This window comes from Thunnus thynnus, chromosome 21 (genome assembly GCF_963924715.1).
Source record: "Thunnus thynnus chromosome 21, fThuThy2.1, whole genome shotgun sequence".
NCBI lineage: Eukaryota > Metazoa > Chordata > Actinopteri > Scombriformes > Scombridae > Thunnus > Thunnus thynnus.
In genome coordinates, this window is record NC_089537.1 from 1725987 (window position 1) to 1798075 (window position 72089).

The window sequence follows — 72089 nt, forward strand, 5'->3', positions numbered from 1 at the left end:
TGTACTCAGAGCAGAAGCTCTGAACGTGGCTCTGGAAGCTCTGCACTGCAGACAGCAGGTCTGCCTTCATGCTGGGCTGGATCTTCACCAGAGTGTTCTGGTTCTGCACCACCTGAAACCACAAAACACACACACACTTTTATTTCTGTACTTGTGCGGACGCTCATTGACATCAAGCCTTCCCTAACCTGTAAATTTAATCCTGACCGTAGCCCTGAAAATAAGTGTTAACTCTCAAACAGCACTTTGAAGAGTAAGAACCTGATTAAATGACTTCACTTTTCAAAAACATCTTCACTGTAAAGGTTTGAAAGGTTTTTTTTTTAAACAGACAGAAGACCACATGTACACATACATAGTGACACCAAACTCCACCACTGGAGGGCGCCTCATACACTAAATTCAAGTCAAAAAGTTTTACAGATTAGATCATTAGTGACAACATCAGCATCCCTCCATCTCACCAGGACGTTTAGGTTCTTCCAGGCGTACGTCAGACCGTCTACGCGCTCGGCGTTGCCGTCATTGAAGAGCAGCTCGTGTTTGTTGAGCAGAGTGAAGGATTCCTCCACCGGGCCGATGGTGGCATCGATACGAACTTCCGCCTCCCGGACCTCAAAACAGTAAAACAGTGAGGAGATGAACGAGTGAACAGAGGGAGGGATGAACGGATTATAATCCGCAGGATGATGAATAAATAAGTGAGAGAATAAAGAGGAGTAAACACATGAAAGGATGACTGAATGAGCACCAAGAGAGAAAGTATGACTGGCAGCACTAACAGTGTATCAACAGTACTGGAGCTGCAAGAATTAATTGATTAACCGATTAGTAGATCGACAGAAAATTAATTGGCCACTATTTTGATAATTAATTAATTGTTCATGTAATTTTTCAAGCAAAAAACCCCAAACAAATATTTGATTGTTCAGGTTCTCAAATGTGGGAATTTGATGCTTTTTGCATGAATGAATGAATGTGACGGAATGAGTATAAGGAGCAATTTATTAATTAACTGATAAGTGATCGAAAGATTAACTGGATTTTTGAATGAAACAGTGAGCGAGTGAATGAATGAAACTAATTAAAAGAAGAAGAACTCAACAGACAGCCAATCAGGCGCCGGCTGACCTCTCTGAGCGCAGCCATGGCTCCTCGGACGTCCTCCAGGTCTGTGATTGGACGCTGCAGGCGCTTCGTCAGCCCGTCCACGAATAAGAAGATGTCGTCCATATCGGCGGACGCCCGGCGGTTGAGCGCAGCGCCGAAGGCTCGTTTCCACAGACGACACTCCTGAGTGAGCGCCAGCTTCAGCTCGTCGGTGTCGAAGAGAATCGAACCCACCGTGCAGGACGCAGGGAGCTCTGAAATCTGCATCTCCAGCTTCTGCAGGGACAGCAAGGCATCATGGGTAAAGACAATGAACTACTGGCATTCTGGCTGTCCGCTAGAAACTGTCATAAATTGACTTTTTATCCAGTTTTAAGCCACATTTTTACGATAAACTTTTTAGATCTTGGTTTTTAACCTTATCTTTTAGTCATCGGATGTCTGGATCTTAAGTTATCAGAGAAACAAGCTGAGCAAACATCAGCAGCAGCTCGGCTCATACAGAGCCCCTTCCGAACGTCCTCTGTCTGCCGAACACAGTCAGAGAAACATTGATTTTTAACATGAAACTGTTATGTTCAATGTTTTTACCGGTTTTAATCACTGTGTCTGTTTGTTTTGGTGAGGAGGAGACCTCTGCAGATTATTCAGCTCTGATAAAAACATCCTGAACGATGAACACTGAAGGAATCCAAACAGGGAGAAACTGACTGCAATGACGGCAACAACTCCCATGATCCCACACTGCTTCACAACGTCATCAAAATCTGTCTTTTGTTATTGTTTTGATTGAGACCCCTAGCGGCAGAAATTACATAGTCTGCGTTTAATACAAGTGGGAAGCTCCCAGCCTGAAAAATGAAGCCAGTGTGGAAGTGCCTTAAACCTGCATTCTTTCTCATGGCCAGCAGGGGGCTATCTAGCAGCTAGCACTATGGTCAGCTCCACCCTCTCGCTCATCCTCTCAACCAATGTGTGATGTCACGGTGATTACGTCCATATTTCTTACAGTCTATGGTTTAATAACAGAACAGTTCAGCTGCTTATTGGAGCAACTGAAGCTGTTGTTGTGTCTGCTGGTTGGAGATTTTTATGGATCTAAAAACAAATGTTTATTAGGCTCAAGAGTCATGACTCAGAATCCATAGTTGCATCAAACTGTGACCCTCTGTCATGTATTATAGTAAACCGTGATCCTGATAATAATGTTCAGTAACAGAGCAGAACTGCAGTCATCTTGAGAGCTGATGTGATGTTTGACAGAAACTGGACTCACAGAGTAGAAGGAGATCTGAGAGCTGAACTCCGTCAGCGAGGGGTCGGACTGCAAGAAGGCCTGCACCTGCTCCTCTGGGTCCTAAACACACCCGACTGTTAGTCCAACTCACCAAGAACAACAACAACAACAGCAGCCCAACACACACACACACACACACACACACACACACACACACACAGACCTGGTTCCACAGAGTGGAGAAGTGAGCGAGTTCATTCAGAGTGTTGGCAGCCTGAGCTCTCAGAGACGACACGATGGAGCCGAGCTGCATCACCAACCTGCTCCAAACACAAACAACAACATAATGGAGCCTGAACACTGGTGCGGCTGTTTGTCTCTCATTAGCTTAGCTTAGCACTGCACAGGTTTAGCATCACACTCCTAAAACATTGTCAGACTCATGATGGACAGTAAAAAAAAAGATCAAAATTGATGCAACAGAATTAGAAGTATTTTATTCCTCACAATCCTCTTTCTTGTTAAAACCTGTCTCCTACTCGCAATGTAACCTCACTTCTTTCATTTTCAAACTTGTACTCAAGTGACATCACATGAGGCAACTTATCAGATTTCACACAGCTCGCTCTGGAGTCATTAGAGGCTTTATATGACTTTTGACACATAGAAACACACACTGAGGTGGAAAATTACTGCAGTTCCACTTTAAGTTTGTTATGCTCTCATAAACTGCAGTTTAATCTGCTCCTGTCGTTTAGTGTCACTGCACCTTGAGTTTAATTTAGCTTAACTGAGATTTTAAGTCAGTTTACTTCATGGTAGGTGTTTTTTCTCCAATTTTTTCTTGTTTATGTCAGTATTCAGTAGTGGGAGAAGTACTCAGATCCTTTAAGTACCAATACAGCAAAGTAAAAATACTCCATTACAACTAGAAGTCCTGCATGAAAAATACGACTGCAGTAAAAGTACATAAGTATTATGAGCTTGATGTAGTTAAAGTATTGCAGTAAAAGTAGTGGTTTGGTCCCTCTGACTGATATATTATTATATATGACATCATTAGATTATTAATAGTGAAGCATCAGTGTTAGAGCAGCATGTTACTGTTGTAGCTGCTGGAGGTGGAGCTAGTTTACACTACTTTATATACAGTTAGCTAGTTTAGTCCAGTGGTTCCCAACCTAGGGGTCGGGCCCCTCCAAAGGGTCAGCAGATAAATCTGAGGGGTGGTGAGATGATTAATGGGAGAGGAAAGAAGAAAAAACAAAGTTCTGATACACAAATCTGTTTTCAGTTTTTGGACTTTTTCTCTAATCTTTGATTTTTGCTGAAATATTGGATCATTTGAACATTAATTGAAATGAAAGCATGTGAGAGGTTTAGAGGGAAAAAATCACTATTTGGTGGAGCTGTTAACAACTCATAGACATGTGAAATGTGACCCAGACTACACACTGCTTTTTGTAAGACGTCAATAGCCAAAAAGGTTGGAAACCACTGGTTTCATCTTTAACAATGTGTTGTATTTTAAAAGCTTGTTATATTATCCATTGTGTCAAATCTTCATCTGAAAAGTAACTAAAGCTGTCAAATAAATGTAGTGGAGTAGAAAGTACTATTTCTAATAATATTAAATATTAATAGTAATATTAAATGTATAAAGTAGCATCACATGGAAATACTCAAGTACAAGTACCTCAAAATTGTACTGAAGTACAGTACTTGAGTAAATGTATTTAGTTACTTTTCACCACTGAATTTCTTTTATTTTTCTCATTATCTGTACTAAATATCATAGAAAACAATAAAAACAAGAAAAAATGTCTGTCCCAAAGACTTGCAGCAGGTTTGTCAATCATGATAGGAGATGAGTAAAACTTCTCCTGCTTTGTTTTAGTCGGTGAGATATGTAGCCAGCTCTCAGCTAATGATAGCATATGAATAAAAAGCAGATAAACTTGTATATTATGGTTCGTATTGATGTTGGTGCATCATCATCACTGTATTATTGGACTGACTTGGTGATGTCTTTGTGTTCGGCCAGTTGTCTGTCCAGAGGTTTCAGCACCGGCGGCTTCACCAGGATGTCGTCTCCTGCATCCCGAACCGCCGCCTGCTCCACCTGGAAAACACCCAAAGGGAGAGAGAGAGAGAAATGCTGGAATGTGATTGGTTGTCTGATAACAGGAATTTCCAAAATGAGATGACATGACATGACTGATGAGTGTACCTGCTGCTGTTTGTACTGCAGATGAGAGTAAGTCCACAGAGGAATGTCTTTAGTCAGGGACAACATGACGCTCACCAGCTTATTCACGGTGCTCTGAAACATACACACACACACACTTTAATGTGAAAATCGTTGGAAAAAAAAAAAAAAAAAAAAAATTCGATTCACATGAGAATCACGATTCTTATCTTCTACGATTCTGAATTTGATTCACAAATGTCAAAAATCAATTTTCTAAATGCCTCTCCCTCCCCTTACTCCAGGGTACAAACACCGACTTCTGTTTTGACAAAAGACATTTAACCAGTACTGTTGGTCAGTAAACTACACTTTAATTTCATACATACAGTCATATAGTCAGAAGACTGTAAGATGTTTCCAAATGAATGTAGTTAACCTTTCAAAATCAAAGATTTGTGAACTCTCACACACATTTCTCTACTGATAGTGGCCTTCATCAAGACCATTTATCTTAATATGTTGTCATAATGCATTTCAGTGGACTGGAGTAGGAAATTACCACCTTTTCTATTCATTCAATTGAGAATCGATTCTGAATCAAATTGGACACCAAGAATCTGAATTGAATGAAATCCTGAGATTCCCAAAGATTCTCACCCCTAGAATTTGTCCCCCATCATTTACATTGTAAGTGCATTATGAAGGGATCTTCTACTGGTCAGCATGAACAGGAGGAATGATTACAGCAAGAAAAACAGCTTTAATGTTCATTTGGGCTCCTGACTGTTGGTTTAAGACACACTTGAAAAATTGTGAACCCGTCCTTTAAAAAGGTAAATAACTGTTGGCTTTACTTGTGGTCGCAAGCATCCCAGCTGTCTTTTTTGTCTTTGGTTGATTGTGATGCTATTTTCTTCTACTTTCAAAGTTGGAAGAACAGTAAAGTCCAAAATATCATTGTATGCTGTAGCATTATGATTTCCCTTCATTAGAGCAAAGGGGCTCAAAAAGGAAAAAAAACCCAGGCAGACCAGTATTCCTCCTCCACTCTTCATTCAGGCAGGCACCAAACTTTTATTTGTCCATCAGTCTGCCAGATAGTGAGATGTGATTCATCACTCCACACAACATGTGGTGTATCTTTAGTTTCACCGTAACTTAATTCAAAGTCTGATACAGGCTGGGCTATAACTGTTCAACAAGTCCTGGTGTGCAGCATGTTCTTAATCTTTATTCAGTTGGTATGAAGTATGATGCGTTACTGTAGATAGTTAATTGTACCTGAATATCATCCAGGCTGGGTCGCAGGACGATGTTGGGGATGGCGAGCTGAATGGAGGTTCTGAAGAGAGGAGGAGGAGCTGATTGGCTGCTACTGGAGGTGGAGGACGACGGCTGGTATTTGGGGATATGAAGGCTCCTCCTCAGTGTGTCCAGAGAAGATTTGGTGGCTGAGGGGAAAAGGATGAATCAGAGCAGAGATATCAGTATGGGAAGTTGAAAGTTGAACAAGATACCGTCCCAGTTCTCTGGAAGTAAAGATTAAAAAGGAAGGAGTGATAGAAGACAAGAAGGATGGAGAGGGAAGACAGAAAAAAGAAGGGTAGAAAGGAAGGAAGGAAGAAGGCAGGGAAGGGATGAAGACGTGTCAGGAAAGAAGGTTGACCTTTGACCAGGGCTTCAGTGTTGCGATGGCAGAGCTGACCAATCAGGTTGTAGAAACGACAAGGAAGACAAGTGAGACAGCGAGTCTTCTGTTTGGAGTCTGGATGGAGACACTGGAAAGATCCCTGAGGAGGAGAAGACAGGACACAAACTTTATCAATGAATCATTTAAATTTTGTTTTTAGATCAATACTGTGTGTGAGTGTGTGTGTGTGTGCGTGCGTGCGTGTGTGTGTGTTACCTCCAGATTAACAGTCTCTATTGGCCTCATCTTCCTCTTCAGCTCCTCAATCAGCTCAAACACATACTTCTCAACCTGCTGGCTCTGCCTGTATAAACACACACAAACACACTTATACATTGTAAGACGTGTTCTGACAAACAACAGCGTTGCCTAATAAAACACAGTCATTTGTTTGAATGAGAAGGCTGTGGTAAAAAAGTTGAACCTGGCTCAACTTTTAGAGACAAAGTAAACAAACTGCTGCAGCTACAAGTCATGGACAGACAGCGTGTCGCTAACAGGGATTTTGAAGAGCAACGACCAAACCAGCATCTAACAGGTCCGAAGTGACATTTGCAGGTATGTTTACATGCTGTTTAATGTTCTGCAGCTGAGCAGCTAATTAGCTATCTAGCCTGCTAACTGACATTAGCGGTGCACTTCTCCCCAGTTAATGTTTGTTTGGTGGCTCGTTCAACAAGCTAAGGTGCAGGACAAGATGTGTATTCATGTTTGTACGTTAGATAAGAAGGAGACTTCAGCAGGAAAGCTAACGTGGGTTGTTGTTCAGGGTCTGTGTGGCTCTTGTGCTGTATAGCAGGATGCTATCAGGCTCAATGTGACCGTTGTTCTGCCTGTGATAGAACAACACATTATCGCTTGATGCAAAGATTTGATTTGCAGTATGGAAACAAGGTCTCCATTTAAGTAAGCAGATAGCTAAATATATTCTGTCATGTCAATATAAAACAAGGGGGTGCCTTCATGAAACCAAAAAAATGTAATTTCTCCTTTTTGGTTTCAGATCTTTTCCTCAAAGGAGAACATGGGACAAGCTATTCCCAGAGCAGATATGTTGCCGTATGAGATTAAAAAAAAACATGCAATTTAATTTCAGTTGGACTTTAATGCATGTGGACAATAGGAAATAGTATAGCAGAACATCCTGACCATTTGACGTGCATCAAGACATCACGAGTGTGCCAGCGGTAGCAGTAATATCAGTATTAATGGTGACAGTAATTGTGTGAACATTGTTTTCTTACCAGTTCAGAGTGACAGCAGCAGCTTGGACTGAGCTGTCTGTCTGCAGCAGGAGGTCCTGAGGTGAGACAGGTGAGTCTTCAGGCAGGACCAGCAGACAGCAGGACGATATGGCCTCAAGGAGCCGACCAATACGACACTCCAGCAGGTCTGTGGCAACTTTGGTGACCTGATCCAGTTCTGTTAGAGCCAGATACACACTCCCTATGACTGAGCAAGACAGAGAGTACTGGGTGGTTCGTCACTTGAGTATTGTTGAAGACGCTGATGTTCACATATTCATATTTTATATAGGTTAAGGTTGGTATACATCAGTTTTTATATATTTTATATACTGCGTCTGTCCGTCACTTCTTCCTTACATCCGTCAGTGTTGAGGGTGGTCCAGGACAGTGTGGTGAGTCCAGGGGAGAGAGCTGCCTCCACCCGGCCAATGAATGGCTGTATGAGAGGTAAGAGGAGAGGTGGGATCCTGGCAACCACCGAGCTGTAGTCCTGAAGCAAGTCCAGCAGCCTGGACCAGCAGGGCAGAGAGTCCAGTCAATCAAAGACAACATGAGTTTAGCACCAGTGAAAAGGCTTAAAGCCTGAGCAAAGTAGTCTGTACGATGTGTTGTCTAAAGTCAAAAGTGTTTATGGCTGTTCCAGTTGAAGGTGAGGTGAAAAGCCTGCCTACAGTCTTCAGCAACGTTTAAGTCACGTGCTTCACTCCCCACACAACCACTTTTACACCTCAGACAACAGGAAACACTTTCTTTTATGATATTTCCACTCAGGTTTTTTAAGAACAAATTGAAAATGGAAATAAAAACAGCTGCACACACCTGGCTAATCTATGAGTAACACAGGTGTGACTGTCAGATTCATGATTTTGGGAAAACTCATAGTGAACAGTTGTTCTTACCGGTTATACAGAGCTTTGAGCTGTGCCTCTCTGGAGGTCATCTTCATGATGACCTTTGGTATTGTCACCCCGAGTTTGGTCATCCAGCGGACTTCCTGCAGCACCTCCAGAACCACAGGGTCCAGGTTCACAAAAAACTCCTGTGAAACAGACAGTTCCAGGTTTTGTCTCATAAAGACATAATAATATCAAACAGTGAAAGTCCGAAGCAAAAGAACATGTGGCTGCTGACTGCCGATAACATTCCAGTAGTTTAGTTTAATCAGCTGGTAATGAATGCTGGCAAGTCATAAACATGGGACTCTTTAATCCATTCCTACATGACATACGACATGTTTTTCTGTGTTGATGGAGCTAGGCTAGCTGTTTCCCCCTGCTTCCAGTCTTTGTGCTAAGCTAAGCTGAACAGGTCATGGACTTACCTCTGTACTGGACACACACAGAGGAAACATGTCTCTGGGTTTGGAAACTGTAGGTCACAATGTTCCTTTAATGGACCATAATAATGGCATCTACTTTTTTAAAAACTGTTCTTATAAACACCACAGCTCTCTTAAAGTCCACATTGAGACATTTGATAGCTGGTTTATTCATCCATTTATTTATCATCCCCCTCGTTCAGCACCTTATTGTGTTCATGTCGGACCAGCAGGGTGGCGTTCAGGCAGTGTGGTGTTCTCTCTGCAGCCTGACTCCACCCTTGCAGGTGCAACAGCTCGTACTGCAGCAGCACCACGGCCAGCTTGTTGTAGCTCCGGATCACCTTCGTCATCTCTGGTCCCTGGCAGCAGAGAGACAGACAGGCAGAGTCACTGAGGTCATATTGATCAGTAATATTGATATGATTGATGTGGTAAAATGTGAGGTCGTACCTTAAGGACGTCAAGCTTCTTCTTCAGGATCAACATGGGAGCTTCAATCTTCCTGAAAAGCTGACGACACCACAAGATCCGACCTGCCACCTGAGAGAGAGAGACAGGTTCAGTCAGACCAACAGGTGATATTGCCAGTGGGCAGCCTCTCTTCTACTGGTTATATATATAACTGCTGGTTATATATATATGTGTTCACATTGTCACCTTTACTTGTGGAAAAACTGTTGTCTATCTTAACCACATGAAATAAAAGAAAAATTGGAAACAAGAAACCAGTGAGAGGGCATTTTTGCAAATTTTATCGCATTGTCTAATTGACCAGACAGACAGACAGGTGTTTATACTGGCGGCAGGTTGCGTCCGATGGGCGGCCTGTCTCTCTGTCTCTGGTAGGTCTTCCTCAGCAGCTCCAGCTCTCGGCTGTAACGCTGCAGCAGAAGCAGGTAGTACTGCTTCAGGTCCAGATGAGCAGTCGGACCGGACTCAAACACCACCAGCAGCTCCAGCATCCGCTCCGTCTGAAACACACACACTGGATGTCGCTCTGTTTCGCCCCTATACACATTAGATCATCTTTTCAATGCTCAATCAATTATATTAACAGTGGTGGAAAGTAACTAAGTAAATTTACTCAAATACTGTACTTCAGTACAATTTTGAGGTACTTGTACTTTACTTGAGTATTTCCATGTGATGCTACTTTCTACATTTCAGAGGGAAATATTGTACTTTCTACTCCACTACATTTATTTGACAGCTTTAGTTACTTTTCAGATGAAGATTTGACACAATGGATAATATAACAAGCTTTTAAAATACAACACATTGTTAAAGATGAAACCAGTGGTTTCCAACCTTTTTGGCTTTTGACGTCTTACAAAAAGCAGTGTGTAGTCGGGGTCACATTTCACATGTCTATGAGTTGTTAACAGCTCCACCCAATAGTGATTTTTCCCTCTAAACTTCTCACATGCTTTCATTTCAATAAATGTTCAAAGGATCCAATATTTCAGCAAAAATCAAAGATTAGAGAAAAAGTCCAAAAACTGAAAACAGATTTGTGTATCAGAACTTTGTTTTTTCTTCTTTCCTCTCCCATTAATCATCTCACCACCCCTCAGATTTATCTGCTGACCCTTTGGAGGGACCCGACCCCTAGGTTGGGAACCACAGGACTAAACTAGCTAACTGTATATAATGTAATAATATAATGGAGTATTTTTACTTTGCTGTATTGGTACTTTTACTGCAGTAAAGGATCTGAGTACTACTTCCACCACAGTCTACACGTTTCATTTTAACGTTTACACAACATGACTCTGCATCAGTAGAGTTTAAGTTTTAGTTCTGATCGTGTTGAACTCACAGTGAGAGACTGACTGAACCATAAGTCCAACAGAGACTGAAGAGACTGGAACAAACCCTGAACCTGGAGCTGGAAGTCTGCATAGTCACTGTCAAACTGACACACACACACACACACACACACACACACACACACACACACACACAATCAGGGTGTTTAGAGCCCTCAGACTTTTTGAAGATTTTGTCTATTGAACTAGAACATCGAAACACTTCAGTTTCTAGAAAATCCCTTCTTGCAACATTTTTAAAAGAACACTTTTTCAGTGTGATGTGTTTTCTGGTAATAAATGATATAAGAAAGGAGCAACAGAGCAAATGTTACTTATTGTTTTTCTGAACGCCTTTTTACTTGTTTCTACTGCTTTGTTGCTTGTACAGAATTTATATAATTTTCTCCTCTATGAACCACATTGTAACTTATATATATCATTTTTACATAATATATAGTAGTACTTTACCTCCGGCTTGCGGTGGTCCAGGATGTCGTAGGTCTTGGACTTGGTGGTGGAGACGATGGTCTGATAGCGAACATAAATCTTCTCAATGCCCTCCACCTAAAACACAGCTGAGCTCAGTTTGACTCAGTCTTCTTTCGAAATGACAGTGTGTGTGTGTTATATACTATACAGTATATCTATGTTTCAACAAACCAACAGGTCACATCAAAATACATATTGGCTGATTCGAGCAGAAGAATAAGTTGTTAACCTGCTAAACTTTGAGGCTACAACCACAGTTTGAGCATGTAAACTTTCTGAACACATTTTTATATATGGAATAAATATTGAATAGTTTTGTGTTCCTATGACTAAATTTATGCGCAGCAATTTATCAAACACATATTTGCAGGATTGTGTAAACTAACCCCGAACATTTGTTCCACATAAAAAATCTAAATCATGACATAATCCAAAAATAATTCACCCACACTTAATAATAATAACAATAATAATAATAATAATGATAATAATAAGTAGAAGAAGTAGAAGAAGAAGAAAATAATATGAAAATAAAACTTTGTGGTAATTTGTAGCATAGAATAAAACATTTTAAAAAGACCTTCATGTTTTGCAGAGCGGCCAGGCTCTGCAGGGTGGACGTCATGTCGGCGATTTTCTCCAGACGCCTGCAGAACGCATCAAACTTCCCAAAGATGTAATTCTCACTGACAAGAAGAGAAGAAAGCAGGAAAAGGTTTATTTAAACTTTCTTCTCAGACCTCTTCTCTTTGGAAGTTACAAGTTCTGTTGTAAAATGAGGTGAAAAAGTTTACCTGAAGTCAAACTGTCTGTTTTCAGGGTTTTCTCTCAGTTTGTCTCTGATGGTGTGGAAGCTCCTCTGATACTCCACGTTCAGATTACAACAGTCAGAGATCCGCTGCAGCAGCACCGGCCTGCCGTCCGTGCACACACACACACACACAAACACACACACACACGCACGCACACACACACACACACACACACACTGTTATGTTACATGTTAGTCCGGGTAATTGTGTCTTTGTATGTGTGTATTTTTTCTCTCCACTCCTGTTTCTCTCTCCAGGTGCCATCAGCTAATTGGTTTCCACCTGTGCGTGTCAGTCATACAGTACATCTCATTGGTTCCTTCAGATTTCAGATCAGCCAATCATCATCCAGAGCCTATGAGAGGCTCTCTCATTCCTCTGCCCTTGACTTGTCTGTATGAGCTGTTGGTTCACTGTCAGATAAACTTGTTGAAGTTAATAAAACAGGTGTGTGGTGGGAGGTTGAGGACGGTTTACATTTTCACTCACATTAAACGTTATTAGACACACTGAGTTTACTGGTTTTGTAGATGGTAAGTTATTCCTTTTGTTTGTTTTATTTTCAGATATAGTTATTAGTTTTATATTTTTACTTATTTGCTTTGGCACAACCACTTTGTCCTGTCCTCCCCAACATTTTGAGAACCTTCTGTGTATTTGTAAATATTGTAAAAAGGTAAAAATAAATTGTAAGTTCATCCATTCCTATGATGAATTTATGAAAACACTTAGTGAGGAGGACATTTTTGCTCTGAGTGAGTATTGGTCATTAAGAAAAAAATGTTTTATATTGGTAGTTTATGTTGTTTTTTTGTGTAAAGCATTATTTTTCTTAGACTACATACAGTCAGTGGTTTGCAGCAATGACTTGTTTCTATTTGATCTCATTACATCTCTCCTCTAGTCTTGTATTGACTAATTTCATATCATCTAATCTAATCTTGTCTCATCATCAGGATTTGTCTGATTTAGTTCTGTCTGGTCTTGAGTACCTGCTGTGGTCCCAGATGCGGGCCACGTCCTGCGACAGGTAGCTCCTGCAGGTGCTGATCATCTGGTTGGTGACCTTGAGCAACAGAGAGGTCATTCTCTCTGAGGTGTTGTAGTACTGAGAGACCGTGTGGATCATCCTGATACTGGTCATCAGGCCGGGAATGTGCTCCAGCATTCTGGTCTGTCAGAGCAAGAGAGACACCAGGTCTTAACCTGCGGCTTTGGATCCCCAGTGAGGTGTGAGAGCATTTACTGGAGCCATAACATTTTGTATTATTTTTGTATAATATATGTACAGCATATACAGAACCCCTAAAGTCCTCAAAGGATTTTTTATCTTGTACATGATTAAGTGGTGTGAACAAGATCGTTTACTATAAATTCATGTGCATCCCCAACATGCCACTCGCCAGCCGCCATATAACGGACAGAACTCAGCTAATCAAGTTTTAGTTTCACTTCTGAATGTAACACAATGAAATTCTTGCTGCTCTTGCGCATAAAGGAAAAAAGAAAATCAATTTATTAACTTATAATTTATATTGAATGAACGTCCTGACGGTCTACTTGGTGGTTTGTTCAGTGACAAACACAGTCCAGTGTGAATGCAGTCTCAGCATTTTGCAGCCTGTTTAAAAAACTCTTTTTGCTTTATAAATTAAATCTTTTCTGTCCCTCAGTGATTTGGAGAAGGTCATACATGCTTTTATCTTCTCCAGACTTGACTTTATTGCAACTCTCTGTATTCCTGCCTCAGTCAGAAGAAACTTTAATGCCTACAACTGGTTCAGAATCCAGCTGCCAGGCTTTTAATGGGTATTAACAAAAAAGACCCCGTTACACCTGTCTTAGCATCATCATGTTGATTTCAAGTTGATTTATTTATTTTTTTACTTACTTTTAAAGCACAACTTGCTCTGGCCCCAAAATATATAATAGACCTCTTAACATCTTCTGAGACTGAACATGATCATCTAACCAGTTACTCCTCGTTGTTCTCAAGTCCAATTTAGTAACCAGAGGAGGGATCAGACTTTTCTTGTCAGGGCCCCCAAACTCTGGGCCGCCCTTCCTATAGACACCAGACTGTCAACATCTGTGTCAACATTCAAAAAACATTTTAAAACCTGCTTCTTTAGGATGCCATTCTTCCGTAATGCACCAATGTTTTGTGTGTGTGTGTGTTTCTATGTACATGTATATTTAGGTTTTTGTGTAGATATGTGTCTAGAGACATAGATATAGAGATTGTGGAGATTGTTATTATATAAATGTTGTTGTGGTAATAATAGATCCAATACTATTACAGATGTTTTACTGTATCCAGCTGAAACATTCAATGTGCTATTTTGCCTTTTTGTCTTCAGGCTTCACCCAAAAGAAGATTTAGTCATATGTTCTTGGGTGTAAATAGTAAATAATTGCTAAATAGTCACAGTCACTGATAATTCATCAGTCCTGCAGTTATAAATGAAGAAAAGTGGATTTGTCCAATGTATTGTCTAAATGATATAGAAAATGAGTTCCATCTTGTTTTCTACTGTCCTTTTTATTGTAAACTGTGCAATGTTATGTTTAGTAAAAAAAAAGAAAATAGATGTTTATTTTGCAAACATGGTTGATGCACAAAGACTGAGTTGACTGTTCACATATGAAACATATAAATTAGCAAGTTAGCAAGAAAAAAAAGCTCTTTATCGAGTCCATGCATATGTAACAGTTCTTTATGTGAACAGCTCATTTTGATTTTTTAAATTTTTTTTAAATTTTGTTTGTGTTTATTTTTCGTTCTCTCCTTTTTCCACATGCTTTGTATATGCAATACCAGAAGATGTATGATTTTATAAAATAGTGGTGTCTTGTAATCCCAAACTGGATGGGCCAAATGTTTGTCATGACACAGAAATAAAGAAATTAAACTATAAATTATTATAAGTCATTTGATGTTAAATGTTTCACACATATGACTTAATAGTAAAAAAGTATCACCTTTCATGACTGTGGGAGCTCTGTATATATATGATTTCTTTCAGTTTTTTTTGCCTTTTCTTGCCACATATGATGAAGAAACAGTATATTGTTTTTTCTATCCTGATAACAAACCTCAGACAGGAACTTTAAAGTTTAGAGAAGGTTGTTAGTTTGAACACAAAGACTTTATAAAAGATAAAAAGATAAGATAAGATAAAAAGTCTGTTTTTACCGGAGTGCATTTCCCCAGCGGTCCGAAGAACTTGTCCAACGTGTAGAGGAACTTCACGTTGTCCTTGGCCTCGTTGGCAACGACGGTGATGTCCCCGTCCTGAGAGAATGAATCAATCAATTGATCAATCATGATGTTAGCCATCTAAACCTAACAGCTGTCAGATCAGTTTGAACTCAGTTACACTAAATGTGAATTTAAACTGGTGTCTTTTAGAAGCTGACCAGCTCTCTCCAGGTTCGAAGCGTTCGGGACTTGGCGACCTGCAGAACTCCCAGAGTCCTTTTCACCAGAGGACGCTTCACCTCCTCCGTTAGGCTGACACACACACACACACACACACACACACACACACACACACACATCATGACAAGTAGTTTATTGAAATTTTTAAAAAATGATGATGTAAGATGATGTAAAATCTGATTAAATTACATCAGACTATTTAAGATTAAAGGACGGGTTCACAATTTTTCAAGTGAGTCTTAAACCAGCAGTCGGGTGTCTATATGAACAGTGAAAGAGGTTTTCCTCGCTGTAATCATTCCTCCTGTTCATACTGGATATTAAAAGATCCCCTTCAAATCTGCTTTCAATGTAAGTGATGGAGACCAAAATGTTGAGCTGCAGTGGAAGTATAGTAACAAAAAGAGGGACTTTGGCACTAAAAAGACTGTAACGTTGAAAGATATCTACTTGATTTGACTCATTTGGACGCTGAAGCTTCATATTAGCTTCAGATAAACTTTTAAATACATTTTGACACAGAAGGAGGACTGTGGATTTTGTCCCCCATCACTTATTGTATTATTATGTATTGTATTACTTATTATATTGTAATTGCATTATGAAGGGATCCTCTAATGGTCAGTATGAACAGGAGGAATGATTACAGCAAGAAAAACAGGTTTAATGTCCATTTGGGCTCCTGACTGTTGTTTTAGGAGAGACTTAAAAAATTATGAACTCATGAAAAACTAAACAAGAATAAAAATGAATGGAATCAAAAGGACGAGCAATATTTTACAAAAAGAGACAAAACAAAATCAAATTAGAGGAAACGAAAACCAGACAAACTGATATTAAACTAGACGATACAAAATTGAAGAAAATGAGATTAGAGGAGACGGTGTTAGATAAGATTAGACTAACTGTGGTCATATTTCCAAGATGAGATAAAATGAGATCAGACAAAACAAGAAGAGATTGATTAGATTAGAATAAACTTAAATGATCTCTGAAGGTTAATCTGATAATGAAGAGAAGATGTATAATTAGTTGATTTAATTACAGCATTTATATTGTACATCTACCTGTTAAAGGTGACCATGCGTCTCTTCCAGTGCTCCAGCTCAGCTGATGGTCCGACGTCATCCGCCTCCTTCCTCATCTGCTCGCTCTCCGTCAGCACCTGCTTGATCTGATTGGTCCACACTGAGACCACGCCCTCCAAACGCTCCACCAGCTCGCTGTTATTGGCTGAGAGCAGAAGCACGAACTGTTATTAAAACTATGGATGAGACTGTATTTATATGAATGAGGGCTATAAAAAGGATAGAAACAAAGGCTGGAGGAGTATCTTGTAAAAGACAAGAAGAAATTGATTTCATTATCATCACTGTGGTATCATCCTGTTCTATGTACAAAGCTAGATAATGGCATTATTAAGTTATTGAGTGATATTATTAAAAAAGTCCATAAAAAATTGGCATCACAAGAACGTCTTTAGCATCCTGTCCAATATGGCACAACACAGCCTTCAAAGCTGCAGGAAATCAGCTGTCAAACTATGTTTGGTAGCAATACAGTATAGATGGGAATCCTTTTTGAGGAGCAGATATAAATTGAACATAAACACTTTTCCATAGTTCGCCCAATCAAAATGAATTTTCTCAAAACTTCCCTAAAGAATACTTTGACTATAATTATGAGACAGATAAACAATTCATGTCTTTAACATCAGATGGAGGTACTGTCTCAGGACTGTATAGAAAGTTGATTCACTGCTCTAATCTCAACATTCAGATTCAGTCCCAACAGGAACAAGACGCAGGCTGTTCCATAATTTTGGGCCTTTGTCATAAATCTGGAGTTTGGAACAATATGTAAAGACCTGCCAGAGGATCTGAGGCTGCACACTGGCTCATAAGGAGTCAGTAGTTCTGTATGAATGATAATGATAACTACAATTTTAAAATCAATTCTAAGATAGACTGGCAGGAACTGTGGTTTTGTGATGACTGTTAAAAAATGCTAAAGCCGAGCTGCTGCATTTATGACCAAGTGAAGGTGTGAAAGTAATTTTGGTCTGATTCCTGCGAGTAGTTTGTTACAATAATGAAGTCTGGAGAAGAGGAGTGTGTGGATTTTTCCAGGTCATGGTGAGAGAACATGGGTTTATATTGGTGGATGTTTTGATGTGGAAAAATTGGATTGGACTATTTTCTTGATGTGATTTCGAATGAGTCAAAAAAAGACAGCTGCAGATTACTGAAGGTGCAGCTGTGGTTGACCTTCTTACCTGCGGAGGTGTAGTCTGCAGGGCTGCTCAGCTGGCTGATGACATCAGGAAGGTTAACCTGCTGCAACTGGAACTTTCTCTCCATGTTGATTCTGGCTGAGCTCAGATTACTGACAAACTGATCCACTGAAGACAGAAAGGACTGGACGTCTGGACAGGACACGCCGTCCTCCACCGTGCCCCAAATCTGCACAGAGGAAGAAAGGGTCAGCAGTAAAAATATCACTGAGTGAAGGACGGAGCTAAATCCATACCACTGTCACCATTATTGCCCTCTTTCAGGCTTGTTTTCATGAATAGGAGTGTTTTGAATGCTTTTGTTCTCACAGCACAAACAGAACATATCATGAGACAAACCTGTCTGTTTTTATAAACATTTAAGTGACACCACCATCTTTCACTAACCTGAACCAAAGTGCTTTTGTTGTCTAAACAACACACACAGGATGTGAACTGACTTCAGAGCGATATATAAATGTAGCTTTATTCATTCAACAAAATGTTATCTGTGAACATAATCCAGGCAGAGATTATATTTGTTAACACAACATAATTGGGAAAACAATTTAATCATATATGAACGTAATTTCTAGGAAATAGGGTTGATTGCAAAGTGCACTGCAGCTGAGCAGCACTCCATCTTCTCCTTCTTTGAATTTTTTTTATGGTTTGACTTTTCTCAGTTGGAGTAAATCATATTTTTTGTGACTCTACACCTGCCTGACATTGTTTTTCCACTTGCAAAGCACCTAAGAAGAATCTTTCACATCTGGTGAGTTTGTAAAACATTTTATGAACTACGACTCACACGACAAGTCTGTAATTGTACATTTTATTTGTAACAAAGAAAATAGGACAGGTCTCCTAAACCACTGTGCCACTTCTTCACAACACATCTGTTTGTGTTTTGATGAGAAACACTCAACTGAACATAACTTCACAGGATACCTTTAATAATTTGCTACTTATAATGAACAAAACAGATGGATCTCTAAATGATAAAAATCTTTTTTGGTTTCATTCAGGTTATGTAAAAACACTTCATCAGGAGAGCATAAAGAATGGATGCTGGTGTGTACCTGCTGTGATCTGAGCGCCGGTAACATGATGTAAGACAACAGAGTTTCCAGACTGTTCAGGATGCTGCCGTCACTGCAGTCCAACATGCTGAAGTTCACCTCCTGTAAACACAGCAGGTACAACAGCATGACGGCATACAGGTGAAGAAGACAGAATTTAGATTATAGCTGCATAAGCATTTACTGACCTGCTGTACGTTAGCAGTGGTTATCGCCTTGTCAGTGGTTCTCAGGAAGAACAGACACTTCCCCAGTAAAGGCTGGAAAAAACAGAAAGATGGAGTTTTGTTTAATCCAGTGCACTTGGATCAGATACTGTGATCTAAAGGTGACGATAAAGAGCATTTCCACTCAGCTCCGTCATCATATTTTGGGAAAACCTTTCAAGTTGGTCTCACATTAAAATACAGTCTGTGCTGCAGATAGAGGACAGTCTGCAGTGAATTTCTTTACAGCCTCTGAAAAGTAGAATTCCCTGAAAAGCAGGTATATTTTTACCTAAACCCAAGAAAAACATGGACCCGAACCAAAGCCACTGCTTTAAAAATGGAAGAAGAAAAAGTGAGATTGAGCATTTCTGTCTGTGAACCACAGCAGTGAATGTTTTTTGGTGATAAATGGCACATATAAAGCTCAGTAGCCTGTAGGAGCGAGGCTTATAGTGAGTGAAGCTGCCAACTCAGGCAATACAGATCACATTGAATGTGTTCATTTTCTGCACTTTGACTGTCCTAAACATGCAACATTTGTTGCAAATGTTATCAGACTGTTCAATTAATCAGTCAATTATTTTTTCGATCTATAAATTTTCAAAAAATTGTGAAAAATGTTGATCAGTGTCCAAGGTAACATCCTCAAATGTCTTGTTTTGTCCACAACCCAAATATATTCAGTTTACTGTCATAGAGAACTAAATAAACCAGAAAATATTCACATTTAGGAATCAGAGAATTTGGAAATGTTTTCTTAAAAAATTACTTAAAGCAATTAATCAATTTCCAAAATTGTTACTGATTAATTCTCAGTTGATTGACTATGTGATTAATCGACTTATTGTTGCAGGTCTAATAGTCTGTTTGTTTTCTTAATGTATTCTGTTTAATGTTTATTCTGTGCAACTGAGTGAAAACATCTTTCAGATGGCAATCAACTTGTTGACAGCTGGATTTATAAATGTATTGAGATAATACCTTTAAAACCATGATCAGACCACGATTCACTCGCACCATTATTAGTATTTAGTGTTATAGCTCAAGCTCTGCTGTGTTTCTCACAGAGACAGAAACTTGGCATGAAATGGACTGTAGAGTAACCCGACTACTTGCCCTGAGTCAGACTGGTCCGCCCGCAGTTTCCAGGTAGACTTATTCAGGCTGTGCCATGTTTGCTGGAAGAGTTTGTATCACCTTGCTAACCACCAAACAAAGCAGCTCATAGGATTTTCTTCCATAGAAACACTACACAGACTCAGTTATTATCTCTAAGGCAGGACAATGGTGAACATTAAGCTGGCAGCGTCACTTTCATTGAAGAGAAGAAAAGACAGTGGTGGAGGGTAATTAGGTATACTTACTCAAGTACTGTACTTCAGTACAATTTTGAGGTACCTGTACTTTATGAGTATTTCCATGTGATGCTACTTTATACTTCCACTCCACTACATTTCAGAGAGAAATAATGTACTTTCTACTCCACTACATTTATTTAACAGCTTTAGTTACCTTTCAGATGAAGATTTTACATAAAATAACATGATACATTTATAAATTACACTGCATTGTAAAGATTAAACAACAAACTAGTTCTACTACCAGTTCTACCACTAACAAACTTTTTGTCTATTAGCAGTTCCACCAAAGAGACATTACCCCTCTAAATATCTCACATGGTTTAATTTAATTAACTGTTTAAGGCCCAAAGAGTAAAATTCTCCAATATTTCTCAAACAAGTAAAGATTAGATTAGAAAAAGTCCAAAAACTGAAAACAGATTTGTGTATCAGAACTTTGTTTTTTCTTCTTTCCTCTCCCATTAATCATCTCACGACCCCTCAGATTTATCTTCTGACCCTTTGGAGGGGCCCGACCCCTAGGTTGGGAACCACTGGACCAGTAAAATGCTTCATACACATTGACTCATCAGTGTTAATGATGTACTTTTTAAAACATACGTACTTTATCAGTCACTGCGGCATATTTCTTACAAAACAACAAAGTAAATTTAGCTGTTAATTCTTATGTAGTTTCACTTAAGTAGGACGTTAAATGCAGGACTTTTACTTGTAAAGGAGTATTTTTACATTGTCACATTGGTACTTTTACTTAAGTAAAGGACCTGAGTACTTCTTCCAACACTGAGAAAAGCTGAAAAGTTTTGTGGGTCTCTGAATGCATGGTTGTAATGTTACAAACCTTTGCTCTTTGATTTTTCTCAGACTTGAAAATTAAATCTCAAGAATGGCAGAAAACAGCAGTTCTGTTTGGTCAGGTTAATGAATTAAATTGCTTGCAAATTTAATGTGAAAGAATCAGCACAATTGCTTTGTGCTTCCTCGAGGAGCCACCCTTTTTTTTTTGCCAATTATACTGCAGTGATACCTGCACCGTGCTGCACATGCTCAAAGTTTGTGGAGATGTAATATATGTAATAGTCCTATTAAATGTATACAGTATTTCCTGTTCATATATATAGAAAATATATGAGGAAGTATCACATTGAGCTGAGCTTTCTTCACCAACTATTTGCCAAATCCAGTGTCTCAGACCTTTGATCATGTCTACAAATCATTCTCAATGGCAGGAATATTTCCAATAATTCATGAAACCTTTAAGGAACTCAGAAAATGTATTTGCCTGTTGACATAGGTCCAAATTTAGTCCATCCTCCAAAAAAACTTCACCGACCCATAAACACTGACCTCAAGGCTGCTACAACTCATGTACAGAGTTCACACAGTAAGTTGCATCACGATTCTATAAAGCAAAGCTGTTGCTTTTGGATGCATAGTTGATCAAATATCTAGTATCTATATTTTTACAGAGAGTCAAGCAGGAATGCACAAAAGCAAGCAAGTACCTCAGAGCTCCCTGTAGTCAGGAAGAGTTTCTTCTGAGCCACAGCTGAGGTGGACACATCCACAAAGGAGGAATGACTGGAGGACAGATTCTAGGGAGAAAGACATACAGAAGAGAGAAAAGGTGAATAAAAAAGTAGAGACAGAGAGGAATATTGAGAAAAGGAAGAGAGAGAGATAGATCAGGAAAAGAGAGGAAATAACAGAGGAAAGAGAGAGACACAGAGATTGACATCAAAAAAAGATTTAGGGTTTATTGATAACACTTATAAAGCAGCAGAATATATCAGACTTTGTCAGGGACACAATGATAAAGTCCTGAACTTATTTCCATTGTTGCCCCTGATGTTCTCACAGTCCATCATATTTTTAACAAGCTGGAGGCTGGCATCCATTGTCTGACATAAAAATAATGTTACAAAATAAGCATAAAGAGAAAAAGAACAGAGTGACAGAAAAAGGAAAGAAAAGGTAAAATTGTACATAGAAGTTAATAAATCAATAAAGAGAGAAAAGTTACCTGCTTCATGTTCTGATAGAAGAAAATCAGCTTCTTGGAACCGTTTGCAGCAAAGAAATCATCAATCAGACTGAACTGGAAGGATCAGACACGATTAACAAAGATTATCTGACAGCGAGAAAAGCTCATTTCTGTGAGTTTGTAGTTTTAGATCCAGAGTGTGATGCTGCCACCTTATCATCAGAGATGAGAGCGTCCTCCACCTCCGGCTCCCCCAGGGTCACGGCGTCCACCAACCTACTGATCAGGTATTTGTGTCGGGCATCCAGCGTCGCTCGCCTCTCCTCCTTCAAGGCTCTCGCCTGCTTCGCTATCTCTCTCCTCGCCTCATTGGACAGCAGCACTGTCCTTTTACCAGACACCTGGAGAAAGATTAGATACTGAAAATACTATCACCACTTTGTCAATCGCTGGAACAAGAAGTCATGTTGATTTAATTAAATAACTGAAGCAGAAATAAATACGTAAACAACTGTAACAGGCAGGATTAAAGCAGTTTCATAGTGATATTGATACTGAAAAGGACTCAGGCGTAGTCCACAGATTTATCAAGACAGTAAAAAACATTACTTCTTCCTTGGCAAGACCGGCTGCCTACATAACCCACAATGCAACTTAACCGCAGACAGTACAGTCAGAGATTGTGGTGTGTTATGCTAGTAGCAGCTAATGTAGCCTGGAGCTGCTAGCCTCCAGCAGAGATGAGGAACTAATCTCACTTCTTTCTAACGCCACACCCCCAGATTATTTTACTTTTCAAACTTACTCCTTAGCCCCAACTAACGCTGACTCAAGTGACATCATCAGTGACATCACTTGAGGCAATTTATCAGACAGCACTCACATAGCTCTCTCTGGAGACACAAAAGGCTTTATACTATTTTTTACATAGAGAACACCTGAAAACGCATCCTACCATCATTACTGTTTACTCACTGAGGTGCCAGTGGTCGGGGACGGAGCAGCTGCTGGAGAAGAAATGTGATTGGTGGCTCTCAGGTTCTGGCCTCCTATTCGCCGGTGTCCTCTGCCAGTCGCATCTGGGGTTCAGAGGAGAAAACAGTGAAAGGGTACAAAGAAACAAAATTCTCCCAAAGACAGGAAATACCTGAAAAAGAGCCCAATCACATGGTCACATCGTTCTGTTTTCATTATTTTGTTATCTTTTATTTTTTTGCTATTGCGAGGCTAATGTCATTCTGCTGAACTTGGGTTGCACGTTTCAGTCCTTTTGTGAGCTGTGAAGTGCTGTGAAACCAAAAAACATACTGGTACAAGGAAGGAAGCGCATCAATATCCAAATCAAAAGAGAAACGTCTGAGCCCTGCCCCGTTGCTGCCTCTGAAGAAATGCAAAGTGTGCTCTGAAGACAGACACAAGTTTCAACAACAGCATCATTTCACATTCAGCAAGAAGAAAAAGACAAGACAAACTGTCTTGTTTGAAAGCTGTTCAGTGTCATGAAATGGTGTAGGTGCATTAGGCAAGGCAAGTTCATTTGTATAGCACAACAACAAGGCAATTCAGTGTTAAGTGTTTTACACAAAACATTAGAGGCATTAAGACAAAATGCTAAAGAAACATTATAAAAAGACATTCAAATACAATGAAAGAGTTATTTATGAATTAAAAGAATAGAAAATAAAAATAAAATAACTCAGACAATGACAACTGATAACTTAGTTGTACGACTTACTCACAGTATAAGGGGCAAAATTGGGAATTGTAATACAAGTAGTGATAAAAGTAGAAGTTAATTAAGATTTAGCAGTTACAAATATTACTGCTACTCTTAGCATTCATATTAGATTCATACTTTTGGAGTATAAGTTTATTAGTAACTATTGGCAGTAGTAGTAGTTTTATTTGCAGTAAAGCAAAGGCACACAAGACAAGGTCCAGCTACTCTCAGATCACTTTTCACAGATTTTTCCATTGATCGTGATGGCTGCACAATCTCTCAGAGCCACAGAGTTAACAATCTGGGAATAGTATTTGATCCCTCTCTTATATTCAAGCCACACATCAAGTTCATAACACGAACTGCCTTCTTTCAATGTTGTAACTTAGCCAAAATACATCCCATTTTATCAAACTCAGATGCTGAATTCCCTGTGTATGTCTTCATAACATCAAGAATCGATCACTGTGATGCACTTTTTCTGGCCTGCCTAAGACAGCAACAAAACGTCCCCAAATGGTCCAAAACACAGCTGTCAGAGTCCTCACAAAAAAAATCAAGTTGGATCATATAACAGCCATTCTGATGTATTTGCATTGGCTACCAATATCAAAATCCTCCTTCTTACTTATAAGGCTGTAAATGGATCGGCTCCATATATCCCCAGCCTTATTACTCTGTATACTCCACTATGTCCTTTACGTGCTCTTGATGCTGATGCTTCACTGCTCCTCAATTTAACAAAAAATCTTCTGGTGGCAGAACCTTTGCCCATTGAGCTCTCCTAGTTTGGCATAAACTACCGCTGCACATTCAGGAGGAAAGCTATGTGCAGACTTTCAAATCCAGGCTGAAAACACATCTTTTCTCTCCTCATTTCACCAGCTGGGAAGTCAAATCACTAACTGTTTTCCTCTTTGACAAGTAGTTACCCCAACTCTGTTCTGGTGATATGATCTCTATTTTTAAATTCCTAACCTCAACCATGTTGTTATGTTAACATTATTACCTGTGTTTGTACTTTTGCTTGTGAAATCATGTTGTTTTTTAACTTATAAAGTGTACAGAGGGTCTTTAGGTGATGATAAACTGAAGGTAAAGTTTAATTGGTAGCTTAAACAAATTTGTACAGTACTAAAAGTAACTGTACCAGGAAGTAGTATTGTTAAATATTAGTATGTATTAGCATCAGCAGCCTATAATTAGTTGTTATTTTTTATCATGAGTGTTACAATAGAGTCAGTAGCACTAGTTTTGGTATTAACATCAGTATTTGTTTTAAATTGACTATTCACTTCAGTTAATGGATCAGTGTGTCATCTGTACCTCTGCGGAGGTGAAGTAGAGGAGGTCTGGGTTTGGCCTCCTCCGCGTCTTCCTCTGCCCCAAGGACGTCCTGGCTCTTCAGCCCAGGATCAAGGCTCTGTTCTGGGGCAGACTGGACTCCCTGCCCCCCTGCCTGCAGCTCCGTGTCCGAGAAAGGAGCACAGCTGTTCAGCCCAGGATCAGAGCTGCCAGCTGGAGGAATAACAGGTACTTGTTCCCTCTGTGAAACCTCTGGATCTGCCATCTGAGAGTCAAGACATATTCAGTTTAAAAGTTTTCAGCATCCACTGAATAAAATGTTGACAGAACCTTTTATTTTTAAAATTCATATACTCAGAAGTCATCATGCTTCAGCACCACATGTTCACTGACTTACTGTATAATGAGTTACATCTACCTGATAAAGAGACAGGATTCATTTTGATGCCGAGTCACCTCACAAAGCCAGACCGTGTCTTTTATTTCTTGTATTTAGAACTGTTCTTTACCATTTACTAATCTTTCATTGTTGTCTCATTCAATGAACTCTTTTAGAGTAGATTTTAGAAAATCTTTTTCTTTCTAATCTTTTTTAAAATCTTTTATTATTACATAATAATTTACATTTATTTACATTTTACAATTCAACTTGTTTTTACTTGTATCTTGGTGTGCATTAGTCTCCGAATCCATATTTACCATCCTATGTGTTTTTCAGTCACGTGTAAAGCATTTTGAATTGCATTCGGCTTGTATGAAAGGTGCTTTATAAATAAAGATGGATTGATTGACACTAACACAGCAGTTCCACTGGGGAGTGAAATTCATCACACTGCACCTTAAATTCTGAAACTGAAGTTCTTTTAATAGGACCCAAAGCTGCAAGAGAAAAACTTCAATCAATGCTTGGTGGCCTTACCAAACAGATTAAAACACAGGTCACAAAATTCTCATTTTAACAAGGTCATGAAAACACCTTTTTTTCATCTCAGAAATATTGCCAAAGTCAAACCTTTTAAAACTCAGAGAGATGCTAAAATGCTCATTCACACTTTTATTACTAGCCATTTAGACTACTGTGATTCCCTTTTTACTGGATTACCTAAAAAGTCTATAAGAAAACTATAGCTAGTTCAGAATTAGTCTAAACTAAAACAAAGAAAATGGATCACATCACCCTACTGCTTAAGACACTACCTGTATCTTTCAGAATTGATTAAGTCCTTAGTTAAGTTTTAAAGTTCTTTTACTTGTTTATAAAACTTTAAATAACCTTGCTCCTCCCTACATCAGAGATTTTCTTTCATTTTATGTTCCAGCCAGATCACTAAGATCACACCACTTCTCTGTTATGTGTCGTCCATAAAAGTACTGGTGAGACTACCTTCTGTTTTTATGGCCCTAAACTGTGGAACACACTGCCTCTGATATTAGAATATCAAGCTCTCTCTGTATTTTTAAAAGGAAATTAAAAACCTTTCTTTTTAATCTGCCTTTTAATTTTAACTTGGAGTAATGCTATAGCTTAAGCTATAGCTTTTACGTTTTAATCATTGGTTTTTATATCATTTCATCCCTGGTGTTTATTTTATTGACTTTTATTCTATTTTTGAAACATCATTGTTTTATTGTTGTAATTTTAAGTCTTGCAAAATTGTATTTATTGTTGTCTATTTTGTTTTTATTCATTTTTGTTTGTCTGTGTTGTTTTAATCCTGCTAAGTGAAGAACTTTGTGCTGTATGTTTGTATGACAGGTGCTTATTAATAAAATTGAGTTGAATCAGTCAGATTTTGGATCACTGTCTCTCACATGTAAACATATGATAAGCTCAGACAAAAATTCTGCCAGCAATGAGTTAAAATCTTCATATTAATCAAACTGAACTACCTGAGTGCCCTTGAGCCACAGAGAGAAGCTTTACAAGCTGCAAAAAAGGACAAGACTGGTGACTGACCTGAGTACGAGCCACTGCTGCTCCGAAACACTGAAGTAAACCGGCAGGTCAGAGGCAGAGGCAGAGAGAGAGAGACTGAGACAATTAGAGAGAGAGAGGGCTGCAGTGAAATCAGGAAGTAAATCAAAATTGGCCCTGCAAAGGAAAAGTTTGACTGTTGCCATGGTAACCCTGGCTGGGAGGTTTGTGTATTAGTGACTCGGCAACTAAACACACAACAAAGCAGCGTCCTTTGTGGAAAAGAAACCAGGAGGAAAGATGGGGACAAAGAGACAGTGTGAGTGTTGAACGACTCAACCTGTTGTTCTGCTTCATTTTATAAAGGCTGTCACATGACATGACATTACATGCTGCTTTTACCCAAAGTCACTCACAATACAGCCATTCAAACACAACAGGAGCTGGAACTAAACATAATGAATCTAACTTTCCCAACTTAACTTTTTAAGTACAATAGAAATGAAGCATAAAACAGAATTAATATAAGGACAAAGCATAGATTACATGTCTGATTAAGGACAAACACAGACTGTAAGTTTTGATGACCTACCTAATATTTAACAAAAGTGTCGCGCACAGTCTGAAGCGCATCGCGCAAGTGCATTTAGGGTGTGTCCAAATCCATAGCCGTTGCTATTTTAACGGCAGAAATATGGTTGGTGATAGTTCAAAGGGGCTGTCCATAGTCTCCTAATTAATCATGGGTGTGTTTTTGGCATAACATGCAATAAACCAATCAGTGTCATCTCCCGTTTCCTTTAAGAGCCAGGTGCACTATTGCTATTATGGTGGCGCATTTGCCAGAAGGGACGCTTCTCTTTAGAGGAGCACACTGGCCCCTGCTGCTCCTGAACCTTCCTATGGTCACCCACAGGCCACCAGTTTAAGATCCTGTTCATTAATTTGTTGCAAATGTATTTTGTTCCAGTTTTTGAAAAGGTTTATTTTTTAATTACAGCTCTGGCCTCTTTAAAATCGTTTTGTTCAGTCATGGAGTAACAGGTCAAATCAGCTGGGTTTTAATTGCTTAAAGTATGGAAACCTGATCAGCTGATTTTTTTAACCGCTTCCAAGAGCCTGGCAGGAGAGTGTGTGAGTATGTAACTTTACTATAAGTTATATTCAGAAAGTAATGTTATTTTCCCAAAAACAGCTGTTGGAAGGGAGGTCATCTTATAATCAGGTTCGTATTATTATTTATATTCGTACCTAGTACGTAATGCTACTGAGCTACTGTGACTAAATGCATTAAAAACACTTTGAGAAGAAGGATGAACTAAAGGTCAAGCTAACGTAGCTCTGACCACCGACTGCTGGACAGCTCTCAAAAACGATAGCTACATCACAACTTCTCATAAAAATTAACCTGTTAGTTATCGGATGTGTCTGTCTGTCGAAAGCAAAATCACTGAAACTGACATCCCTAATTAATACTTTTAAACCCATTAGAGCAGACAATATTTAAACACAGATGAATAGTAGTAAGGTCTAGAATTAAAAAAAAAACACCATATGTATATTTCTAACCGATAATTCACAGCTTAAGCCAATAAGTCAGTGCTTATGCTGGTGCTAATGGGGATCTTAATAAAGAAAGAACTGAAAGCTGGCTATGTGATGACTTGGAGGGTGGGGGGCATAAAAAGGAAATCTAATTTAATCTCATTTAAATAATATTAAATCACTCCTTGCCTTTCACTCGTCTTCATTCAGCCATTGAATGACAAAAAACGTATTTGTCTCCACACAAATGTATTCATACAGAATGGCTGAATTGTTAGTTGGCTTAACAGGTATTCAGATGAAAAACACATACAAGGTGTTTATTCAGTTACAGGTGAGATGATGAAATACAATCCAGGAAGTCCAGTTTGAGTAACAGATACGAGTTTACAGAGGTCAAAACTCTGTACAGTGGTTTTAATATTATGATGACACTGAATTGTGTTGCAGCAAAAGTTGAGCTGTCTAAATATAAGAACTGGTCCAACAATACTGGTTCAAACAATAACAGTCGATATGAACAGGAATATGTTCAAGGGCTGTAATCTCTTCTGCAATAATACAAGTTGGCAAACTCAAAGACAGCAGACTCATTAATGCATTTACTGTAAAAATGCAAATGCTTATACCAAGAGCTGAGATTGAACAAGCTGTGGAGAGAGAAAGTTTAGTTCTGGGTGCATCCAGCAGCTGGTGTAAATTAAAAACACTGGAATGATCAAGAGAAGAGAGAGAGCTGGAGAACAAACTAGCTTTATTTATGACCACCAGGCATGAAATATATTTCTCTTTACAGTAATTGAACTGTACATAATGTCTGTTATGTCAGATTACACCATGATAAGTACTGTAAATAAATGGTTTAGTGCCAAAGACATGATTTCAGAAGGAGCGATATCACGAGTGTTCATCTTCTTCAAGTTGTTGATAACTCTCTGGATGATTTCTGGACTGTTCTCTGTCCGACCCAGCGGGCCTCCTAAGAGTGCCTGGTTGGACTCCAGAGAAAGGCCATGAAGGAAGTGAACAAACACATCCAGGTGGCCATTTTTACTTTTGAGAGATATCTCCATGGCTCTCCTCAGGAATCATGATCATGATTATTATCAGATGGGTCACACATATTGTTTTAAAAATTAGCTGAAGTCTTCTTGTCGAAAGACTTTGGTTTTGATTCCCTGTGTTAGTACTCTTTTCCAAGGAAGTCCTTCAGTACCTCTGTGTTGCTGTTGGTGTAACATTGGTACATGCAGACTGCATGTGGCTGAACCAAGATAATGATTAACATATAGGCTACATTTATCTCTCAGGCTTTCTTTACAAATAGTGGCTCAGACTGTGTGACTCGAGGCTAACATATTGCAATGGAGAATGCTAAGGGAAAGCAATCAATAGAATTCAATAAAAGTGTAATACTATAGTGAATGAAACAAAGTTAAGCAACACTTATGTGATTAGATTAATTTCAGACACATCCTCAAATACAATTTCAACATTACTCTCACTTCATAATATAACACATTCAATATGACTTTTGTTTAATAATACAAGAAAACTTCAAACTGAAATTCTTCAAACATTATCTTTACATTCCTGTTAAAAATCCACTCTTTCAATAAAACTATTTATTCAATGTAACTATTAAAATATGATTGACTATGATGTTAATAGATGAAAAGTTAAACACTCAAGTGATTTTAAAATACAATTGCATAATTACCAAACATTCATTAACTCATTAACATAAGGACATTTAACTCTTGTCACTAGAGGGCAGTATTGTCCCATGTAGTAGAAATTGTAATAAAATCTAGAATTAATATCTCCTCACAGATAATCACACAACTATCAAAGTTATACCATTTTTCCTGTATTTACATGACAAATAACATTACATAACTTGCATAATGGTTAGACATTTGGTTAACATAAAATTCAGGTTTGGCTCAAATTTGCAGGGAGACTCCTTGAACGTGACTTGGAGTTTATTGCTTGGTCTATTTAGGTAAGAGAAGAGAGTTTTCTGTTCATGTGTTGTTATCTGGTACTATGTCCTGATTCAAATGACCCCAAAAGTCATTTATGCTTTTATTTCGGGGCATAATTCAGTTATTGGTCAGAAATGGTCTATCAGGAGGTCTGTTCAATCTCCATTTCATCCCAGTGTTTAACTTTTGGGCAGTTATCCTATTAACAGACACCCACTTTGCAAAGAGGTCAGTTTGGGATCCAGGGGTGAGGCACTCTCCATGTCTCTGTGTAATTCATTAACCTACTCAACTTGAGATTAAAGAGTTGTTTATCCAATAAATTAAAGAAAAGGCTGTTGTGTTTTGTTACATAACCCTGGTAAGTTACCTGCCTCATTACCTGCCCATACACATAATGTACCAAATTATACCAATATTTCCAGCCGAGACTGTAAGAAAACCACAACACATCATCATTATTTCTACTTTGCTGCTCTGACTGTCTTCCTTACTACTTTGACTGTTGTAAATTCTCTTCTGCTTCATACATTAGTTTTAGTCCACAGTTAACTCTCAATGCGATTCTGAGATGCTTGATAAATTGGGTTTGGGGAAAAAAATTTAATCTTAGATGCATTGCGATGCAGACGTGGACCATTCTGCATTGATTCACAAATGTCAAAAATTGATTTTCTAAATGTTAGTTTAATAATGTGATCTTCACGGAACGAAAAAAGAGGACCTCAAATGCAAGGGCAGTATAGCACCTGGCCAGTCTACAGTGCGCAAACACTTATCCTACAGTTCATCTTCAAAAAAGGCAGCGGTTGCAAGTATTTTTTGATTTAATGACTAAATATTTACTTTTGTGAGACAAATGTAAAATATATTGTGTGTGTATGCGCCATCACTCTAAGAGACTAATGTTAGCAGAGCAAAGCAGTGAACTCCAGCAGTAACAAATGAGACCAGCTGACCAACACACACTACAGCATTAAATAACTTAAACCAACCCTGAGGTGAAAATAACTTAGTGCTAAGTCAGTTTCACCTCAAAAACCCTATGCCCTCTCAGCATGTTAGACAACGATGTCTTTCCCTGGAGCTAACAGTGCAGCAGAGAGACTGCTCTCCACTGCCAGAGACATGATGTTAATAACACAGGGCAGCACTCCTCCTCCTCCTCACTTTGTTATTCTCATATAGGCAGAAGACTGAAAGATGCTTTCAATTTAATTCATTCAAATGCTGTTAACTTTTTAAAATAAAAAGGCTGTAGACCCTTTATCTTATCTGCCAGATATGTTTCATATGGTATTACAGTGGACTAAGGACACCAGTGAATGGTTTGTCACACAGTATACTGGAGCAAAAGACTGAAAACAACACCCTGTTTTCTATTCATTCAATCGAAAAATTGATTTTAAAGTATCAGAATCAAAATCAAATTGTGAGATTCACAAAGATTCCCACCCCTATTGATAAATATGGACCCAGGACAGTCTGACTTATAACACCTGTTGTTTTAATCTTTTATACATCAAACAGCTAATGTATAACACATTTGTGAAGTGCTGACTTAACAAAATCCAGAGATAACTGTTCAGTTTGTGGTCAGTTAAGAGTCTTAAGTGAAGATGACAAAATCCAGATCCAGACTCCGGTCCAGATGGATCATGAGGATACAGCTGATGATCTCTCAACACACACTCCTGGATTTTCACTCACACTCTGACAGAGATCCCCACTTCCATCTGATGAGAGGAGAAGAAACAACAAGGTCATATATCAGTGTTAAGTGAGACTCATTTCATCAGCTGTCAGTCAGTGATGCAGCACATCCAGTATAAAGAGCAGCAGGGACTTCAGTCCTGTTCAGACCAGAAGTGGAACAGCTGTGCAGCGTAGCCATCTTCCTTTCAGCTCTCATATTATGTTGGAGTGAAAACATCGGAGCTCCAAGCTCACAGACCCACAGAGACTTTTGCATCAAGTCTGTTTACTCTGCAGGTTTCACTTAAGTACACAGAGGAAATGAAATACTGAGAGTTCTGAACACATCATTACTGCAGAAACAGACATTCACTCATCAGATTACTGATTGATTTACTGTTGATACATGTGAATTGTATACAAGCTTAAAAACTAGAGAGTCTCTGTGGGATTTGAAGATCTTACCTGCTGTTATATCATCACATAACAATCAGTCAGAGCTCCCAGCTAAACAGCTGCTGTGATTCCTGGACTTCAGCAGAGGTTCTGGTCTATATAATGATACTAACTGTGTTTACAGTACAGTAATACAATATTGCTGAAACGAGCATGGAGTGACTCTAACTCTACTTTCTCTTTGAAAGAAAGCTAAAAACCTATCCCTTCACTTTAGCCTTTAACTACCTTTTCTCTCAGTCAGCTTCCCACTAATGCAATACAGCACTTCTTTTAAAATGTTGTATCTTTATTTACTTGATTTTATACATTCCATATATTCTATTTTAACATTGTTTTTATTCATTTAATTTATTATTATTATTATTATTATTATTATTATTATTATTATTATTATTATTATTATTATTATTAATAATAATGTCAAGCCTGTATTCTATTTTATGTTTCAGTGGGTTTTATGTTCCATTCAATGTTATGCACTCTATGTATTGTAGTTTCATGTTATTTTATTTGATCTCAATTTTATTATTATCAAGTGGATTTTATTTTCCATCTTACTGAGGTCAGTGATTGGTAGGTTTGAGAAAAAAGACTGTGATATGTAGTGTGTTAACCCCCACAGTGCCACTATGGGTGTTTTTTTTCTGAGGCAGCTTTTTTCTGAGTTGTGCCCAACACAGATAAGAGCCACAGTGAGGTGAAAGCCGTGGGAAGACGTTCTGGGATAAGCTGAAAGAGGCTTATTTTGTTTAATCTAGACCGGTGGTGAGTCTGTGTCCATTAGGAAAAGGGAGATTCTGTTTGCTTATGGCTTCAGACATCTAGCCGACTTACAGATTGTGTACACACAGCAAAATAGTTTATACGTTTTCGCTTAAGTCTGAAATTACCACCGCTGTGGTACGAATTATATGTACTATATTTGGTGGGTATATTTTCCATCTTATGTTACATGGGTGCTGAGGTCAGTAGTTGGTAGATTTGAGAAACAAAGACTGTGGTGTGTGTTTTTTTTCTCTGGGGCAGCTTTGGGTTGCACCCAACACAGATAAGACCCAGAGTGAGGTTAAACCCATGGGAAGACATTCTGGGGTAAGCTGAAAGAGAATTATTTCAGTTAATCAAGGTGAGTCTGTGTCCACTGGGAAAAGGGAGGTTCTTTTTGTATATGGCTTCAGAGACATCAGTGTCGACTTACAGATTGTGCACACACCACAAAATACTTTCTGAGTATTTGCTTATTAAGTCTCAAATTAGTATGCATTCTATATATTGTATTTTCACTTTATTTTAACCTATTTTTATTAATATTATCAGGTGGGTTTTATTTTCCATTTTATGTACATTTACATATTTTTTTTTGTTCATTTTATGTCTTTTATATGTGAAGCACTTTGTGCATGTCATTTCCTTTGTTGTAAATCAGTAAGCTGCATTTTTTGTATGAAAAGTGCCATACAAACAAAGTTATTAGTATTATTATTATTTTTACTGACCCCATAGTCTCCAATCTACAGTGTGGGCTCTCTACAAGTTCACATAGCAGCTTCACCCCTGGATCCTGAAGCTTGTTGTAGTACAGATCCAGCTCTCTCAGATGGGAGAAGTTGGACTTAAGAGCTGAGGCCAGAGAAGCACAGCTGATCTCTGACAAACTGCAGCGACTCAATCTGGATAAAGAATAAATAATGTCACTTTAGAAGACAAAATTCCTGTTTAAAATAATTTAATGTTTCATAATCTGTTCAGAACTGAAGAAGATTTAGAATGTAGAAGTTTAGAAAATGGAAACTCCAAACACCTGAACCCAACAGGATGCAGGTTAAAACTGTCAAGTACAAAAGATGAAAAAGTGTTTAAGAGGTTCAGAGTTAAATATACAGTACAGTTTTTCTTGTTATGTGTATGTTTTAATGTGGAGTTCAACATTGCTCTGCCACATGCAATGGACTAAATCACTGAAGAGGAAAATAGACTTTACTGTTAAGATACTCAGTGTGGATCAGCATAATATCAGCTTAATGTCTGCAGTTTAGTGTCACTACAACTGTCACATCATATTAATCTCAGCACAGAAGTAAAAAATGGGGTCTGACCTCAGAGTCTCCAGTCTACAGTGTGGACTCTCCAGAAAATCACACAGCAGCTTCACTCCTGAATCCTGCAGTTTGTTTTCACTCAGATGCAGCTCTCTCAGATAGGAAGGGTTGGACTTCAGAGCTGAAGCCAGAGAAGCACAGCTGATCTCTGACAAACTGCAGCGCCTCAATCTGAATAAAGAATACACAATGTCACTTTAGAAGACAAAGTTCCTGCTTGAAATAATTCAATGTTTCATAATCTATTCAGAGCTGAAGAATTTCAGAATGTATAAGTTTACGAAATGGAAAGTCCAAACACCTGAACCCAACAGGATGCAGGTTAAAAACTGTGAAATACAAAAAGAGGAAAAAAACATAGTTTCAGAAGTTCAGAGTGAATTATCCAGTGGATGTTTTTTTTTTTTTTGGAACTCGGCATTGCCCTGACACAGTCGATGGACTAAACCACTTAAAAAGAAAATAGACTTTGTCATTTAGATACTCAATGTGGAGCAGCATTATATCAGCTTTATATCTGCAGTTCAGTGTCACCACAACTTTCACATCATATTAATCTCAGCACATAAGTAAAAAATGGTGTCTGACCTCAGTGTCACCAGTCTACAGTGTGGACTCGCCAGAAAAACACACAGTAGCTTCACTCCTGAATCCTGCAGCTTGTTGTCACTCAGTTCCAGCTTTCTCAGATGAGAGGGGTTGGACTTCAGTGCTGAGGCCAGAGAAGCACAACTGATCTCTGACAAACTGCATTGACTCAATCTGAATAAAGAATAAATGACATAGATAAAAATCCATTTATAATCCAATCAGATGTGTTTTAAAAAATTGTTTTAGCTGCATTTAGGACTAACTCATGTTTATTGCGCATAACTTCTAAATCAGCAAGGCAGTTATGGAGAGATTTTACAGCAGAATATACAGCATCCGCAATGCAATACAAGATAGTGTCATCGGCATAAAAATGTATATTACATCCAGTTACAGAATTGAATGCCTTTGAAAGATCAATAAAAAGAGCTGCACAGTGTTTCAGTGAGCCAAAATTATGTAATTTAAAACAGGAGTGGCAGCAGTAACAGTGCTGCACTTTTCTCTAAAACCAGACTGGTGTGTGCTTACAATAGAATGTGCTGAGAGGAATGATTTAAGCTGATCATTTACTAGACATTCCTAGTACTTTTGCTAGGCATAACAATTTAGAGATAGACCTATAATTGTTAAGCTTAAGCAGCCTTCCAGACCTTAGGAACTGTACCAGATAAAACATCCTGTACCATGATACTGTACCATGATAAAACATCAACCAAACATTGTTCATGAAAACACATTAAAATTAATTTAAACCTAAAACATATTTCTTCTTCAGCAAGTAAACATTATCAATTTAAAATAGATAATCTGTATACAGACTAAACTTTGTACAATACAAAGATGAAAATATGGAAAAAATAAATTAACTTTACGGATGTAAGTTATGTACAGTACTGTGCAAAGGTTTTAAGCACTTTAGATGTTTAGATTCTTATTCATTATGCAATATCATCAGGGAGGTGTATGATTGGTCCCAAATTTATTCATGACATGACAATGACCCTAGCATACAGCTAGAGTCATAAAGAACTATTTTCAGCAACAAGAAGAATGATGAGTCCTGCAACAGATGGTATGGTATGGCCCTCACAGAGCCCTGATCTCAACATCATGGAGTCAATCTGGGATAACATGAAGAAGCACCTGAGATGGTCTAACTAATAAATCCGCAGATGAACATTCTTTCTCCAGGATGGTTACAACAACCTACCTGCAAGTTACCTTGAAAAACTGGGTTAAAGTGCACTGAGGAGAACTGGTGCTGTTTTAAAAGCAAACCTGCTCACAGCAAAGATTGGTTTCATTTAGGTTTCTGCTGTTTACTCAACTTTGTAAGAAATTAACTGATGAATTAAAACAATTTAAAAGCAATATTTTTGTAAGCATTCTCAATTTACTTTTAGTGCCGAAGACTTTTGCACAGTACTGTATGTACATAAATGAGGTTCAGTTGTTAAACATTAAGATCAACAAAAGTAACATTTTGGACTGACCCAAGAGTCTCCAGTCTACAGTGTGGACTTTCCAGAAAATCATATAGCAGCTTCACTCCGGAATCTTGCAACTTGTTGTTACTCAGCTGCAGCTCTCTCAGATGGGAGCCAAAATGGGAGGGATTGAACTTCAGAGCTGAGACCAGAGAAGCACAGCTGATCTCTGACAAACTGCAGTCACTCAATCTGCATAAAGAGTAAATGCTGTCACTTTAGAAGACAAACTTCCTGCTTGAAATCATTCAATGTTTCATAATCTGCTCAGAGCTAAAGAAGGTTTAGAATGTAAAAGTTTATAAAATAAAAACTCCAAACACCTGAATCCAACAGGATGCAGGTTAAAAACTGTCAAATACAAACAGTGAAAAGAGTTCTTATTAATATCAATGACAACATGCTGCTACTTCAGTAAAAACGTAGTGATGCCAGCTCTTAATCTCTTCATCTCCACCAGTTTACAAAGATACCAAATATGTCAGGATGGATTTTGAGGATTTGGGGATAAAATTATGTTCAATATATCTACAAAATTTACATTTATTGGAATGGAGTTGCCTTAAAAACTTAGAGCATCTTGTGTTTTAATATTTCAGTCAGTATATAGGCACAGCTTCATAAAAGTGTTTAAACATTTAAATACTGGATATTATATTTGTTACTGTCTGATTGAGTGTTTTTATTTTTAATTTAAAAAAATAAAATTTTATGTAAAAATGAAAGGTTTAAGAGGTTCAGAGTGAAATGTCCAGTGTAGGATTTATCTTGTTATATGAAGGTTTTAAATATTGCTCTGACATAGTCAATGGAGTAAACCACTGAAGAAGACAATAGACTTTACCATTAAGATTGTAAGAACCATATTAAGAATCGATTAGATGTATTTAGTGATTTAGTACTGATATGTTGAAATGCTCCTTTAGTTAGGCTATGAATTATGTCATAGCCAGTAGCTCAGTTAGAGTTAATCATCTGTAGATGAAGACAGTTTTTTGACCACAGAGCCAAGTTTAGCACAGAGTAAATCTTGTAACTGTATTTGTTCTAAGTGAATGTTATAAATGGAGTTGCTGCCTTTGAAGATTCATTTCACGTGAAAGTTATAGCGGATACACAGACTGTCACTGTAGTGGTAATGTGGATTGCCGGACACATAGAAGATTGCCACTATAAAGATACTCAGTGTGGATCATCACAATGTCAAGTTTATATCTGCAATTTATAACACCACAAGTTTCATATCACATTAATCTCAGCACAGAAGTAAAAAAATGGTGTCTAACCCCAGATACTCCAGTCTACAGAGTGGACTCTCCAGAAAATCACACAGCAGCTCCACTCCTGAATCCTCTAGCTCGTTGTAACTCAGCTCAAGCTCTCTCAGATCGGTGGGGTTGGACTTCAGAGCTGAGGCCAGAGAAGCACAACTGATCTCTGACAAACTGCAGAGACTCAATCTGAATAAGCAATAAATGATGTAGACAAAATCCATTTATAATCCAATCAGATATGTTCAGGTTTTAAATGTGTATTTCAACAGTGCTACAGTATGTCCTCATCAATCAGTGTGATAACATTCACTGTAGTAACCTGGTTACTGTAAATCCTTATGTACATGTAGCAAGTCAGTAATCAGCCTTTTCCATTAAATCTGACCTTATTCTGTAAGTGTGGCTCACTGATTTTAACTGTATTAGTGAGAGAAAATGCTGCTTTCTGACCTTTTGTTTTGTGTTTTTGGAGTGTGTGTTTTTGTTGGAGCAGACAGCATAGTGAGAGGAGGACAGACAGAGTAGAACTTTTCCTCACAATATGTCTGAATTTAACAAATATTTAAATGATCAGTGCTAGAAACCAACTTATTTAGACTTCTAAAGGCTGCTTTGTGTTAGTTTCAGTTTCAGTGTTAGTCAGACTTCAGATGGAATTATTTTAAATACAAGGCTGCATCGCTCTGTGTAAAGATCTTTGCTTTCATCCAGCTGCTCCACTGTTACTTTCTCTGTCTGCAGTCTGTTGTTCTGCACATACACACATGTAAAAAGCTGATACATGACTGAGAAATCAGAGTTCTTGAGGAGAAATCTACCTGTGGAAACGAGGTTTCTCTCATCCCATACCCTGATTACAGAAACCAGTTTCTTGTTTACATGACATTTAAGAAATCAGATGACTGGAGAAAGTCAACTGTAACCTGCTTACTGAGGTGCATGTAAAGAGCAATGAAAGAGCTTTTCCATAAAATGAGCGGAGTGACTTTGTCATTGTGTTATTAGGGATCATCATAATGTCAGCCTTCTACAGACATCACCCAAACTGCACCCAAACACTTTAAATGTACGAAGTAATTTTACACTGAACAAGACTGTGGATGTTGACTGTGGAAAATGAATTCTACAGATTAGTGCTAAGCCAAATCCTGAAAAATGTATGGAGCAAATGTTTGAACCTTCAAAGTGTTGAATTGAATATATACAAAAAAAACTACCAAAGATACAATCGGTGAACTGACCTCAGAGTCTCCAGTCCACAGTGTGGACTCTCCAGTCCATCAGACAACAGCTTAACCCCTGAATCTTGCAGGTTGTTTTCACTCAGATCCAGCTCTCTCAGATGGGAGGGGTTGGACTTCAGAGCTGAGGCCAAAACTCCACAGTGAGTCTCTGAGAGTCCACAGTCAGAAAGTCTGTCATGACAAATATATTGCAACATAAGCTATCATGAAAGAGGACATATATTTACTTCATTCATTGATGACAATTTGACATTTTCTGTTTTGATTAATTTTTGCTCTTCAAATCAGTCGTTCAACTAATCTTATCTCACTGTGTTTGACACAAAACAATAATTCTTATCACTCTCATATCAGCAGACATTTAATTTTGCAGGTACAGAAAATGGAGTTACATTGAGGCTCCCATAATTTCCACAGTCTGATAGTGTGATAGTTAGCATGAGGCCATCCTGATAAGAGAACCATTTTATAATTTAAAAACATTTTATAATTAATGTAATTAAATATAATATACTGCCACCACTGGGCATGTGCAATATTTTTCTCCTGTACAATATTTTAAGACTGATATGCTGCCATCATTGGGACACAGGTGAAATGTTTATTTCACTACGTCACTTTAAGTACTGATCATGTGCAATACATGTCATCCAACACTCCATACACCACCACTTCATATCTGTCACCATACCTGTCTGTATTTGCTGCTGATGCTGTTGCACCTTGTTAGTTGTATTTTTGTTTTATTTTATTGTTAGTTGCATTTTATACTTTATATTATATTATTATATCATATTTTGTACTTATATTGCTTAGATTCTACACTCTTTGTCACTGGTATTTTTACCTTTCTGTCTTATCTATTCTCTATACAAATGGACAAAGTAAATATGTGTAAAGTCTTAAATACAAATGCACCATTTGAGGATGATGCAATGCAATTTTGTTGTGCTTGCATAACAACAATAAAGTTCTTAACGACTGCATGACAGACGACTGAATGACGTTTCTAAAAAACTGATTCAGCACACAAAAACAATAACAAACCAATAAGGTTTTAATTAGTTTCAACATGATGTCATCAGAAAGATATTATCAGGGTATCAGCATTAAAAACATAAAATTGACCTTTAATGTGTATAAGATCTCTTTCACAGTCTGAATTCTATCATTCTGCTTTTATATATTCATCAGACCTGTGCATTTCCTGCTTCTACTCTTCTCTACACCAACAAGAGAGAAAACACCTGAAAGTTTCTTTCTGTGACAAACAGAATATAAGAAAGACTTAAAACAAGGCTATGTAACTTCCCTTCCCTGTACTGTTATAGTTTATAACAGTTATTTAAAAGTTGAATTCTTAAGTAATAAGATGCATCATTGCTCAAACAACTTCAGAGGTTTCTTAGTGCAAGTCTTTCTCTCGCATGAAAAGTAGTTTACAGAGGCTAATGTTAGTTCATGTTAGCAAACATTAGATATTGTTGTATAATTGACATTACTGAAACAATTTTCTGATTTGATGACTACTTGTGCTACCAAATCAGGATGTCATAGCAACATTATCTCATAATTGTCCCTTGTGGCCACAGTGGCTGCTTCAACAAAGGTTACATACTCAATTTAAATAATAATTAAAGCAGCAAGCAGCAAGCACCTTGCGTGTGTCAGAGTGAGCAGCAGCTCTAGTATCGCTACAGGAGGTCAGTTGACACAGCTCTGATTTGTCAGGATTATCAGACACTGTGTGAATGGGTAAAATATTATTTCCTCTGTGCAGTACGTGGTGCTGGAGATGTTATATTGGAAATTGTGTATATACTTGATGAGCTATGTGTCATTTAGGCTTCACTTCCTGTTGCCTGTAGGCAATAATACATAAGTGAAATATTAATGCAGCAATATATTTACCAGTAGGCAACTGACATGGATATAGATTTTCATGAATATTGGCAATTGCATATAGGTGACAACTATAAATGCCTGTAAATGGTCAGAAATACACTTCAAATGAGCACTAATTTCAAAGTGGCCAACTTTCTGTTGAATTTGGGGCATTGCACCAAAATCTTTTTTGTCTAGAGATGTTACATGTGCCTACCAAATTTTGTACATCTAGGTTAAACATAACATGAGTGCTACTTCTTTGAAATTCTGTAGGGGGCACTATCATGTCATCTTGCCACACCCAAGCCCAAAACCCATGTTAGATAAAACCCTTCACTTTTATGACCAATTGAACCTGCCTGAATGAGGACAGTATTATTTCCTGTGTGGACTACGTAATGCTGGAGATGATGTATTGGAAATTGCATATACATCTGATGATCTATGTGTTACCTAGGCTTCACTTCCTATTGCCACTAGGTGGTGCTTCACAAGTGGGTCATTAATGCAGCAATACATTTAGTGGAGGTCACCTGACATGCATATGCATTTTTATGAATATGGGACGTTGCACCAAGGAATTAAATATCACTTCCTGTTTTCACTATGTGGCACTAGAGAAAACTCACTAATTATACCTACATGTTGCTATATATCATGTGTAGACCACACCATGTTAATTTCATGTAAATCTGATGATGTTTGTCACATAACACTGACTTCGTCTTGTCAGTGGGTTGTGCTATGACTATGACTCAATATGTGCATTTAGATGTCTTCAGGACTGGTTTGTTATCCACCAGGTAAAATTTGGGGCAGATTGGACATTGTAAAGTCAAGTTACAACAGTTTCCTCTTTCATATTGAAACATGCAAATTTTCTGCATTGCCATGGCAACAGCGTTCCATGAAAACTCGAAAGCTTCACAATTTGGCATTGTGATGGTCTTGAGATTTCACTGACCAAATTTGAGGTGGACCTTTTGAATAATAAAAATTTTATATTGTTTATATTTGAAGAACTAATTCACTAACCTACACTGATTAATAATGTTAATCACATCTGGACTTACTGAGCCTTTCTGCAGTTCCTCACAGCTGGGATCAGTCTCAGTCGTCCCTCCTCTGTTGTCTTGTACTTCTTCAGCTCCAATTCATCAAGAACCTCCTCTGACATCTGCAGCATGTAGGCCAGAGCTGAGCAGTGGATCTCAGAGAGTTTCCTCTCTGATCTGTTGTCTGACTTAAGGAACTCTTGGATCTCCTGATGTACTGAGCGGTCGTTCATCTCCATGAGACAGTGAAAGATGTTGATGCTTCTGTCAGGAGAGATATCAGGGGTGTTCATCTTCTTCAGCTTGTTGATGACTCTCTGGATGATTTCCGGACTGTTCTCTGCCTGACCCAGCAGGCCTCCTAAGAGACTCTGGTTGGACTTCAGAGAGAGGCCATGAAGGAAACAAACAAACAGGTCCAGGTGGCCATTTTTACTTTTGAGAGATTTCTCCATGGCTCTCATCAGGAAGACATCCACAGATAGATCAATGTGTTTTTTTCCCAGGAAGTTCTCCAGTACCTCCGTCTTCCTGTTGGTGTAGCAGTGGTACATGTAGACTGCAGCCAGAAACTCCTGAACGCTCAGATGAACAAAGCAGTAGACTGTTTTCTGGAAAATCACACTCTCTCTTTTGAAGATCTCGGTACAAACTCCTGTCAACACTGAGGCCTCTGTGACGTCAAGACCACACTGCTCCAGGTCTTCTTGGTAGAACATGATGTTTCCTTTCTCCAGATGTTCAAACGCCAGTCTCCCTAGCTTCAGAATAACTTCCATGTCAGCCTCCGTCAGCTCCTGTGGACTTGTCTCATGTCCCTCATCATATTTGTGCTTCTTCCTCTTTGTCTGAACCAGCAGGAAGTGTGAGTACATGTCAGTCAGGGTCTCGGGCAGCGCTCCTCTTTGGTCTGTAGTCAACATGTGCTCCACAACTGTAGCAGCGATCCAGCAGAAGACTGGGATGAGACACATAATGTGGAGACTCCTGGATGTCTTGATGTGTGCAATGATTTTGCTGGACAGCTCTTCATCACTGAATCTCCTCCTGAAGTACTCCTCCTTCTGGGCATCAGTGAAGCCTCGCACTTCGGTTACCCTGTCAACACATATAGGAGGGATCTGATTGGCTGCTGCAGGTCGGGAAGTTATCCAGACGAGAGCCAAGGGAAGCAGGTTCCCCTTGAAGAGGTTTGTCAACAGCACGTTGACTGATGACTTCTGTGTGACATCAGACACGACCTTCCTGTTCTTGAAATCCAATGAAAGCCTGCTTTCATCCAGGCCATCAAAGATGAACAAAACTTTACAGACAGCGAGCTTCTCTGCTGTGATCTTCTGTAATGTTGGATGGAAAACATGGATCAGCATAAGGAGACTGTACTGATCATCTTTGATCAAGTTCAGCTCCCTGAATGAAAGCAGAATCACCAGACTGACATCTTGGTTTTCCAAGCCCTCTGCCCAGTCCAGAGTGAACTTCTGCACTGAGAAGGTTTTTCCAATGCCAGCGACGCCATTTGTCAGAACGACTCTGATGTCTTTCTGTTGGTCAGGTAAGGCTTTAAAGATGTCATGACATTTGATTGGAGTGTCATGGAAGGTCTTCATCTTGGAAGCTGTCGCAAGCTGCCTCACTTCATGTTGGGTATTAACCTCTTCACTCTGTCTCTCTGTGATGTAGAGCTCAGTGTAGATCCTGTTAAGGAGGGTTTCACTTCCCGCTTCATCAGTTCCTTCAGTCACACATTCACATCTCCCCCTCAGACTAATCTTATGTTCATCTAAAACCTCCTGCAGACCACTATCTGCTGAAAGAAAGAAAAAGATGTATTATTAAAAAGAAATATGCCTCACTGTTTTCACTTTCAGTACGCTAGTGGTGGTAGCTTCCTGTCCTATTTTCAGAGATGATGACATCAGCAGACAGATCTTCAGTCTTACTTTGTACAATGCTGGTCTGACTGTCTGTCTGCAGTCGAGTTCTTGTTCTGGATCTTTCTCTACACTGGGGACAGGAGGAGTCTCCTGATGAAGCAGACTGTCTGCAGAACCAGCTGATGGAGACTGGATCCTTCAGGACATCCTGACATAAAGAACAGCAGCACAGCTGCTCCTCCACAGAAACACCCCTCCTCTTCCTCTGTCTGTGGACATGAACAAATTTGTTATGACACATGACATTATTGGTGGCCATCCTACAGTTGCATGCAGCTCTTTCCCTACATTAACAGTATGTAAGTATGTAACAGACTGTAAGTATTTGGAAAATTACACATTTGTAGTCTTCAAGCTCTGTGCTTCAGCACATTCAATTTGGAGTAAAATAATGAACACTACAATTGCAAGAGTTCAAAAGTAATTAGACAGACACAAAAATGCACCAGCAAAGGTGGTGAAAAAGAAGACTGCAAGCTAGTAAACAATGATGTGTGACATGGAGTGGCTCCACCGGAGATGGGCTCCTGAATACATCTCAAACTTGGACCTAAAAAGTGGGACATTTTGCAAAATAACCTTCAAATAATCTTCAGAAAAGACTCTAAAGAAGAGGTAATAGCATTAATCAGCAAGAACAGAAGAGGAAATATCAACTTTGGATATATTTTTTAAATCAAAATAATTAGCTAGCTGTCAAATGCTAACTGGTACTTGCCATTGTTACCAACTTTCCAAAGAAACTGCATTTAGGAAGCTAACAGCAGAGTTATTTTGTGAAGATAAGGAGAGAAATGAAGAGGCCCTTGTTGGTGGTATTCTCCCTCTCTCTCCATGAACTGATGTGATGGCAGTGCAGCGACATTTGCAGAGGCCTCTGCTAGCTCGACTATGCAGTGTCTTTGTCCATGTCTATGTCTATGTCTGTGTCATCGTGTTGAGTGCAAGGCAAATATGTCTATGATCATCAGTTTGTTTTGGACATACGTAACAAAGACTTTTGCTACGAGAAATACTGGCTGGGAGCTAGATCAGCCGAGCATGCTTGGTCTGCTAAGCCCAGTGGGCCCAAAGGAGACCACAGCCTTGCCTGGAGCTGCACCAGAGAGGAAACATCAAAAGCAGGGTGACAGAATGAGGAGGCTGGGCAAACACAAAGGAGTGCAAGCTAGACTAACTGTTAACCCATACACAGTTCCAACAATCTTGCTGCCTAATGTTTGTTCTCTGGACAGCAAAATGGATTATATAACTCCCCAATCAGTGCTGGTCACTCGTTGACATACAAAAGCTGTCTACATCGAACTGAGACATGTACTTTCTTTATCCTTTCTGTTGTTGTTGCACTGCTGTGGGCTGGGAGGGACAGCATTTTGGTTTTTTTGTGTTTACAAATACACAAGAAAATGATAATAATATAAATCATGAATCTTGAATTTAAAATACTAGCTTCATAAATTAGCTTTGCAAATGTTTAATGAGGAGGGAAATGGATTCAACCCCTTTTTTTGTGACCACAAGGATACACACAATGCGTTTTGGAAAGTAAATATAAACATGACTTTTTTTGTAAACAAGAAAACTCGACAGGGCTCCTTTTAGCTGCTATGAGCCACTAAAAGTCAGAAAAAATAAGCAGGAGGCAACTGAGCAAAACAGAAAAGTCCACAAGTCCTGTGTTGTGGTGTTGAACAGAGAGCTCTGGTAAAGTCGCCTCATAATGAATCTTTTCATTTGTGTTTCTCTCTCTCACTGTTTCTACTATGATCTCCCTCTCTGTGTGTGAGTGTGACAGAAGTTGCACAGATTTTCTTTTTCCCAAACGTTAAATATCAGACTCAGTTTCTTCTGATGCAGTGGTAAGTCTGCAGTGATAAATCAGCTGCAGCAGGCTGTTTGTATAAATTTCCATTAGCTCCTCCAATATTTTCTGCCCTTGAACAGGCACATGTTATGACACATTCTGTATTGCATGAGACAAAACACTCAGTTTTCTGCCATTTTACCTGCACTAAACCCCAGTGCAGTCCTTTAGTGAAAAAAGACAACATTGAACTTGTTACTAAATCCTTGGTAAATATCACCCTGGGTTACCTATTACTACTATTGATTTTTTTTTACTGGAAAATCACATACCAATACCAGCCCGGTTTCTGTCTCTAGCTAACATGTACATGAAAATCTGTTCTAGATTACAGCTGATTGAGGGCCCAGGTTCATTATTGAAGTCTGGGGGTTCTTCTTTGAACCACTTGAGTGACAGACAGCTGGATATTAGTGACTCTGCTCTCTGTCTGTGGAAACAACAATTGTTTTACACATATCATTAGTTCTTGGAAAAAGCAGATGTAACATGAAACGTGGCACATAATCATGATTTGAGAATGACAACAAATAGTTATGATTATCTCTCCTTCTGCATATTCTAAAAATGTTATTGAGAGCTGCAAAATGGTTACGTTTGAGTGAAGAGTTTTTAACATCTACATGATTGAGAACACAAAGTCTGTCATGTCTGATGTGAATATACTGAATGACAAAAAATATTTCTATGTAACAGTTTATTTACTAATAGCAACACTAAAGGCACTGCTGCCTGATGCTGGGCTGTCAGATTAACTTGTGCATGTCTAGAAAGCTGTTGTTAAATGACATTTCAATACTGAATCATTTTCTGGTCAGTTTACAGTAGAAACAGTCTCTTACTTTGTGTCTGATGGTTCATTACAGAAGTCTGGAACATGACCTCTAGACCGGTCACTCTTCATAGACAGACAGCTGGATATTAGAGACTCTGCTCTCTGGCTGTGGTCCTCACCTCTGGAAACATTAGATATTTTACATACATCATTACTTCTTGTAAAGAGCAGATATAAACACATGCAACATGTCATATTAGCACTATTTAGTTCATCACAACAGCTGATGATGTTCATATTTCAGTTTTTACTTTTATCTACAGCTAAAAACAGATGTGAGTGAAGAGATTTGAACTTCTGCATGTGTAAACACTGTGAATGAATATGACACACATCCTCAACATTTATCTCCTGTAAACTCACAATTGTTTGTAGAGTCTGATGCATGAATGTGGTTTGATTGTATCATTTACAGATATTTTTATGAGCTGCACAGCTTTACTAAACACATCAGCTGCCACTTCATATTTAGATGGATAAACTTGCTGCAGAAGATACTCAGGCACTGACTAATAACTGATGGAGATGGTTGTGTGTGTGGGTATGTGGAGTGTGGGTTGTCAGTCGGTGGTGAAAGAAATAAAGAAATAATGCAATCAGTGCTTAAACAACAAAAAGGTCAGTGACTGAATTTTTAACAACACAGAATTATAAAACAAATAGTGTTATGTAGGTTGTTAAATGACATTTCAATACTGAATCAGTTTCTGGTCAGTTTACAGTAGAAACAGTCTCTTACTTTGTGTCTGATGGTTCATTACAGAAGTCTGGAACATGACCTCTAGACCGTTCACTCTTCATAGACAGACAGCTGGATATTAGAGACTCTGCTCTCTGGCTGTGGTCCTCACCTCTGGAAACATTAGATATTTTACATACATCATTACTTCTTGTAAAGAGCAGATATAAACACATGCAACATGTCATATTAGCACTATTTAGTTCATCACAACAGCTGATGATGTTCATATTTCAGTTTTTACTTTTATCTACAGCTAAAAACAGATGTGAGTGAAGAGATTTGAACTTCTGCATGTGTAAACACTGTGAATGAATATGACACACATCCTCAACATTTATCTCCTGTAAACTCACAATTGTTTGTAGAGTCTGATGCATGAATGTGGTTTGATTGTATCATTTACAGATATTTTTATGAGCTGCACAGCTTTACTAAACACATCAGCTGCCACTTCATATTTAGATGGATAAACTTGCTGCAGAAGATACTCAGGCACTGACTAATAACTGATGGAGATGGTTGTGTGTGTGGGTATGTGGAGTGTGGGTTGTCAGTCAGTGGTGAAAGAAATAAAGAAATAATGCAATCAGTGCTTAAACAACAAAAAGATCAGTGACTGAATTTTTAACAACACAGAATTATAAAACAAATAGTGTTATGTAGGTTGTTAAATGACATTTCAATACTGAATCAGTTTCTGGTCAGTTTACAGTAGAAACAGTCTCTTACTTTGTGTCTGATGGTTCATTACAGAAGTCTGGAACATGACCTCTAGACCGGTCACTCTTCATAGACAGACAGCTGGATATTAGAGACTCTGCTCTCTGGCTGTGGTCCTCACCTCTGGAAACATTAGATATTTTACATACATCATTACTTCTTGTAAAGAGCAGATATAAACACATGCAACATGTCATATTAGCACTATTTAGTTCATCACAACAGCTGATGATGTTCATATTTCAGTTTTTACTTTTATCTACAGCTAAAAACAGATGTGAGTGAAGAGATTTGAACTTCTGCATGTGTAAACACTGTGAATGAATATGACACACATCCTCAACATTTATCTCCTGTAAACTCACAATTGTTTGTAGAGTCTGATGCATGAATGTGGTTTGATTGTATCATTTACAGATATTTTTATGAGCTGCACAGCTTTACTAAACACATCAGCTGCCACTTCATATTTAGATGGATAAACTTGCTGCAGAAGATACTCAGGCACTGACTAATAACTGATGGAGATGGTTGTGTGTGTGGGTATGTGGAGTGTGGGTTGTCAGTCGGTGGTGAAAGAAATAAAGAAATAATGCAATCAGTGCTTAAACAACAAAAAGGTCAGTGACTGAATTTTTAACAACACAGAATTATAAAACAAATAGTGTTATGTAGGTTGTTAAATGACATTTCAATACTGAATCAGTTTCTGGTCAGTTTACAGTAGAAACAGTCTCTTACTTTGTGTCTGATGGTTCATTACAGAAGTCTGGAACATGACCTCTAGACCGTTCACTCTTCATAGACAGACAGCTGGATATTAGAGACTCTGCTCTCTGGCTGTGGTCCTCACCTCTGGAAACATTAGATATTTTACATACATCATTACTTCTTGTAAAGAGCAGATATAAACACATGCAACATGTCATATTAGCACTATTTAGTTCATCACAACAGCTGATGATGTTCATATTTCAGTTTTTACTTTTATCTACAGCTAAAAACAGATGTGAGTGAAGAGATTTGAACTTCTGCATGTGTAAACACTGTGAATGAATATGACACACATCCTCAACATTTATCTCCTGTAAACTCACAATTGTTTGTAGAGTCTGATGCATGAATGTGGTTTGATTGTATCATTTACAGATATTTTTATGAGCTGCACAGCTTTACTAAACACATCAGCTGCCACTTCATATTTAGATGGATAAACTTGCTGCAGAAGATACTCAGGCACTGACTAATAACTGATGGAGATGGTTGTGTGTGTGGGTATGTGGAGTGTGGGTTGTCAGTCGGTGGTGAAAGAAATAAAGAAATAATGCAATCAGTGCTTAAACAACAAAAAGGTCAGTGACTGAATTTTTAACAACACAGAATTATAAAACAAATAGTGTTATGTAGGTTGTTAAATGACATTTCAATACTGAATCAGTTTCTGGTCAGTTTACAGTAGAAACAGTCTCTTACTTTGTGTCTGATGGTTCATTACAGAAGTCTGGAACATGACCTCTAGACCGTTCACTCTTCATAGACAGACAGCTGGATATTAGAGACTCTGCTCTCTGGCTGTGGTCCTCACCTCTGGAAACATTAGATATTTTACATACATCATTACTTCTTGTAAAGAGCAGATATAAACACATGCAACATGTCATATTAGCACTATTTAGTTCATCACAACAGCTGATGATGTTCATATTTCAGTTTTTACTTTTATCTACAGCTAAAAACAGATGTGAGTGAAGAGATTTGAACTTCTGCATGTGTAAACACTGTGAATGAATATGACACACATCCTCAACATTTATCTCCTTGTAGAGTCTGATGCATGAATGTGGTTTGAGTGTATCATTTACAGATATTTTTATGAGCTGCACAGCTTTACTAAACACATCAGCTGCCACTTCATATTTAGATGGATAAACTTGCTGCAGAAGATACTCAGGCACTGACTAATAACTGATGGAGATGGTTGTGTGTGTGGGTATGTGGAGTGTGGGTTGTCAGTCGGTGGTGAAAGAAATAAAGAAATAATGCAATCAGTGCTTAAACAACAAAAAGGTCAGTGACTGAATTTTTAACAACACAGAATTATAAAACAAATAGTGTTATGTAGGTTGTTAAATGACATTTCAATACTGAATCATTTTCTGGTCAGTTTACAGTAGAAACAGTCTCTTACTTTGTGTCTGATGGTCCAGGTTTATTACTGAAGTCTGGAACATGACCTCTAGACTGGTCACTCTTCATAGACAGACGGCTGGAGCTGGATATTAGAGACTCTGCTCCATCCTCCTCTTCCTCCAAATCATTCATCTTCTGGAGTCTGAGAGGTATACCTGTAACACTAGAGACACACACACATACACAGTATAATAAACCCAGTCCTGCCTCTCAAGTTAGTAGCTTCTTATCAGTTAACATTACTTTACTTTGTTTTCTAGCCATGACAAATATAAACTTTGACTCTGGTTTAAATCCAACAAACAGACCTCAGATAAATATCTGTGACCTTCTTAACTGTGACTGTGACTCTCTATTTTGACCAAACCTATGGAATCAAATAATGGTCATAAATATTTTGAGCTTGTGAAATGGTTTGTGAATGTGTAATACAGTTTTGCAGTTGTAGAAATATGTTGTGCATGTATGAAAAAGTTTTATGCAAAAAGATATAATTTGCATGTGTAAAAATGTTTTTAAGCTGTAGAAATATTTTGTGCATATGTGAAAAAGTTTTGTGTGCACAGATATATTAAGAAGATGTTAGAAATAAAGCTTCAAAATCAACAATGGCAGTGCAACACATTATAGTCATACAATAATGTCAACCGCTGATCCACCCGGGGATACAACTAGCTCTGGCAATTTCTCTCATAAGCATGTTTTAATGGTCAGCCTAGCAATGCTTACATTATTTAATAAAACATGCTAAAGCAGAGTAACAGTATTTAATATGGCCGAGTGATTGCTTTGCCTACAGCTTGAAAAGTTCTTTGCCAGCACTGATGCTGCTACTTTCGTAACACTAGTGGATGTTTGCAAACAGAAAACTACATTACTGTTTTATTCTGGGTACATAAAGCAGCCTTCCTGAACATGAAAATAGCAGAAGAGCCCACACCGCCATCCGTCTTTCAAGACCTGCAGGGGAATGAATGCAACGGAACCATCTGCCCTCTGATTGGACAGATTGACTCTACGTTTACCAATTGGATTCAGACAATGTCAAAATTCATACTGGTAACTTGCAGTTTGTAGTTGTAACTTCAGTGTCGCATAGACAGGTAAAAAATGTGTGTGTCCGTCTCTCATGTGACTTCACTGTCACACACAAAGGTCAGAAATTTGTGTCTCCGTCTCCCAGAAAAAAAATCCTGCACAAATTTTAATTACACATAAACAAAATGTTTCTATAGCTACACAATTTTTCACATATGCACAAAATATTTCTACAACTGCAAAACTTTATTACACATTCACAAACCATTTCACAAGCTCAAAATATTTATGACCATTATTTGATTCTGTGCAAACCAGCTTTCCACATTACAGGGCTGTGAGGATGCAGGAACCAGGAAAAGGAAAAAGGAAACATTTGAAGACATCAACACTGTGATTTCATGGTATAAGTGGCATGGCTTATACCATGAAAACCCATGGCTTTACTCAGGTATCCAAATCAGACCTACAACATCACACCTAGTTAAAGATAATTTAATTTTTACAAAAGTGAAGAAAGATCTTAACAGTTGGTCTGTTTTGGATGCTGGTCTCCATTGTCGTGTCTCTGTTACAAAAATGAATGTACTTCCTCGAATCCATTTCCTATTTTCTATGCTACCTCTCTCTACCCGATACATTTTTTAAGGAGCTTGATTCTATGTGTGGGAATTTTATTTGGAATGGGAAATCTCCCAGGATCAGCTTATCCACTCTTTCTCATCCCAACATCTCTGGTGGCCTCTCTTTACCCAATTTTAAACATTATTATTGGCCGTTCCAACTAAGAGCCATTAACATGGTTTGATACTTCCTCATTTACATCATGGCACTCTTTATAAAATGCTTTATCCTCTCCAATCAGGATTCAGGATTTGCCTTTCTCTGCCATTAAACAAAAAACTGCGGAATTATGTATGGGTCGTATAATTTCTAATACACTATCCATTTGGCACTGTATGGGAAAACATTTATCTATTGATTGTAAAAACCATGAACTATCACCCATTTGGCACAATTATGCAGTCTTGTCTGGGTTTACACCTTTCATTTTTCCAAAGTGGTCTACACAACGTATTCATGTGTTAGGCAATGTTTTTAACAATCAAGGTCTTCGCTCTTTCCAAGATTTGAAGGAGCTTTGCACAGCACTTAAAACATATGAAGTACCTTGGGATGCACTCCTACCCCAACACCCTTTGGTAGCAGTAGTTACTACCAAGACCACACTGGTAGCTTCGGTTTACAACAAACTCTTCTCTTGTGACATCAAACCACTTCCAGTAACAAAAAGTTGGGCAAAAGTTTTTCAGTCCTTCAACCTTGATTGGAATTGGCCAAAAGTCTGGAACACATTTGTTCTTCATCTAAAATTCTCACTCATCAGATAATTCACTATAAATTTGTACACAAATTTTACTTAACACCAAAGTGCAGATATAGATTAAAAGTGGTTAATAACTTATGCACCAAATGTTCTGGCTCTCTCTTTTTTTCCAATGTTTGCCTACTTGAAAGGTCCACTATCAGAATGTACAGAGCCACAGTTGATACTGTGATCAATTGGTCTAAAGCTATCGAGATAATCCAGGCGATTAACTGAACCTAACTTTTAGCCTTGCCTTGATCTCATTTCCTCTAAAAAAACCCTCTCTATTCAGTAGTATGGGCCATGTACATGTATGTTTATATGTGTATATCTTAAATTATCATATGTTGTGTGTTATCTCTGTTGTTTTTGTGGCAGTCCTGGGTCTGGGGTGTTCTGTTTATTTGTACATTTACACTGACTCATTGTTTTTTATTTTATTTAGAACTCTTTTTGTGTGTATTGGATGTCCATCTACTGTTTGTGTTATCTTTGTTTACTGAAGTGGGTAATTGATGGAAAGTCAAGGTGTTACAGCTCAAGGGAAGTAATGGGTCATATCTCTTAAATAGATTTAATTCCTCTTGTACAGGGAGTTTTTGATATATTGTTTTGGAATCATATAAAATTAACTTAATATACAGTATATTGTAGCTGAATACCCATGTTTGTCAATACTTCTCTGTATGTGAATCTATATTTATTTAAGTTGTGCTGTGAAGGAACTGACCTACTGCAAGTGCTCTGCACATTGCTTTTGCAACATTGCAATTGTTTGATGTACTCAATGCAGCGACTTGTTATACTGTCTAAGGGTGGGTAACTGAAATATCTTGTCACCTCAGAAATAACTGCCCTTTTTGCATTATTTATTCATATATTTATAGTTATTTTAATTATTTCTCTTGTCTTTTTCATTCCTGTTCCCTGAATGGAGTTCCGGTCATGCTTGATAATCTACAATCTTGTTTTGTTTTATTTCAGTAAACATTTGATCACAAAAAACACTGTGATTTCATATTTTTCTGTCACAGTTTAATCTACCGAACAATTAATCAGAAAAATAATCAGCAGATTGATCAATAATCACAGTATTGTGTGTGTGTTTGTACCAAGTATGATATGCATATATATATATATATATATATATATATATATATATATATATATATATATATATATATATGCATTATAATGATGGAGAAAAACTGTACACAGCATACAATGGAAAGAGAAAGTATCTCAAATTGTACTTAAGAACAATGTACTTCCATTGCTGCCACACCTTCACATCGTCTGTCAGAGTATGCTATCGGACTGGTCTGATGCTAAAAGGCAGTCAGTCCAGATGGTGTCATGTTACTCTTCAGGGTGTGCTCACACTCTGTTGAGCACTTTTGTTTATTACAAACATCCATATGTAAATTCACATGTGAATTTTGACACGGTTCCCCTCCACAAGACTGCTAATGCTGAACCCATCTTAAGGCCTTCACTGCAGGTGATATCATACTTTTACAGCATTTATACAAACAAAAGTTTAAATACCAAATTTAAAAAAACAAATACACACTATGAATATGGGCTCAGGTGCTTCTGTGCACCAATCAGGATTGAGCAGTATTTGAATGTGATGACAATTGTCAGGTTGTTTGTTCATATTGCCAGGCCCTTGTCAATCAAATTTGGTCAAACCACACCACACACACTTTTCAGGGTTTCAAGAGTTCAGATCCAAAAGTACCAACACACACCAAAAGAAGCAAACACTAACAGTCTTCTTACAGTGAGCTCTACTATAAATAACTGATTAATGATGAACAATCAAAAGTCTTTCAACCAGCAAGGAGGAAGTATTCAGGTCCTTTTACCAAAGTAAAAGTAACAGTGTAAAATACTCCATTACAAGTAATAGTCTTGCAAACAAAATCTTAAGTACAGAAGTATTATCAGCAAAAGATACTTAAAGTATCAAAAGTAAAAGTGCTCATTATGTCAGTTTTATATGGCTGATACATAAATGTGTAGCCAATCATATGGAGATCATTTGTACTTCTTTGTATGCCATTCTTATCTATATAAATCTATTTTTTAAATGATCATATAATCAAATTTGTAGCTAAAGTCCTAATCTGCAAAGTCAGTAGTTACCCCTCCTGTCAGATACCTTTAGTGTAGTAGAGAATACAAAATTCAAAGTACAGGAAAGTAACCATAACTATTGAGTAAATTACCTCCAGTTTAATAAATATACTTGGATTTCATTCACACACAAAGAAATAAGGAAGAGTGTCCTCTCAACTCAATGAAACATATAAACCATCTCCTTTGTCATCATGGCACTTTGCAGATAATTGAATCTAAACTGTAACATTTCCAAAAACATGTTTTTCTCTCGTAAGCTATTCTTTCCCTGCTCACAAAGTTTAAATTACTGTCTGTCCAGAATGTCAATAAAATAAATATCTGCAAACATTTTGAAAATAGTTTCTCAGACATGAAATAAACAATCATGTCATGTCATCATTTTCAAAATCAGAGTTGAACTTACTCTAAATATTCCTGTTTTATCTTCCGTCCGTCAGTGCAGCAGCTCTCTTGTGTTGTGGCAATATCTGAAAAAGATGTTATTATTCACTCAGTGGGACAACCTGCCTCAGGTAGAACTCCACCTATCATTATACAACTCTGATTCTTCTACTTCATCAGTCCCTGTCACAGTAGGACGCCCCAAGGCTGAACTCTGCTTGATCAGACCTGTGCGTGTGTGCAGGCTGCTGTTTCCTCATAACTTCACTAATGAAAGGTGATAGTGAATGTTTCCTCATATCAAAGTGCACAGTCTGACTGGTTTGATGGCAGTTCCAGAGTTCACTGTGAGTCTACCATGGTTTGACATCTACTAAAATCTATCCACCATCTACAGTGAAGTAAGAAGTAGGTAATTTTTCAGTCCTGACTAAAGAGCTGGTCACTGCTGGGAACTTACACCCTGCCCTACTCCCATTTTCTCTCCCCTAAACCCCCCTTGGCATCCACCTCCACCAATGACTTTAAGTCCTCAGCCAGTTTCGACACATTCGTCACAGTTACGGCCACGACAGCTTCAGGCTGCAAGGCTGATTGCACATGACTCTTCCAGGAAAAGCCAGGGCCCAGTGCGCTGGTAGCTTGCTCAATTCCTGTCTTGATAGGTAACAGGAAAGGAATGGTGAATCTGCTAAGAAACAGGAAGCACAAGTTTATCAAATTTAGCATCTATTCCTCGCCACCCTAAGTTTGTCCCAAACCGTTGGTCAGATAATGCTTTCAACACACTACATTTAGCTTTATTAAACGTCAGGTCTTCGTCAGGAAAAACATTTTTAATCACTGATTTTATAATTGAGCACAATATTGATTTTATGTTTTTAACTGAAACTTGATTAGATCAAGATAACACTGCAGCTGTTCTTATCGAGTCAGAGTGCATAAAAAAGGAGGTGGAGTTGCCACTGTGTTTAATGATTCCCTCCAATGCAAGCATATGTCTCATGGAAATTTTGATCCTTTTGAATATGTGGCTCTTCAGTTTGAATTCCTCCTCTCGACCTATATTTCTAAATATCTACAGGCCACCTTAATGCTGTGCAACCTTTTTTGATGATGTCTATAATCTGTATTGACTTTGACTGTGTAGTTATTGTTGGTGATTTTAACATCCATGTTGACAACCCCCAGGACAGCAGCACGAGAGAACTGTGTTGTGTTCTTGATAACTATGGACTGACTCAGCATGTGACAGAACCCACACACAATAAGGGGCACACTCTGGACTTAATCATCTCTAAAGGTCTGATTGTGGTGACTGATGTTGCTCTCTCAGATCATTCCTGTGTTTTCTTTGAGAGTGCTATCTCCATGCACACAAATATTCAAACAAAAGTAATTACAAAAACGTATATCACTGAAAAACTCAGTGAAATATTTATTCAGGCTTTCTCTTCCACACCTGCCCTCTTTTGGGTCTCAGTCAATGAGCTTGTAGATCATTTCAGTTCTAAAATTACAAATGTTATTGATGCCATTGCACCCACTAAGGTGAAGGTGGTCTCTGGTAAGAAAGATCTCCATGGAGAAATGCCATGCTGGTCAAAATAGGAAAAAGAGAGTGTCAAAAAGCTGAATGCAGGTGGCGAAGCAGGTCCATTATGACAACTATAAAGACAGACTTTGCATTTATAATTTGGAACTGAGAAATGCAAAGCGGTACTTCTTCTCTGACATCATTGCCAAAAACAATAATAATGCATGTGCCTTATTTGCTACTGTTGACAGGCTAACAAACCCTGCTGTGTCAGAAGCCCCTGAACGTCTATCCATCAAGGCCTGCAATGAATTTGCCTCCTTCTTCATGGACAAAATTCAGAAAATTAGGCAGCAGCCAGTGCCTCCATATCAGGTACAGGATATATGTTGTCCTTGTGTCCACTTAAAATCAATTAGAGTAGTATGACACAATTTTATCCGATCAACTATAAAAACCTGAGGGACATTACACAACATCTGAAATCCTCCTCCTGCTGCCTTGATATTCTGCATACAGGCTTTTTCAATTTTTTTTCAAATTGCATGGCCTCCGAGCTTCTATAGATTGTCAACACATCTCCTCTCTCAGGTGTCTTTCCACAGGCCCTGAAAACTGCCATCATCAAGCCACTCTTAAAAAAGAACAAACTAGACACTTCACTAATGAGCAACTACAGGCCCATATCAAAACCTCTCGTTTTTAAGTAAAATCATTGAAAAAGCTGTTTTTCAACAGCTGAACAACTTCACGGCACCAAACAACCGTTTTGATGTCTTCCAGTCAGGACTTCGATCACACCACAGCACTGAGACTGCTCTTGTTAAGGTCTTCAATGACATACACTCAAACACTGACAGTGGCAGAACTTCAGTATTAGTATTACTGGATCTCAGTGCCGCATTTGACAAGGTCGACCAAAACATATTACTATAAAGACTGGAAAACTGGGTGGGACTTTCTGGCACAGTACTGAACCGGTGTGAATCCTACTTAAAGGACAGGGACTACTTTGTGTCTATAGGTAATTACACATCTGAGTGGACAAAAATGACATGCAGAGTTCCCCAAGGCTCCATTCAGGGGCCTCTTCTGTTCAACATCTATATGCTCCCACTGGCTCAGATTATGGAAAACAACAAAATGGTTACCACAGTTATGCAGATGACATACAAATTTACATATCCATATCACTAGGGGACTGTGGTCCAATACAAGCACTAGTAAGTGCATTGAACAAATCAACGATTGGATGTGCCAGAATTTGCCACGCCGTTGCCGTGGATAATATCACTCCAGTTCTCAGATCTTTACACTGGCTTCCTCTTTGTCAAAGAATTGACTTTAAAAAACTGCTGTTGGTTTATAAAGAACTGAATGGTTTAGGGCCAAAATATATTTCTGATCTGCTGCTACGATATGAACCATCTAGACTTCTCAGGTCATCTGGGACAGATCTGCTTTCTGTCCCCAGGGTTCAGTTTTTATGCTCCACATATCTGGAACAAACTCCCAGAAAATGGCAGGTCTGCTGCAACTCTCAGTTCTTTTAAATCACAGCTGACTTTTCTGTTTGTCACTGCCTTTTATTAAACCAAATTTGAGAGATGCTGTCGTTGTGACACAAGTCTCAACGACAGCATCATTTCACATTCAGCGGGAAGAAAAACAAGACAAACTGTCTTGTTTGAAAGATGTTCAGTGTCATGAAATGGTGTAGGTGCATTAGGCAAGGCAAGTTCATTTGTATAGCACAACAACAAGGCAATTCAAAGTGTTTTACACAAAACATTAGAGGCATTAAGACAAAATGCTAAAGAAACATTATAAAAAGACATTCAAATACAATGAAAGAGTTATTTAAGAATTAAAAGAATAGAAAATAAAAATAAAATAACTCAGACAATGACAACTGATAACTTAATTGTATGACTTACTCACAGTATAAGGGGCAAAATTAGGAATTGTAATACAAGTAGTGATAAAAGTAGAAGTTAATTAAGATTTAGCAGTTACAAATATTACTGCTACTCTTAGCATTCATATTAGGTTCATACTTTTGGAGTATAAGTTTATTAACTTAGCCAAAATACATCCCATTTTATCAAACTCAGATGCTGAATTCCCTGTGTATGTCTTCATAACATCAAGAATCGATCACTGTGATGCACTTTTTCTGGCCTGCCTAAGACAGCAACAAAATGTCCCCAAATGGTCCAAAACACAGCTGCAAGAGTCCTCACAAAATCTAAGAAGTTGGATCATATAACAGCCATTCTGATGTATTTGCATTGGCTACCAATGTCAAAATCCTCCTTCTTACTCATAGGGCTGTAAATGGATCGGCTCCATATATCCCCAGCCTTATTACTCTGTATACTCCACTATGTCCTTTACGTGCTCTTGATGCTGATTGCTTCCCTGTTCCTCAATTTAACAAAAAATCTTCTGGTGGCAGAACCTTTGCCCATTGAGCTCTCCTAGTTTGGCATAAACTACCGCTGCACATTCAGGAGGAAAGCTATGCGCAGACTTTCAAATCCAGGCTGAAAACACATCTTTTCTCTCCTCATTTCACCAGCTGGGAAGTCAAATCACTAACTGTTTTCCTCTTTGACAAGTAGTTACCCCAACTCTGTTCTGGTGATATGATCTCTATTTTTAAATTCCTAACCTCAACCATGTTGTTATGTTAACATTATTACCTGTGTTTGTACTTTTGCTTGTAAAATCATGTTGTTTTTTAACTTATAAAATGTACAGAGGGTCTTTAGGTGATGATAAACTGAAGTTAAAGTTTAAGTAAAAGGTTATACTAGAAGTGGTAGCTTAAACAAATTTGTACAGTACTAATAGTAATTGTACCAGGAAGTAGTATTGTTAAACATTAGTATGTATTAGCATCAGCAGCCTATAATTAGTTGTTATTTTTTATCATGAGTGTTACAATAGAGTCAGTAGCACTAGTTTTGGTATTAACATCAGTATTTGTTTTAAATTGACTATAGTTTCAGTTAATGGATCAGTGTGTCGTCTGTACCTCTGCGGAGGTGAAGTAGAGGCGGTCTGGGTTTGGCCTCCTCTACGTCTTCCTCTATCCCAGGGACGTCCTGGCTCTTCAGCCCAGGGTCAAGGCTCTGTTCTGGGGCAGACTGGACTCCCTGCCCCCCTGCCTGCAGCTCCGTGTCCGAGAAAGGAGCACAGCTGTTCAGCCCAGGATCAGAGCTGCCAGCTGGAGGAATAACAGGTACTTGTTCCCTCTGTGAAACCTCTGGATCTGCCATCTGAGAGTCAAGACATATTCAGTTTAAAAGTTTTCAGCATCCACTGAGTAAAATGTTGACAGAACCTTTTATTTTTAAAATTCAAATGCTCAGAAGTCATCATGCTTCAGCACCACATGTTCACTGACTTACTGTATAATGAGTTACATCTACCTGATAAAGAGACAGGATTCATTTTGATGCCGAGTCACCTCACAAAGCCAGACCGTGTCTTTTATTTCTTGTATTTAGAACTGTTCTTTACACTTTACTAATCTTTCATTGTTGTCTCATTCAATTAACTCTTTTAAAGTAGATTTTAGAAAATCTTTTTCTTTCTAATCTTTTTTTAAATCTTTTATTATTACATACTAATTTACATTTATTTACATTTTACAAGTCAACTTGTTTTAATTTTTACTTGTATCTTGATGTGCATTAGTCTCCGAATCCATATTTACCATCCTATGTGTTTTTCAGTCACGTGTAAAGCATTTTGAATTGCATTCGGCTTGTATGAAAGGTGCTTTATACATAAAGATGGATTGATTGACACTAACACAGCAGTTCCACTGGGGAGTGAAATTCATCACACTGCACCTTAAAATTCTGAAACTGAAATTCTTTTAATAGGACCCAAAGCTGCAAGAGAAAAACTTCAATCAATGCTTGGTGGCCTTACCAAACAGATTAAAACACAAGTCGCAAAATTTTCATTTTAACAAGGTCATGAAAACACCTTTTTTTCATCTCAGAAATATTGCCAAAGTCAAACCTTTTTTTAACTCAGAGATATTTTGAAATGCTCATTCACACTTGGTGTTTATTTTATTGACTTTATTCTATTTTATTCTATTTTTGAAACATCGCTGTTTTATTGTTGTAATTTTAAGTCTTGCAAAACTTTATTTATTGTTGTCAATTTTGTTTTTATTTATTTTTGTTTTGTCTGTGTTGTTTTAATCCCGCTGTGTGAAGACACAAATTCTGCGAGCAATGACTTTAAATCTTCATATTAATGAAACGGAACTACCCAAGTGCCCTTGAGCCACAGAGAGAAGCTTTACAAGCTGCAAAAAAGACAAGACTGGTGACTGACCTGAGGACGAGCCACTGCTGCTCCGAAACACTGAAGTAAACCGGCAGGTCAGAGGCAGAGGCAGAGAGAGAAACACTGAGACAATGAGAAAGAGAGAGAGAGAGAGAGAGAGAGAGAGAGAGAGAGCGCTGCAGTGAAATCAGGAAGTAAATCAAAATTGGCTCTGCAAAGGAAAAGTTTGACTGTTGCCATGGTAACCCTGGCTGGGAGGTTTGTGTATCAGTGACTCGGCAACTAAACACACAACAAAGCGTCATTTGTGGAAAAGAAACCAGGAGGAAAGACGGGGACAGAAAGACAGTGTGAGTGTTGAACGACTCGACCTGTTGTTCTGCTTCATTTTATAAAGGCTGTCACATGACATGACATTATGTGCTGCTATTGCCCAAAGTCACTTACAATAAGGCAATTCAAACCCAACAGGAGCTGGAACTAAACCTAAAAGAATCTAACTTTCCCAAACTTAACTTTTACTCTTTCTTGTTCTTGTGTATCATCATTTAAATATTTTAAGTACAATAGAAATGAAGCATAAAACAGAATTCATATAAGGACAAAGCATAGAGTATATGTCTGATAAAGGACAAACACTGTAATTTTTGATGACCTACCTAATATTTAACAAAAGTTTCAATTGGGTATTCTACTTATCACAATGGGCCCTATTTTAACGATCTAAAGCGCACAGTCTGAAGCGCATCGCGCAAGTGCATTTAAGGTGCGTCCAAATCTATAGCCGTTGCTATTTTAACGGCAGAAATATGGTTGATGCGCCAGGCGCATAGTTCTAAGGGGTTGTCCATAGTCTCCTAATTAATCATGGGTGTGTTTTCGGCATAATATGCAATAAACCAATCAGTGTCATCTCCCATTCCCTTTAAGAGCCACGTGCGCTATTGCTATTATGGTGGCGCATTTGCCAGAGGGGACGCTTCTCTGCAGAGGAAATAGATCTGCTTGTGTGCAAAGTGAAAGCGCACGATACATAACGAGCACACTGGCCCCTGCGGCTCCTGAACCCTCCGATGGTCACCTTCAGACCACCAGTTTAAGATCCTGTTGATTAATTTGTTGCGAATGTATTTTCTTCCGGTTTTTGAAAAGGATTATTTTCTAATTACATCTCTGGCCTCTTTAAAATCGTTTTGTTCAGTCATGGAGTAACAGGTCAAATCAGCTGGGTTTTGATTGCTGAAAGTATGGAAACCTGATCAACCAGCTGTAGGAAGGGAGGTTATCTTATAATCAAGTTCGTATTATTATTTATATTCCTACCTAGTACGTAATGCTACTGAGCTACTGTGACTAAATGCATTAAAAACACTTTGAGGAGAAGGATGAACTAAAAGTCAAGCTAACATAGCTCTGACCACCGACTGCTGGACAGCTCTCAAAAACGATAGCTATGTCACAACTTCTCATAAAAATTAACCTGTTAGTTATCGGTTAATAGATGTGTCTGTCTGTCGAAAGCAAAATCACCGAAACTGACATCCCTAATTAAAACTTTTAAACACATTAGAGCAGACAATATTTAAACACAGATTGAATGGTAGTAAGGTCTAGAATTTAGAAAAAAGTCACCATATGGATATTTCTAACTGATAATTCACAGCTTAAGCCAATAAGTCAATGCTTATGCTGGTGCTAATGGGGATCCTAATAAAGAAAGAAATGAAAGCTGGCTATGTGATGACTTGGAGGGTGGGGGGCCTAAAAAGGAAATCTAATTTAATCTCATTTAATTTATTATATCACTTCTTGTCTTTCACTTGTCTTCATTCAGCCACTGAATGACAAAAAACTTATTTGTCTCCACACAAATGAATTCATACAGAATGGCTGAATTGTTCAGATGGCTTACCAGGTATTCAGATGAAAAACACTACTGTGTTAAAAGAAATCCAAGGTGTTGATTTAGTTACAGGTGAGATAATGAGATACAATTCTGGGAGTCCAGTTTGAGTAATAGATACGAGTCTACAGAGGTCAAAACTCTGCACAGTGGTTGTAATATTATGATGAAGGATTTTACAACTCTGGGAAGTTACCATGGCATATGACGATGTCTTCCTGAATGACACCGAATTGTGTTGCAGCAAAAGTTAAGCTGTCTAAATATAAGAACAAACACTAACAGTTGATATGAACAGGAATATGTTCAAGGGCTGTAATCTCTTCTGCAATAATACAAGTTGGCAAACTCAAAGACAGCAGACTCATTAATACATTTACTATAATATTGCAAATGCTTATACCAAGAGCTGAGATTGAACAAGCTGTGGATAGAGAAAGTTTAGTGCTGGGTGCATCCAGCAGCTGGTGTAAATTCAAAACACTGGAATAGTCAAGAGAAGAGAGAGAACTGGAGAACAAACTAGCTTTATTTACGACCACCAGGCATGAAATATATCTCTCTTTACAGTAATTGGACCATACATAATGTCTGTTATATAGGAAACAGGTAAGACATGGAATATAATGGAATATAATATATATATAAAATATAGTATGATATATCAAAAAACAATAAAAGAACAGAAATTTAGCACTAATATTGAATGACACTTGAAATTACCTGTAGCATGAGAGAAATATTATGCTGCAACACTGCATAATTACACATTATGGCGCCGCAGCACAAAGCTACTGCAGTGCCTGTAATATTTACACTAGCTCAGACAGATTACACCATAATAAGTACTGTAAATAAAAAAATAGTGCCAAAAACATGATTTCAGAAGCCTTTCCAGACAAGCTCCTGCTGAAGATAATCCAGATCAAGTGCAAGTGGAGGGTGAGGGAGGTGGTTGAGTGGAGGAGTCTCTGTATGTCTGCAGAGACTGTGTAGAAGGGCAGAGAAGCAGTAGAGCAGTCCAGATACACTGATGATACTTTGTCAGATCCGGGGGAACACACAGGGATGATGGTGGACCTGACTTTGTGTCTGACAGTGGAGCTGTTCTCATCAGTTCAGACTGCAGCACTGAGAGTCATCTCCACTTCTTCTGATTCCTCTGTCAGTCACTGCTGGATGAAGCTCTCCTTTCCACTCTACCTCCCAGTAACATGGTCCAGTCAGAGCCTTTCTCCACACAAGCTGCTGCTGCTGCTTCAAACTCTCTGGATCATGAGGATACAGCTGATCCTCTCTCAACACATACTCCTAGATGTTCACTCACTCTCTTGCAAAGATAATCACCATCTGATATGAGGAGAAACAACAGAAGTCATAAATCAGTGTTAGAAGCAGTAAAAAGTGAGAAGCACTTCATCAGCAGTCAGTCAGTGATGCAGCATATCCAGCATAAAGAGCAGCAGGGTCTTAAGTCCTGTTCAGACCAGAAGTGGAACAGCTGTGCAGCGTAGCCAGCTTCCTCCCAGCTCTCATGTTAACATGTTGGAGTGAACACACTGAGCTCCAAGCTTACAGACCTGCAGAGACTTTTGGCATCAAATCTGTTTACTCTGCAGATTTCACTTAAGTACACGGAGGGAATAAACTGCTGAGAGTCATGAACACATCATCACTGCAAAAACAGAGACATTCACTCATCAGTTTACTGATGGATTTACTGTTGATACATGTGAACTGTTATAAAAGTTTAAAAGCTCCAGAGTCTCTGTAGGATTTGAAGATCTTTCCTTATATTAAATCATCACATAATGATCAGTAAGAGCTCTCAACTAAACACCTGCTGTGATTTGTGGATTTCAGCAGAGGGTCTGGTCTGTATAAAGACCACATGGTTACTAAACTTAATGATGGTTCTGTGAAATCAGAGCCAGTGATTTGCAGGCTCCAGTCAGACTGATCTTAGAGCTCTGACAAAGATGAACTGATCAATTCTTTAGTGTTGAAATCAGAGAACAAATACTTTCAGATCAGATTTCAAGGTACAACATTTTGATGAATGAGAACTGCTTGTAGAAGCATGGATTATCCACCAGGCTGATTGGGCCGGTGCCTGGGGGCCTCTAACCTCTAGGGGGCCTCCAAACCCCCATCAACTGTGGCCTCATCCTGGCTTTGCCTTTCCTTTTTTTGAAAATCAAATAAATTGAGTGTATGTGTGTTGAAATATGAATCAATCAATGCAGAGTTACTTTATTTGCAAATAAGAAAAATATCATGATTGTTTTGCTGGCTGTGTCTGTATCTTGATGATGACAATGAATCAGGTCAGGTCAGGTGGTGACCGTGGGAATTGAGAGGCAAAGCTGGCCGGCTGGGTGTGAAAGACACTTTAAACATCATGGCCATAAAACATTGGAGCATTCTTTTCATAAAATAAAATTCACTGATTTAACCGCATGGCTAAATGACAACAACATAAAGGCGTGTGTCCATATAACGTCTTTCTCTGGCAGAAAAGTGATGGCAGGTTGCTGGAGAGCACCGGGATGACACACTTTTGCAGTGAGAGGTTTTTTTCTCACCGAACAAGTGCGTCAAGTTCATCCCAGCACCCAGCATTCATCCCTAAGGCTACTGTTTCAAAATCAAAGAATACATTTATTAGTCATCCTACTCACATAATAAGGTCTGCCTGTCTGTTTATATTCTGTTTAAGCTTTAAAAGCTGAGTAAATCCACAGACATAGGTAGGCTATTTTATGGTATAGTATTTTATTAACTTAGTATGTTTTTCTGTATTCGTGTCGTCAAACTCTGTGTTGCATGGCTTGTGTGTTAAGTGTATATTACCATTTTACTAACCTATAACTGCATCTTTTAACATTTTATCAAGATCAACATAGTGATTGTTGTACTTGACCTATATGTACTGTTTATTGCTGCTCCACATGTCTGCATGTATCAAAAGATGGTTATGGTCAGTATTGCTGGCTGTGTTTTGTTGCTTCATGTTGCTTGTGTATGCCACTGAGCTACGCACTGTATGCTGATGCATTAATATTGTTGCTGCTGGCCCAGGAAAGTTTTGTTGCAGTCATGTGTTGTAAATCCTGTATGATAGAAGATATCTACTGGTGTTGATATTGTCCTTCAGATTGTGATCATAGGCTGTAGCCTGTCAGTGTAAATCCTATATAAGCTACAGATGTTTCCAACAGATAGTAGCCTACATTGAAAAACTATAACTGAAAACCTGGATTGCGCATGTGTGGAGCAGTGGGGGGGCCTTCAAGATTTTGTGCCCAGGGGCCTCTGCATTCTTAATCCGTGCCTGATCTTGTAAGGCTGTCCGCTGTAATCCAGCTTTATTTCTTGCAGACATGAATATGACAACAATAGTCGTCTTCACAGCACTTCAAACACATGATCCCAACAAGCGTGAGGCTGATCTGATTGGTTGACTGTTCTCTTTTTCTCTGTCTTTCTGTCACCATTCTCCTCTCAGCTCCACTGAAGAAAGCAGCCACTGAGAAGGTTGGAGCTTCACAAGGAAATACTGGATCTTTGCTTTGATACTAACAGTGTTTAATACAATACTGCAGAAACCAGCATGGGCTGACTCCAACTCTCTACTGACCTCAGAGTCTTCAGTCTAAAGTGTGGACTCTCTTTAAGGTAAGATAGCAGCTTCATGTCTGAAACCTGCAGGTTGTTTCCACTGAGCTCCAGCTCTCTCAGATGTGAGGGGTTGGACTTCAGAGCTGAGGCCAAAGAAGCACAGCTGACCACTGACAAACTGCAGTGACTCAGTCTGAAAAAAAAAAAGATAAAAAATAAAATTATGTTGATAAAAATCGTTCCATAATCCAATCAGATGGTTCAAACAACAAAAAACAATAACAATAATAGGAAAAATAATAAAGTTAATGCAGAAAAGCAAGTTTATAAATATGACATTTTAAAAGCAATTTCAAGAACACTGCAAGACGAATTTCAACAGGAAAACTGTTCCAGAGTTTTGGAGCCCTGACGGCAAAAGCACAGTCTTCAGTTTTAAGTCTAGATCGGGGGACTGTTTGCAGATTTTTGTTGTGAGATCTGAGATGCATGCAATGAAATAGGGGCACAAAAGCTCAAAAATATATGCTGGAACTAGACTATGTAGTGCTTTAAAAGTAATGAGTAAAACCTTGGAATCAATCCTGAAATTAACAGGAAGCCACTGCAAAGAGGCTTAAATGAGGGGTTATGTGTTCTCTTTTCTTTGAGCCAGTTAACAGTCTGGCTGCAGCATTCTGCATAACTTGGAGATGTGAGCGTGCTTTATTGTTCAGACAGGTAAAGAGTGAATTACAATAATCCTTGGGAAAATGCATGAATAGCTTTCTCCAAGTCAGAGAATGATAGAAATGATCAGATTTTTGAAATTGATAAAAAAAAAAAGGACTGAACTACCTCACTGACATGATAATTGAAAGTTAAATTACTGCTAAATTTCTGGCACTAGGCGTAACAGAGGGGACAGGTTATCAAATGTATCACTAAAATCTGATGTGTTTAATGGCCCAAATAAGATTATTTCATATTTTTCTTCATTGAGTTGGAGGACATTATTAGACATCCAACATTTGATATCCATTAGACAGTTCTTTAAGGAAGTCAGACTGCTGAAGGATCCTGGTTTTACAGACTCATAAAGTTGTGTGTCATCAGCATAACAATGGAAAGAAATCTTATGATTGTGTATTAATCTGCCAAGTGGAAGCATGTAGATACAGAATAGAAAGGGACCTTGGACAGAGCCTTGAGGTACTCTGTTGTTCATAGGGACAGTACATGGTGTGAAGTTACCAAGAGTAACTGTCCACTGTCTGCTTGAGAAGTAAGAGATGAACTACTCAAGAGCAGTGTCTGCAACTCCATCAATGTCTCGCAAATTAAGAAACTATGATCTACTGTATCAAATATAGAACATAGGTCAAGTAAAATCAGGGCAGACCCTTCACCAGTATCAGCAGCAAGGAAGAGATCATTGGTCACCCTAAGAGCAGTGCTTTTTCCCCCCAAAAACTAGATTGGAACTTTTCAAAAATATAATGTTGACTCAGGTGGGCAGTTAATTGTTTATATACAATATTTTCTAAGATCTTTGACAGAAGAGGAAGTTTGGAGATTGGTCTATAATTGTTGAGTACATATGGATCTTAATTGTTTTTTAAAAGAGATTCCGCAAGAGCATTATTGAAAAGGAGATTATACATAGCCAGTGGCTAGTGAGCTGTTGATAATGGAAAGAACAATTGGACAAATATTTGGGAGGACCTCTTTGAAGGAGTCTGGATGGGATAGCATCTAAATAACATGAGGAGCAGTTAAGCTCTCAGACAGTCTCCAGCAACATCTGGAGAGAGATCAACTCAAAAGAGGGGAATGGAACTGTAGGGTGGTGGGTACCATTTAAGTTACAAATCTGTGGTATAATCTGACGTCTGATTTTTCAATTTTAGTTGTAAAAAATGTTGAAAAGTTCTCACATGCTTCTGATGAATGTTCAGGGAATTCATTATTTTTATAACCATTGACAACATGATCAATAGTTCTGAACAATATTCTGGGATTATGGTGGCTTTCTGCAATAATATTGGTATAAAGTTTTTTCATGCTGTGCTGATGGCAGAGTTGTAATTGTCTGCTGTTTCTGCTTATGTTCAATTGCCCTTCATTCTCTTTATATTTTGCAAGTATAATCATTCAACTAGAGTGAATTAAACTCATCTGTTAAACTCTCAGTGGAAGTATCTGCTGTGTTTTTTCATAGTTGTTCAAATTCCCGAATAAACATGACTGAAGTTGAGATGTTTATGCTGTGTGAATGACTCTGTCATTGTTAGTGTGGATCATCACAATGTCAGCCTTCTACAGACATCATCCAAATGTCAGCACAACATTCAGATATATTCATGCCAACACTGATTCATAAAATATACTATATTCCTACTTTAAACACCTGCATTGATCTCTCTGTGTCCCTCTGAGTGTGTGTGCATGTGCTAAAGGATCAAGATCAGTAAATAAAACTGTTCACAAACCTAAAAATTATATTTCTCCTTCGGCCAGTAAACTTGATTAATTTAAGATAAACATTAGTTAAGAGAATCATCTCTCTGTACGATGTGACTCTTTCACAAAAAATTATAAACATTAATTCAAAAACTCACTTTAAGAATCAGTCATCCTTTATAACTACCGGCTATATTTTGAACAATAAAAAAATGTAAATATGAAAAAAGAAAAAGTTACTTTTTGGATGTATGTTATGTCTACACATATATTAAACTCAGTTGTTATACATTAAGATCAACAATAGTAATACAAAGTCAGTGAACTGACCTCAGAGTCTCAAGTCTACAGTGTGAACTCTCCAGAAAATCACACAGCAGCTTCACCCCTGAATCCTGCAGGTTGTTTTTACTCATCTTCAGCTCTCTCACATGAGAGGGGTTGGAAATCAGAGCTGAGGCCAGACAAGCACAACTGATCTCTGACAAACTGCAGCCCCTCAATCTGAATAAACAATAAATGATGTAGAAAAAATCAATTTATAATCCAATCAGATGTGTTCAGGTCTTAAATGTGTAGGTCAACATTACTATGTCCTCATCAATGAGTGTTTGTCTCTCATTGCATAATTGTGGATCATCATCATGTCAGCCTTCTACAGACATCATCTAAATGTCACCACAACATTCAGACACCTTCATGTCAACACTGATTCATAAAAAAAATACTAACATGTGTGTTCTGAAGGATCAATATCAGTAAACAAACATTATTCATTAAATCACATTATAATTCACGTAAACCAAAAAATATTTCTCCTTAAGCAAGTAAAATGTATCAATTTAAAACAGAAATTAGTTGAGAGGATCTTCTGTACACAGATGTGACTCTTTACCAAAAATTATGAACATTAATTTAGTTTAATGGTTGTTAAAAATAAAATGAAAGATTAACAATAGTAACAGTCAGTCAGTGAACTGACCTCAGAGTCTCCAGTTTACAGTGTGGACTCTCCAGAAAACCACAGAGTAGCTTCACTCCTGTATCCTGAAGGTTGTTGGTACTCAGATCCAGCTCTCTCAGATGGGAGGGGTTGGACTTCAGAGCTGAGGCCAGAGAAGCACAGCTGAGCTCGGACAAACTGCAGCCCCTCAATCTGAATAGGCAATAAATAATGTAGGAAAAAAACATTTATTATTCAATCAGATGTGTTCAGGTTTTAAATGTGTAGTTCAACATTACTATGCCCTAATAAATGAGCTTTTCTCTAAAATGAGAAAAGTGACTTTGGCATTGTGTTATTGTGGATCATCATAATGTCAGCCTTCTACAGACATCATCCATATGTCACCACAACATTCAGATACATATTCATGTAAACACTGATTCATAAAATGCTGCTGAACTCAATCAAGTCTGTAATAAGAGGACCAATGTGAAATCAGACTAAATGTTGGACTAAAGAGCTGTTCATTATTTAATTTATTACATGACCTTCTTCTTCTTGTATTTGGTAGTTTAGTAGCTATGTGTAATTAAAATATGTTAAAGGAAAGGTTCACATTTCTTTCCAAGTGGTCTCTTCCTAACGCAGCTACACTGTAAGAAATTACTTCAGAAATTCAGCTGAAGCTAATATGAGGCTTCGACAGTCTGAGTTAGACAAATCAAGTTCAAAATGCCCTCTTTGATTTACTATCCCTCCACTGCAACTCAGCAAGGAAACACTGAAGAAACAAAGATACTTACTTGATAGAGTTATTGAAAAGCTCTGAGGCACACAAGAGGGTAATAAATTTAAAAAACCTTTAATACTTCATGGCTACTTAGCCATAGTTAAAAACATGCTTATGCATTTCAGCCATTAAGGCCTTCATCAGGGCAAGTACAAAATGGTCACCATTAGGCCGCTTCCAATATAAGTTGGCAAGTAATCACATGACCAGTATGAACAGGTAGTAGTCACAGTGTAGCTGCTTTAAAGTAATAGGATCCCCAAACTGAAGAGCACAAGAGGGATACCTTTCTACACCCAAGCAGCACTCCATGCATCTGTTTTTTGACTGAATACTTACCTGATATGTTTAACTCAGACTGCTGAGGCATCATATTAGTTTAAACTTTGGACATCCTTTTTAAACAGAACAAGACTATAGATTTTGAATTCCTGGAAAAAAAAAATAGATTCTACAGATTTGTGCTCAGGCAAATCCAGAACTTTCTGAACCAAACATCTGAAACTTCAGTGAAGGGTTTGAATTGAATATATACAAAAAAATTACCAGAGCTACAGTCAATGAACTAACCTCAGAGTCTCCAGTCTACAGTTTGGACTCTCCAGTCCAGCAGACAGTAACTTCACCCCAGAATCCTGCAGCCTATTCAGACTCAGATGCATCTCTCTTAGATGGGAGGGGTTGGACTTCAGAGCTGAGGCCACAACTTCACAGTGAGTCTCTGAGAGTCCACAGTCAGAAAGTCTGTCATGACACAACACATATATTACAACATATGTTATCATGA

At 38.2% G+C, this 72089-nt stretch overlaps 3 protein-coding genes and 1 pseudogene across 4 annotated transcripts in view; all 4 read right to left on the reverse strand.

The window, feature by feature from the left end:
• dnah5l (dynein, axonemal, heavy chain 5 like) overlaps positions 1 to 18960 on the reverse strand; it is a 66572-nt gene extending 47612 nt beyond the window's left edge. For both annotated transcript variants that reach the window (XM_067578241.1, XM_067578240.1), the window contains exons 1-27: positions 18893 to 18960; positions 18705 to 18806; positions 17626 to 17812; positions 16418 to 16583; positions 15329 to 15422; positions 15105 to 15203; positions 12901 to 13082; positions 11891 to 12010; positions 11677 to 11782; positions 11076 to 11171; positions 10616 to 10711; positions 9594 to 9767; positions 9247 to 9336; positions 9000 to 9155; positions 8375 to 8514; positions 7833 to 7984; positions 7473 to 7680; positions 6445 to 6532; positions 6205 to 6328; positions 5820 to 5989; positions 4578 to 4670; positions 4366 to 4469; positions 2571 to 2667; positions 2387 to 2467; positions 1132 to 1386; positions 465 to 614; positions 1 to 112 (exon numbers count right to left, since the gene is read on the reverse strand). The exon at positions 1 to 112 is cut by the window's left edge and continues 7 nt beyond it. In XM_067578241.1, the coding sequence (XP_067434342.1) occupies positions 1 to 112; positions 465 to 614; positions 1132 to 1386; positions 2387 to 2467; positions 2571 to 2667; positions 4366 to 4469; positions 4578 to 4670; positions 5820 to 5989; positions 6205 to 6328; positions 6445 to 6532; positions 7473 to 7680; positions 7833 to 7984; positions 8375 to 8514; positions 9000 to 9155; positions 9247 to 9336; positions 9594 to 9767; positions 10616 to 10711; positions 11076 to 11171; positions 11677 to 11782; positions 11891 to 12010; positions 12901 to 13082; positions 15105 to 15203; positions 15329 to 15422; positions 16418 to 16583; positions 17626 to 17812; positions 18705 to 18791 (3427 nt within the window). In that variant the 5' untranslated portion in view covers positions 18792 to 18806; positions 18893 to 18960. The remainder of the gene's footprint in view (positions 113 to 464; positions 615 to 1131; positions 1387 to 2386; positions 2468 to 2570; positions 2668 to 4365; positions 4470 to 4577; positions 4671 to 5819; positions 5990 to 6204; positions 6329 to 6444; positions 6533 to 7472; positions 7681 to 7832; positions 7985 to 8374; positions 8515 to 8999; positions 9156 to 9246; positions 9337 to 9593; positions 9768 to 10615; positions 10712 to 11075; positions 11172 to 11676; positions 11783 to 11890; positions 12011 to 12900; positions 13083 to 15104; positions 15204 to 15328; positions 15423 to 16417; positions 16584 to 17625; positions 17813 to 18704; positions 18807 to 18892) is intronic.
• A 2777-nt stretch (positions 18961 to 21737) lies between these two features.
• LOC137173785 (dynein axonemal heavy chain 5-like) lies at positions 21738 to 25548 on the reverse strand. Its single transcript, XM_067578860.1, has 5 exons — positions 25305 to 25548; positions 23234 to 23337; positions 22471 to 22659; positions 22298 to 22372; positions 21738 to 21869 (listed from the first exon to the last, which is right to left on the reverse strand). The coding sequence occupies exons 1-5, from the start codon at positions 25546 to 25548 to the stop codon at positions 21738 to 21740; spliced, it is 744 nt and encodes a 247-aa protein (XP_067434961.1).
• Positions 25549 to 32437: 6889 nt separating this feature from the next.
• LOC137173786 (NACHT, LRR and PYD domains-containing protein 12-like) lies at positions 32438 to 50951 on the reverse strand. Its single transcript, XM_067578861.1, has 11 exons — positions 50812 to 50951; positions 48633 to 48746; positions 44469 to 44665; positions 42544 to 44335; positions 39581 to 39754; positions 38352 to 38525; positions 37072 to 37257; positions 35573 to 35746; positions 34982 to 35155; positions 34378 to 34555; positions 32438 to 32467 (listed from the first exon to the last, which is right to left on the reverse strand). Exons 1-11 carry the CDS (start codon positions 50943 to 50945, stop codon positions 32438 to 32440), a joined length of 3327 nt encoding a protein of 1108 aa, XP_067434962.1. The 5' UTR covers positions 50946 to 50951.
• Positions 50952 to 69883: 18932 nt separating this feature from the next.
• The window catches only part of LOC137173428 (protein NLRC3-like), a 6068-nt pseudogene continuing 3862 nt past the window's right edge, over positions 69884 to 72089 (reverse strand).

Excerpts from the sequence above, each read along its gene's own strand:
- LOC137173785 (XM_067578860.1), bottom strand. The coding sequence starts at position 25,548 with ATGGCAGATCCAGAGGTTTCACAGAGGGAACAAGTACCTGTTATTCCT. Across the intron at positions 23,338-25,304 it reads TCTACTTCACCTCCGCAGAG|ATGCGACTGGCAGAGGACAC; the intron begins GTACAGATGACA and ends TCTGAACCCCAG. Across the intron at positions 22,373-22,470 it reads CTCTCATCTCTGATGATAAG|TTCAGTCTGATTGATGATTT; the intron begins GTGGCAGCATCA and ends TGATCCTTCCAG.
- LOC137173786 (XM_067578861.1), bottom strand. The coding sequence starts at position 50,945 with ATGAATGATTTGGAGGAAGAGGAGGATGGAGCAGAGTCTCTAATATCC. Across the intron at positions 48,747-50,811 it reads CCTGGACCATCAGACACAAA|AGGTGAGGACCACAGCCAGA; the intron begins GTAAGAGACTGT and ends TAATGTTTCCAG. Across the intron at positions 44,336-44,468 it reads TCAGACCAGCATTGTACAAA|CAGATAGTGGTCTGCAGGAG; the intron begins GTAAGACTGAAG and ends TCTTTCTTTCAG.